The following is a 72,089-nucleotide window of genomic DNA, read 5'->3' as shown; positions in this document are numbered from 1 at the left end:
TTTTACTACATATGAACCCTCTTCACATTCTCCCGTGCAACGCGGCTGTTAGTCCTCCTTTCATGCCAATTCTTAAGGTTGCACTTTATGTCCAAGGCACCAAAGCCGGCTAAAAATCAATGATCGATAACCAAAACTTGAATTGTACTGCTTCTTACTGGCTATTGCTTCAACTTAGAAGCTTCTTCTGTGTTCTACTATGGTGCTTTTAGTGTCTCCGCATACCGCAGCACGCGACATAGCTTTGCAGACGATAAATGTAACCGTCTCAGAGAGAAAAGCGGCCAATTTGACGATCTGGCTTTCAGTCGATTCGATAACAAACGACGAAAACGGACGGATTTCTCATTTTTTTACTACATAAGAACCCTTTTCACATTCTCCCATGCAACGCGGCTGCTAGTCCTCCTTCCATGCAAAATCTTAAGGTTCCACCTCATGTCCAAGGCACCAAAGCCGGCTAAAAATCAATAATCGATAACCAAAACTTGAGTTGTACTGCTTCTTCTGGCTATTGCTTCATCTTAGAAGCTTCTTCTGTGTTCTACTATGGTGCTTTTAGAGTCTCGGCATACCGCAGCACGCGACATAGCTTTGCAGACGATAAATGTAACCGTCTCAGAGAGAAAAGCGGCCAATGTGACGATCTGGCTATAAGTCGATTCGATAACAACTGACGAAAACGGACGGATTTCTCAGTTTTTTACTACATATGAACAATTTTCACATTCTCCCGTGCAACGCGGCTGCTATTCCTCCTTTCATGCAAAATCTTAAGGTCCTAGGTCATGTCCAAGCCACCAAAGCGGGCTAAAACGTGATTTATCGACAATTAGAACTTGAATTTACTACTTCTTACTGGCTATTGCTTCAATTTAGAAGCTTCTTCTGTCTTCAACTATGGTGCTTTTAGTGTCTCCGCATACTGCATCACGCGACATAGCTTTGCAGACGATAAATGTAACCGTCTCATAGTGAAGAACGGCCAATGTGACGATCTGGCTTTAAGTCGATTCGATAACAAATGACGAAAACGGACGGATTTCACAGGTTTTTATTACATATGAACAATTTTCACATTCTCCCGTGCAACGCGGATGCTAGTCCTCCTTTCATGCAAAATCTTAAGGTCCTAGGTCATGTCCAAGCCACCAAAGCCGGCTAAAAAGTGAATAATCCACAATTAAAACTTGAATTGTACTACTTCTTACTGGCTATTGCTTTAACTTAGAAGCTTCTTCTGTGTTCTACTATGGTGCTTTTAGTGTCTCCGCATACCGCAGCACGCGACATAGCTTTGCAGACGATAAATGTAACCGTCTCAGAGAGAAAAGCGGCCAATGTGACGATCTGGCTTTAAGTCGATTCGATAACAAAAGACGAAAACGGACGGATTTCTCAGGTTTTTACTACATATGAACCCTTTTTACATTCTCCCGTGCAACGCGGCTGCTAGTCCTCCTTTCATGCAAAATCTTAAGGTTCCACCTCATGTCCAAGGCACCAAGGCCAGCTAAAAATCAACAATCGATAACCAAATCTTGAATTGTACTGCTACTTACTGAGTATTGCTTCAACTTAGAAGCTTCTTCTGTGTTCTACTATGGTGCTTTTAGTGTCTCCACATACCGCAGCACGCGACATAGCTTTGCAGACGATAAATGTAACCGTCTCAGAGAGAAGAGCGGCCAATGTGACGATCTGGCTTTAAGTCCATTGGATAACAAATGACGAAAACGGACGGATTTCTCAGGTTTTTATTACATATGAACACTTTTCTCATTCTCCCGTGCAACGCGGATGCTAGTCCTCCTTTCATGCAAAATCTTAAGGTCCTAGGTCATGTCCAAGCCACCAAAGCCGGCTAAAAAGTGAATAATCCACAACTCAAACTTCAATTGTACTACTTCTTACTGGCTATTGCTTCAACTTAGAAGCTTCTTCTGTGTTCTACTATGGTGCTTTTAGTGTCTCCGCATACCGCAGCACGCGACATAGCTTTGCAGACGATAAATTTAACCGTTTCAGAGAGAGGAGCGGCCAATGTGACGATCTGGCTTTAAGTCGATTCGATAACAAATGACGAAAGGGGACGGATTTCTCAGTTTTTTATTTTTTATGAACACTTTTCACATTCTCCCGTGCAACGCGGCTGCTAGTCCTCCTTTCATGCAAAATCTTAAGGTCCTAGGTCATGTCCAAGCCACCAAAGCCGGCTAAAAAGTGAATAATCGAAAACTAAAACTTGAATTGTACTACATCTTACTGGCTATTGCTTCAACTTAGAAGCTTCTTCTCTTCTTCTGTGTTCTACTATGGTGCTTTTAGTGTTTCCGCATACCGCAGCACGCGACATAGCTTTGCAGACGATAAATGTAGCCGTCTCAGAGAGAAAAACGGCCAATGTGACGACCAGGCTTTAAGTCGATTCGATAACAAAAGACGAAAACGGACGGATTTCTCTGGTTTTAACTACATATGAACCCTTTTTACATTCTCCCGTGCAACGCGGCTGCTAGTCCTCCTTTCATGCAAAATCTTAAGGTTCCACCTCATGTCCAAGGCACCAAGGCCAGCTAAAAATCAACAATCGATAACCAAATCTTGAATTGTACTGCTACTTACTGAGTATTGCTTCAACTTAGAAGATTCTTCTGTGTTCTACTATGGTGCTTTTAGTGTCTCCGCATACCGAAGCACGCGACATAGCTTTGGAGACGATAAATGTAACCGTCACAGAGAGAAAAGCGGCCAATGTGACGATCTGGCTTTAAATCGATTCGATAACAAATGACGAAAACGGACGGATTTCTCAGGTTTTTACTACATATGAACACTTTTCACATTCTCCCGTGCAACGCGGCTGCTAGTCCTCCTTTCATGCAAAATCTTAAGGTCCTAGGTCATGTCCAAGCCACCAAAGCCGGCTAAAAAGTGATTAATCGAGAATTATAACTTGAATTTACTACTTCTTACTGGCTATTGCTTCACATTAGAAGCTTCTTCCGTCTTCCACTATGGTGCTTTTAGTGTCTCCGCATACCGCAGCACGCGACATAGCTTTGCAGACGATAAATGTAACCGTCTCATAGTGAAGAGCGGCCAATGTGACGATCTGGCTTTAAGACGATACGATAACAAATGAAGAAGGACGGATTTCTCAGGTTTTTATTACATATGAACAATTTTCACATTCCCCCGTGCAACGCGGATGCTAGTCCTCCTTTCATGCAAAATCATAAGGTCCTAGGTCATGTCCAAGCCACCAAAGCCAGCTAAAAAGTGAATAATCGACGCCTAAAAATTGAATTGTACTACTTCTTACTGGCTATTACTTCAACTTAGAAGCTTCTTCTGTGTTCTACTATGGTGCTTTTAGTGTTTCCGCATACCGCAGCACGCGACATAGCTTTGCAGACGATAAAAGTAACCGTTTCATAGAGAAGAGCGGCCAATCTGACGAACTGACTTTAAGACGATTCGATAACAAATGACCAAAACGGACGGATTTCTCAGGTTTTTAGTACATATGAACACTTTTCACATTTTCCCGTGCAACGAGGCTGCAAGTCCTCCTTTCATGCAAAATCTTAAGGTCCTAGGACATGTCCAAGCCACCAAAGCCGGCTAAAAAGTGAATAATCGACAACTAAAACTTGAATTGTACTACTTCTTACTGGCTATTACTTCAACTTAGAAGCTTCTTCTGTGTTCTCCTATGGTGCTTTTAGTGTCTCCGCATACCGCAGCACGCGACATAGCTTTGCAGACGATAAATCTAACCGTCTCATAGTGAAGAGCGGCCAATGTGACGATCTGGCTTTGTCGATTCGATAACAAATGAAGAAAACGGACGGATTTCTCAGGTTTTTATTACATATGAACAATTTTCACATTCTCCCGTGCAACGCGGATGCTAGTCCTCCTTTCATGCAAAATCTTAAGGTCCTAGGTCATGTCCAAGCCACCAAAGCGGGCTAAAAAGTGAATAATCCACAACTAAAACTTGAATTGTACTACTTCTTACTGGCTATTGCTTCAACTTAGAAGCTTCTTCTGTGTTCTACTATGGTGCTTTTAGTGTCTCCGCATACCGCAGCACGCGACATAGCTTTGCAGACGATAAATGTAACCGATTCAGAAAGAAGAGTGGCCAATGTGACGATCTGGCTTTAAGTCGATTCGATAACAAATGACGAAAACGGACGGATTTCTCAGGATATTACTACATATGAACACTTTTCTCATTCTCCCGTGCAACGCGGCTGCTAGTCCTCATTTCATGCAAAATGTTAAGGTTCCTCCTCATGTCCAAGCCACCAAAGCCGGCTAAAAAGTGATTAATCGACAATTAAAACTTGAATTTACTACTTCTTACTGGCCATTGCTTCAACTTAGAAGCTTCTTCTGTGTTCTACTATGGTGCTTTTAGTGTCTACGCATAAGGCAGCACGCGACATAGCTTTGAAGACGATAAATGTAACTGTCTCAGAGAGAAAAGCGGCCAATGTGACGATCTGGCTTTAAGTCGATTCGATAACAAATGACGAAAACGGATTGATTTCTCAGGTTTTTACTACATATGAACACTTTTCACATTCTCCCATGCAACGGGGCTGCTAGTCCTCCATTCATGCAAAATCTTAAGGTCCTAGGTCATGTCCAAGCCACCAAAGCCGGCTAAAAAGTGAATAATCGACAACTAAAACTTGAATTGTACTACTTCTTACTGGCTATTGCTTCAACTTAGAAGCTTCTTCTCTTCTTCTGTGTTCTACTATGGTGCTTTTAGTGTCTCCGCATACCGCAGCACGCGACATAGCTTTGCAGACGATAAATGTAACCGTCTCAGAGAGAAAAGCGGCCAATGTGACGACCAGGCTTTAATTCGATTCAATAACTAATGACGAAAACGGACGGATTTCTCAGGTTTTTACTACATATGAAACCTTTTTACATTCTCCCGTGCAACGCGGCTGCTAGTCCTCCTTTCATGCAAAACCTTAAGGTTCCACCTCATGTCCAAGGCACCAAGGCTAGCTAAAAATCAACAATCGATAACCAAATCTTGAATTGTACTGCTTCTTACTGAGTATTGCTTCAACTTAGAAGATTCTTCTGTGTTCTACTATGGTGCTTTTAGTATCTCCGCGTACCGCAGTACGCGACATAGCTTTGCAGACGATAAATGTCACCGTCTCAGAGAGAAAAGCGGCCAATGTGACGATCAGGCTTTAAGTCGATTCGATAACAAATGACGAAAACGGACGGATTTCTCAGGTTTTTACTACATATGAACCCTTTTTACATTCTCCCCTGCAACGCGGCTGCTAGTCCTCCTTTCATGCAAAATCTTAAGGTTCCACCTCATGTCCAAGGCACCAAGGCCGGCTAAAAATCAACAATCGATAACCAAATCTTGAATTGTAATGCTTCTTACTGAGTATTGATTCAACTTAGAAGATTCTTCTGTGTTCTACTATGGTGCTTTTAGTGTCTCCGAATACCGCAGCACGCGAAATAGCTTTGCAGACGATAAATGTAACCGTCTCAGAGAGAAAAGCGGCCAATATGACGATCTGGCTTTAAGTCGATTCGATAACAAATGACGAAAACGGATGGATTTCTCAGTTTTTTACTACATATGAACACTTTTCACGTTCTCCCATGCAACGGGGCTGCTAGTCCTCCTTTCATGCAAAATCCTAAAGTCCTAGGTCATGTCCAAGCCACCAAAGCCGGCTAAAAAGTGAATAATCGACAACTAAAACTTGAATAGTACTACTTCTTACTGGCTATTGCTTCAACTTAGAAGCTTCTTCTGTGTTCTACTATGGTGCTTTTAGTGTCTCCACATACCGCAGCACGCGACATTGCTTTGCAGACGATAAATGTAACCGTCTCAGAGAGAAGAGCGGCCAATGTGACGATCTGGCTGTAAGTCGATTCGACAACAAATGACGAAAACGGACGGATTTCTCAGGTTTTTATTACATATGAACAATTTGCACATTCTCCCGTGCAACGTGGCTGCTAGACCTCCTTTCATGCAAAATCTTAAGGTCCTAGGTCATGTCCAAGCCACCAAAGCCGGCTAAAAAGTGATTAATCGACAATTAAAACTTGAATTTACTACTTCTTACTGGCTATTGCTTCAACTTAGAAGCTTCATCTGTGTTCTACTATGGTGCTTTTAGTGTCTCCGCATACTGCAGCACGCGACATAGCTTTGCAGACGATAAATCTAACCGTCTCATAGTGAAGAGCGGCCAATGTGACGATCTGGCTTTGTCGATTCGATAACAAATGACGAAAACGGACGGATTTCTCAGGTTTTTTTACATATGAACAAATTTCACATTCTCCCGTGCAACGTGGATGCTAGTCCTCCTTTCATGCATAATCTTAAGGTCCTAGGTCATGTCCAAGCCACCAAAGCGGGCTAAAAAGTGAATAATCCACAACTAAAACTTGAATTGTACTACTTCTTACTGGCTATTGCTTCAACTTAGAAGCTTCTTCTGTGTTCTACTATGGTGCTTTTAGTGTCTCCGCATACCGCAGCACGCGACATAGCTTTGCAGACGATAAATGTAACCGATTCAGAAAGAAGAGTGGCCAATGTGACGATCTGGCTTTAAGTCGATTCGATAACAAATGACGAAAACGGTCGGATTTCTCAGATTTTCACTACATATGAAACCTTTTCACATTCTCCCGTGCAACGCGGCTGCTAGTCCTCCTTTCATGCAAAATCTTAAGGTTCCACCTCATGTCCAAGGCACCAAAGCCGGCTAAAAATCAATTATCGATAACCAAAACTTGAATTGTATTGCTTCTTACGGGCTATTGCTTCAACTTAGAAGATTCTTCTGTGTTCTATTATGGTGCTTTTAGTGTCTCCGCATACCGCAGCACGCGACATAGCTTTGCAGACGATAAATGTAACCGTCTCAGAGAGAAAAGCGGCCAATGTGACGATCTGGCTTTAAGTCGATTCGATAACAAATGACGAAAACGGACTGATTTCTCAGGTTTTTACTTTTCACATTCTCCTGTGCAACGGGGCTGCTAGTCCTCCTTTCAAGCAAAATCTTCAGGTTCCACCTCATGTCCAAAGAACCAAGGCCGGCTAAAAATCAATAATCGATAACCAAACTTTAATTGTACTGCTTCTTACTGGCTATTGGTTCAACTTAGAAGCTTCTTCTGTGTTCTACTATGGTGCTTTTAGTGTCTCTGCATACCGCAGCACGCGACATAGCTTTGCAGACGATAAATGTAACCGGCGCAGAGAGAAAAGCGGCCAATGTAACGATCTGGCTTGAAGTCGATTCGATAACAAATGACGAAAACGGACGGATTTCTCAGGTTTCTATTACATTTGAACAATTTTCACATTCTCCCGTGCAACGCGGCTGCTATTCCTCCTTTCATGCAAAATCTTAAGGTCCTAGGTCATGTCCAAGCCACCAAAGCCTGCTAAAAAGTGAATAATCGACAACTAAAACTTGAATTGTACTACTTCTTACTGGCTATTGCTTCAACTTAGAAGCTTCTTCTGTGTTCTACTATGGTGCTTTTAGTGTCTCCGCATACCGCAGCACGCGACATAGCTTTGCAGACGATAAATGTAACCGATTCAGAAAAAAGAGTGGCCAATGTGACGATCTGTCTTTAAGTCGATTCGATAACAAATGACGAAAGCGGACGGATTTCTCAGGTTTTTACTACATATGAACCCTTTTCACATTCTCCCGTGCAACGCGGCTGCTATTCCTCCTTTCATGCAAAATCTTAAGGTCCTAGGTCATGTCCAAGCCACCAAAGCCGGCTAAAAAGTGAATAATCGACAACTAAAACTTGAATTGTACTACTTCTTACTGGCTATTGCTTCAACTTAGAAGTTTCTTCTGTTTTCTACTATGGTGCTTTTAGTGTCTCCACATACCGCAGCATGCTACATAGCTTTGCAGACGATAAATGTAACCGTCTCAGAGAGAAGAGCGGCCAATGTGACTATCTGGCTTTAAGTCGATTCGATAACAAATGACGAAAACGGACGGATTTCTCAGGTTTTTATTACATATGAACTATTTTCACATTCTCCCGTGCAACGCGGATGATAGTCCTCCTTTCATGCAAAATCTTAAGGTCCTAGCTCATGTCCAAGCCACCAAAGCCGGCAAAAAAGGCAATAATCCACAACTAAAACTTGAATTGTACTACTTCTTACTGGCTATTACTTCAACTTATAAGCTTCTTCTGTATTCTACTATGGTGCTTTTAGTGTCTCCGCATACGCAGCACGCGACATAGCTTTGCAGACGATAAATGTAACCGTCTCAGAGAGAAAAGCGGCCAATGTGACGATCTGGCTTTAAGTCGATTCGATAACAAATGACGAAAACGGACGGATTTCTCAGGTTTTTACTACATATGAACACTTTTCTCATTCTCCCGTGCAACGCGGCTGCTAGTCCTGCTTTCATGCAAAATGTTAAGGTTCCTCCTCATGTCCAAGGCACCAAAGCCGGCTAAAAATCAATAATCGATAACCAAAACTTGAATTGTACTACTTCTTACTGGCTATTGCTTCAATTTAGATGATTCTTCTGTGTTCTACTAAGGTGCTTTTAGTATCTCCGCATACCGCAGTACGCGACATAGCTTTGCAGACGATAAATGTCACCGTCTCAGAGAGAAAAGCGGCCAATGTGACGATCAGGCTTTAAGTCGATTCGATAACAAATGACGAAAACGGACGGATTTCTCAGGTATTTACTACATATGAACACTTCTCACATTCTCCCATGCAACGCGGCTGCAAGTACTCCTTTCATGCAAAATCTTAAGGTCCTAGGTCATGTCCAAGCCACCAAAGCCAGCTAAAAAGTGAATAATCGACAACTAAAAATTGAATAGTACTACTTCTTACTGGCTATTACTTCAACTTATAAGCTTCTTCTGTATTCTACTATGGTGCTTTTAGTGTCTCCGCATACGCAGCACGCGACATAGCTTTGCAGACGATAAATGTAACCGTCTCAGAGAGAAAAGCGGCCAATGTGACGATCTGTCTTTAAGTCGATTCGATAACAAATGACGAAAACGGACGGATTTCTCAGGTTTTTACTACATATGAACACTTTTCTCATTCTCCCGTGCAACGCGGCTGCTAGTCCTGCTTTCATGCAAAATGTTAAGGTTCCTCCTCATGTCCAAGGCACCAAAGCCGGCTAAAAATCAATAATCGATAACCAGAACTTGAATTGTACTACTTCTTACTGGCTATTGCTTCAACTTAGATGATTCTTCTGTGTTCTACTAAGGTGCTTTTAGTATCTCCGCATACCGCAGTACGCGACATAGCTTTGCAGACGATAAATGTCACCGTCTCAGAGAGAAAAGCGGCCAATGTGACGATCAGGCTTTAAGTCGATTCGATAACAAATGACGAAAACGGGCGGATTTCTCAGGTTTTTACTACATATGAACACTTTTCACATTCTTCCGTGCAACGGGCCTGCTAGTCCTCCTTTCATGCAAAATCTTAAGGTCCTAGGTTATGTCCAAGCCACCAAAGCCAGCTAAAAAGTGAATAATCGACAACTAAAACTTGAATTGTACTACTTCTTACTGGCTATTGCTTCAACTTAGAAGCTTCTTCTGTGTTCTACTATGGTGCTTTTAGTGTCTCCACATACCGCAGCACGCGACATAGCTTTGCAGACGATAAATGTAACCGTCTCAGAGAGAAGAGCGGCCAATGTGACGATCTGGCTTTAAGTCGATTCGATAACAAATGACGAAAACGGACGGATTTCTCAGGTTTTTATTACATATGAACAATTTTCACATTCTCCCGTGCAACGCGGCTGCTAGTCCTCCTTTCATGCAAAATCTTAAGGTCCTAGGTCATGTCCAAGCCACCAAAGCCGGCTAAAAAGTGATTAATCGACAATTAAAACTTGAATTTACTACTTCTTACTGGCTATTGCTTCAACTTAGAAGCTTCATCTGTGTTCTACTATGGTGCTTTTAGTGTCTCCGCATACTGCAGCACGCGACATAGCTTTGCAGACGATAAATGTAACCGTCTCATAGTGAAGAGCGGCCAATGTGACGATCTGGCTTTGTCGATTCGATAACAAATGACGAAAACGGACGGATTTCTCAGGTTTTTATTACATATGAACAATTTTCACATTCTCCCGTGCAACGCGGATGATAGTCCTCCTTTCATGCAAAATCTTAAGGTCCTAGGTCATGTCCAAGCCACCAAAGCCGGCTAAAAATTGAATAATCCACAACTAAAACTTGAATTTACTACTTCTTACTGGCTATTGCTTCAACTTAGAAGCTTCATCTGTGTTCTACTATGGTGCTTTTAGTGTCTCCGCATACTGCAGCACGCGACATAGCTTTGCAGACGATAAATGTAACCGTCTCATAGTGAAGAGCGGCCAATGTGACGATCTGGCTTCGTCGATTCGATAACAAATGACGAAAACGGACGGATTTCTCAGGTTTTTATTACATATGAACAATTTTCACATTCTCCCGTGCAACGCGGATGATAGTCCTCCTTTCATGCAAAATCTTAAGGTTCCACCTCATGTCCAAGGCACCAAGGCCAGCTAAAAATCAACAATCGATAACCAAATCTTGAATTGTACTGCTTCTTACTGAGTATTGCTTCAACTTTGAAGATTCTTCTGTGTTCTACTATGGTGCTTTTAGTGTCTCCGCATACCGCAGCACGCGACATAGCTTTTAAGACGATAAATGTAACCGTCTCAGAGAGAAAAGCGGCCAATGTGACGATCTGGCTTTAAGTCGATTCGATAACAAATGACGAAAACGGATGGATTTCTCAGGTTTTTACTACATATGAACACTTTTCACATTCTCCCATGCAACGGGGCTGCTAGTCCTCCTTTCATGCAAAATCTTAAGGTCCTAGGTCATGTCCAAGCCACCAAAGCCGGCTAAAAAGTGAATAATCGACAACTAAAACTTGAATTGTACTACCTCTTACTGGCTATTGCTTCAACTTAGAAGCTTCTTCTCTTCTTCTGTGTTCTACTATGGTGCTTTTAGTGTCTCCGCATACCGCAGCACGCGACATAGCTTTGTAGACGATAAATGTATCCGTTTCAGATAAAAGAGCGGCCAATGTGACGATTTGGCTTTAAGTCGATTCGATAACAAATGACGAAAACGGACGGATTTCTCAGGTTTTTACTACATATGAACACTTTTCACATTCTCCCGTGCAACGTGGCTGCTAGTCCTCCTTTCATGCAAAATCTTAAGGTCCTAGGTCATGTCCAAGCCACCAAAGCCGGCTAAAATGTGAACAATCGACAACTAAAACTTGAATTGTATTACTTCTTACTGGCTATTACTTCAACTTAGAAGCGTCTTCTGTGTTCTACTATGGTGCTTTTAGTGTTTCCGCATACCGCAGCACGCGACATAGCTTTGCAGACGATAAATGTAACCGTCTCAGAGAGATAAGCGGCCAATGTGACGACCAGGCTTTAAGTTGATTCGATAACAAATGACGAAAACGGACGGATTTCTCAGGTTTTTACTACATATGAACCCTTTTTACGAGGGTCAGTCAAAAAGTAATGCCTCCTATTTTTATTTCTACGTTTAATTGTCAGGAAATTTAAATGCAATTACATAGGTTGAAAACCACAACATTGAGGATCAATTTGTCATTTTTCAATGTAATCTCCGCCCATCTCTACAGTTTTGGTCCATCTTTGAACAAGGGCATGTATCCCAGCACGGTAAAAATCACAGCTCTGCTTCCTAAGCCATTGACGCACGGATGTTTTGACGGCCTCCTCATCTTCAAAATGAATCCCACGATGAGCTTCTTTTAGTGGCTCGAACAGATGGAAGTCTTATGGTGCCAGGTCAGGGCTGTATGGGTGATGAGGCAAAACTTCCCATCCAATTTTGACAATCTCGTCAGAGGTGTGACGACTGGTGTGTGGTCTTGCATTGTCATGCAAAAGAACAACATCTGCCATTGATTTTGTTGGGCGAACTCGCTGAAGCGTGCTTTAAGTTTTTTGAGGGTTGTGACGTATTGAACAGAATTTATTGTGCATCCCTGCTCCAAAAAATCAACCAGAATCACACCCTCTGTATCCCAGAAAACTGTTGCCATAACTTTCCCTGCCGATCGCACGGTTTTGAATTTTTTCTTTCTCGACGAGCTTGTGTGACGCCACTCCATTGACTGCCTCTTTGATTCGGGTTCAAAAAAATGCACCCACGTTTCGTCCCCGGTCACAATTTTTTTCAGAAACTCATCTCCCTCCATAACGGAAGCGCTGCAAGTGTTGGGAGGCTATTGTTTTCCTTGCCTCTTTATTCTGATCGGTTAACATTCTTGGAACCCACCGTGCACAAACTTTTGAGTACCCCAATTGTTTAATAATCGTGATCACACTGCCTTTACTAAGAGAAATAATGCGACACACTTCATCTGCAGTCACCCGACGGTCACCACGAATGATGTCATCAACTTGCTGAATGTTGTGTGGAGTCACTGCACTCACCGGCCTGCCGCTCCGCTTTTAGTCAGTCAACGGTGTTTGCCCTTCAGCTTCCTTACAACGACGAACACATCGTCTAACAGTGCTGACATCCACTGTCACAACACCATACACCTTCTTCAGTCTTTCATGAATGCGTATGGGCGTTTCACCTTCTGCATTCAAGAATTCAATCACACAACGCTGTCTCAAACGAACATCGATGTCGGCCATCTTACAAACTTCTGCTGTGCTGCCACCTGTTGACACAGAAAGTTACTACTGCAGTGGATTGCAGACGAAGGTTTGAGGAATGGCGCCAAATTCAAATTTTTCACTTAACTTAATTTTTTTAAGTAGAAAAAAAATAGGAGGCATTACTTTTTGACCGACCCTCGTACATTCTCTCGTGCAACTCGGCTGCTAGTCCTCCTTTCATGCAAAATCTTAAGGTTCCACCTCATGTCCAAGGCACCAAGGCCAGCTAAAAATCAACAATCGATAACCAAATCTTGAATTGTACTGCTTCTTACTGAGTATTGCTTCAACTTAGAAGATTCTTCTGTGTTCTACTATGGTGCTTTTAGTGTCTCCGCATACCGCAGCACGCGACATAGCTTTGCAGACGATAAATGTAACCGTCTCAGAGAGAAAAGCGGCCAATGTGACGATCTGGCTTTAAGACGATTCGATAACAAATGACGAAAACGGACGGATTTCTCAGGTTTTTACTACATATGAACACTTTTCTCATTCTCCCGTGCAACGCGGCTGCTAGTCCTGCTTTCATGCAAAATGTTAAGGTTCCTCCTCATGTCCAAGGCACCAAAGCCGGCTAAAAATCAATAATCGATAACCAAAACTTGAATTGTACTACTTCTTACTGGCTATTGCTTCAATTTAGATGATTCTTCTGTGTTCTACTAAGGTGCTTTTAGTATCTCCGCATACCGCAGTACGCGACATAGCTTTGCAGACGATAAATGTCACCGTCTCAGAGAGAAAAGCGGCCAATGTGACGATCAGGCTTTAAGTCGATTCGATAACAAATGACGAAAACGGACGGATTTCTCAGGTATTTACTACATATGAACACTTCTCACATTCTCCCATGCAACGCGGCTGCAAGTACTCCTTTCTTGCAAAATCTTAAGGTCCTAGGTCATGTCCAAGCCACCAAAGCCAGCTAAAAAGTGAATAATCGACAACTAAAAATTGAATAGTACTACTTCTTACTGGCTATTACTTCAACTTATAAGCTTCTTCTGTATTCTACTATGGTGCTTTTAGTGTCTCCGCATACGCAGCACGCGACATAGCTTTGCAGACGATAAATGTAACCGTCTCAGAGAGAAAAGCGGCCAATGTGACGATCTGGCTTTAAGTCGATTCGATAACAAATGACGAAAACGGACGGATTTCTCAGGTTTTTACTACATATGAACACTTTTCTCATTCTCCCGTGCAACGCGGCTGCTAGTCCTGCTTTCATGCAAAATGTTAAGGTTCCTCCTCATGTCCAAGGCACCAAAGCCGGCTAAAAATCAAAAATCGATAACCAAAACTTGAATTGTACTACTTCTTACTGGCTATTGCTTCAACTTAGATGATTCTTCTGTGTTCTACTAAGGTGCTTTTAGTATCTCCGCATACCGCAGTACGCGACATAGCTTTGCTGACGATAAATGTCACCGTCTCAGAGAGAAAAGCGGCCAATGTGACGATCAGGCTTTAAGTCGATTCGATAACAAATGACGAAAACGGGCGGATTTCTCAGGTTTTTACTACATATGAACACTTTTCACAATCTTCCGTGCAACGGGCCTGCTAGTCCTCCTTTCATGCAAAATCTTAAGGTCCTAGGTTATGTCCAAGCCACCAAAGCCGGCTAAAAAGTGAATAATCGACAACTAAAACTTGAATTGTACTACTTCTTACTGGCTATTGCTTCAACTTAGAAGCTTCTTCTGTGTTCTACTATGGTGCTTTTAGTGTCTCCACATACCGCAGCACGCGACATAGCTTTGCAGACGATAAATGTAACCGTCTCAGAGAAAAGAGCGGCCAATGTGACGATCTGGCTTTAAGTCGATTCGATAACAAATGACGAAAACGGACGGATTTCTCAGGTTTTTATTACATATGAACAATTTTCACATTCTCCCGTGCAACGCGGCTGCTAGTCCTCCTTTCATGCAAAATCTTAAGGTCCTAGGTCATGTCCAAGCCACCAAAGCCGGCTAAAAAGTGATTAATCGACAATTAAAACTTGAATTTACTACTTCTTACTGGCTATTGCTTCAACTTAGAAGCTTCATCTGTGTTCTACTATGGTGCTTTTAGTGTCTCCGCATACTGCAGCACGCGACATAGCTTTGCAGACGATAAATGTAACCGTCTCATAGTGAAGAGCGGCCAATGTGACGATCTGGCTTTGTCGATTCGATAACAAATGACGAAAACGGACGGATTTCTCAGGTTTTTATTACATATGAACAATTTTCACATTCTCCCGTGCAACGCGGATGATAGTCCTCCTTTCATGCAAAATCTTAAGGTTCCACCTCATGTCCAAGGCACCAAGGCCAGGTAAAAATCAACAATCGATAACCAAATCTTGAATTGTACTGCTTCTTACTGTGTATTGCTTCAACTTTGAAGATTCTTCTGTGTTCTACTATGGTGCTTTTAGTGTCTCCGCATACCGCAGCACGCGACATAGCTTTTAAGACGATAAATGTAACCGTCTCAGAGAGAAAAGCGGCCAATGTGACGATCTGGCTTTAAGTCGATTCGATAACAAATGACGAAAACGGATGGATTTCTCAGGTTTTTACTACATATGAACACTTTTCACATTCTCCCATGCAACGGGGCTGCTAGTCCTCCTTTCATGCAAAATCTTAAGGTCCTAGGTCATGTCCAAGCCACCAAAGCCGGCTAAAAAGTGAATAATCGACAACTAAAACTTGAATTGTACTACCTCTTACTGGCTATTGCTTCAACTTAGAAGCTTCTTCTCTTCTTCTGTGTTCTACTATGGTGCTTTTAGTGTCTCCGCATACCGCAGCACGCGACATAGCTTTGTAGACGATAAATGTATCCGTTTCAGATAAAAGAGCGGCCAATGTGACGATTTGGCTTTAAGTCGATTCGATAACAAATGACGAAAACGGACGGATTTCTCAGGTTTTTACTACATATGAACACTTTTCACATTCTCCCGTGCAACGTGGCTGCTAGTCCTCCTTTCATGCAAAATCTTAAGGTCCTAGGTCATGTCCAAGCCACCAAAGCCGGCTAAAATGTGAACAATCGACAACTAAAACTTGAATTGTATTACTTCTTACTGGCTATTACTTCAACTTAGAAGCGTCTTCTGTGTTCTACTATGGTGCTTTTAGTGTTTCCGCATACCGCAGCACGCGACATAGCTTTGCAGACGATAAATGTAACCGTCTCAGAGAGATAAGCGGCCAATGTGACGACCAGGCTTTAAGTTGATTCGATAACAAATGACGAAAACGGACGGATTTCTCAGGTTTTTACTACATATGAACCCTTTTTACGAGGGTCAGTCAAAAAGTAATGCCTCCTATTTTTATTTCTACGTTTAATTGTCAGGAAATTTAAATGCAATTACATAGGTTGAAAACCACAACATTGAGGATCAATTTGTCATTTTTCAATGTAATCTCCGCCCATCTCTACAGTTTTGGTCCATCTTTGAACAAGGGCATGTATCCCAGCACGGTAAAAATCACAGCTCTGCTTCCTAAGCCATTGACGCACGGATGTTTTGACGGCCTCCTCATCTTCAAAATGAATCCCACGATGAGCTTCTTTTAGTGGCTCGAACAGATGGAAGTCTTATGGTGCCAGGTCAGGGCTGTATGGGTGATGAGGCAAAACTTCCCATCCAATTTTGACAATCTCGTCAGAGGTGTGACGACTGGTGTGTGGTCTTGCATTGTCATGCAAAAGAAGAACATCTGCCATTGATTTTGTTGGGCGAACTCGCTGAAGCGTGCTTTAAGTTTTTTGAAGGTTGTGACGTATTGAACAGAATTTATTGTGCATCCCTGCTCCAAAAAATCAACCAGAATCACACCCTCTGTATCCCAGAAAACTGTTGCCATAACTTTCCCTGCCGATCGCACGGTTTTGAATTTTTTCTTTCTCGACGAGCTTGTGTGACGCCACTCCATTGACTGCCTCTTTGATTCGGGTTCAAAAAAATGCACCCACGTTTCGTCCCCGGTCACAATTTTTTTCAGAAACTCATCTCCCTCCATAACGGAAGCGCTGCAAGTGTTGGGAGGCTATTGTTTTCCTTGCCTCTTTATTCTGATCGGTTAACATTCTTGGAACCCACCGTGCACAAACTTTTGAGTACCCCAATTGTTTAATAATCGTGATCACACTGCCTTTACTAAGAGAAATAATGCGACACACTTCATCTGCAGTCACCCGACGGTCACCACGAATGATGTCATCAACTTGCTGAATGTTGTGTGGAGTCACTGCACTCACCGGCCTGCCGCTCCGCTTTTAGTCAGTCAACGGTGTTTGCCCTTCAGCTTCCTTACAACGACGAACACATCGTCTAACAGTGCTGACATCCACTGTCACAACACCATACACCTTCTTCAGTCTTTCATGAATGCGTATGGGCGTTTCACCTTCTGCATTCAAGAATTCAATCACACAACGCTGTCTCAAACGAACATCGATGTCGGCCATCTTACAAACTTCTGCTGTGCTGCCACCTGTTGACACAGAAAGTTACTACTGCAGTGGATTGCAGACGAAGGTTTGAGGAATGGCGCCAAATTCAAATTTTTCACTTAACTTAATTTTTTTAAGTAGAAAAAAAATAGGAGGCATTACTTTTTGACCGACCCTCGTACATTCTCCCGTGCAACGCGGCTGCTAGTCCTCCTTTCATGCAAAATCTTAAGGTTCCACCTCATGTCCAAGGCACCAAGGCCAGCTAAAAATCAACAATCGATAACCAAATCTTGAATTGTACTGCTTCTTACTGAGTATTGCTTCAACTTAGAAGATTCTTCTGTGTTCTACTATGGTGCTTTTAGTGTCTCCGCATACCGCAGCACGCGACATAGCTTTGCAGACGATAAATGTAACCGTCTCAGAGAGAAAAGCGGCCAATGTGACGATCTGGCTTTAAGACGATTCGATAACAAATGACGAAAACGGACGGATTTCTCAGGTTTTTACTACATATGAACACTTTTCTCATTCTCCCGTGCAACGCGGCTGCTAGTCCTGCTTTCATGCAAAATGTTAAGGTTCCTCCTCATGTCCAAGGCACCAAAGCCGGCTAAAAATCAATAATCGATAACCAAAACTTGAATTGTACTACTTCTTACTGGCTATTGCTTCAATTTAGATGATTCTTCTGTGTTCTACTAAGGTGCTTTTAGTATCTCCGCATACCGCAGTACGCGAAATAGCTTTGCAGACGATAAATGTCACCGTCTCAGAGAGAAAAGCGGCCAATGTGACGATCAGGCTTTAAGTCGATTCGATAACAAATGACGAAAACGGACGGATTTCTCAGGTATTTACTACATATGAACACTTCTCACATTCTCCCATGCAACGCGGCTGCAAGTACTCCTTTCTTGCAAAATCTTAAGGTCCTAGGTCATGTCCAAGCCACCAAAGCCAGCTAAAAAGTGAATAATCGACAACTAAAAATTGAATAGTACTACTTCTTACTGGCTATTACTTCAACTTATAAGCTTCTTCTGTATTCTACTATGGTGCTTTTAGTGTCTCCGCATACGCAGCACGCGACATAGCTTTGCAGACGATAAATGTAACCGTCTCAGAGAGAAAAGCGGCCAATGTGCCGATCTGGCTTTAAGACGATTCGATAACAAATGACGAAAACGGACGGATTTCTCAGGTTTTTACTACATATGAACACCTTTCTCATTCTCCCGTGCAACGCGGCTGCTAGTCCTACTTTCATGCAAAATGTTAAGATTCCTCCTCATGTCCAAGGCACCAAAGCCGGCTAAAAATCAATAATCGATAACCAAAACTTGAATTGTACTACTTCTTACTGGCTATTGCTTCAACTTAGATGATTCTTCTGTGTTCTACTAAGGTGCTTTTAGTATCTCCGCATACCGCAGTACGCGACATAGCTTTGCAGACGATAAATGTCACCGTCTCAGAGAGAAAAGCGGCCAATGTGACGATCAGGCTTTAAGTCGATTCGATAACAAATGACGAAAACGGGCGGATTTCTCAGGTTTTTACTACATATGAACACTTTTCACATTCTTCCGTGCAACGGGCCTGCTAGTCCTCCTTTCATGCAAAATCTTAAGGTCCTAGGTTATGTCCAAGCCACCAAAGCCGGCTAAAAAGTGAATAATCGACAACTAAAACTTGAATTGTACTACTTCTTACTGGCTATTGCTTCAACTTAGAAGCTTCTTCTGTGTTCTACTATGGTGCTTTTAGTGTCTCCACATACCGCAGCACGCGACATAGCTTTGCAGACGATAAATGTAACCGTCTCAGAGAGAAGAGCGGCCAATGTGACGATCTGGCTTTAAGTCGATTCGATAACAAATGACGAAAACGGACGGATTTCTCAGGTTTTTATTACATATGAACAATTTTCACATTCTCCCGTGCAACGCGGCTGCTAGTCCTCCTTTCATGCAAAATCTTAAGGTCCTAGGTCATGTCCAAGCCACCAAAGCCGGCTAAAAAGTGATTAATCGACAATTAAAACTTGAATTTACTACTTCTTACTGGCTATTGCTTCAACTTAGAAGCTTCATCTGTGTTCTACTATGGTGCTTTTAGTGTCTCCGCATACTGCAGCACGCGACATAGCTTTGCAGACGATAAATGTAACCGTCTCATAGTGAAGAGCGGCCAATGTGACGATCTGGCTTTGTCGATTCGATAACAAATGACGAAAACGGACGGATTTCTCAGGTTTTTATTACATATGAACAATTTTCACATTCTCCCGTGCAACGCGGATGATAGTCCTCCTTTCATGCAAAATCTTAAGGTCCTAGGTCATGTCCAAGCCACCAAAGCCGGCTAAAAATTGAATAATCCACAACTAAAACTTGAATTTACTACTTCTTACTGGCTATTGCTTCAACTTAGAAGCTTCATCTGTGTTCTACTATGGTGCTTTTAGTGTCTCCGCATACTGCAGCACGCGACATAGCTTTGCAGACGATAAATGTAACCGTCTCATAGTGAAGAGCGGCCAATGTGACGATCTGCCTTCGTCGATTCGATAACAAATGACGAAAACGGACGGATTTCTCAGGTTTTTATTACATATGAACAATTTTCACATTCTCCCGTGCAACGCGGATGATAGTCCTCCTTTCATGCAAAATCTTAAGGTTCCACCTCATGTCCAAGGCACCAAGGCCAGGTAAAAATCAACAATCGATAACCAAATCTTGAATTGTACTGCTTCTTACTGTGTATTGCTTCAACTTTGAAGATTCTTCTGTGTTCTACTATGGTGCTTTTAGTGTCTCCGCATACCGCAGCACGCGACATAGCTTTTAAGACGATAAATGTAACCGTCTCAGAGAGAAAAGCGGCCAATGTGACGATCTGGCTTTAAGTCGATTCGATAACAAATGACGAAAACGGATGGATTTCTCAGGTTTTTACTACATATGAACACTTTTCACATTCTCCCATGCAACGGGGCTGCTAGTCCTCCTTTCATGCAAAATCTTAAGGTCCTAGGTCATGTCCAAGCCACCAAAGCCGGCTAAAAAGTGAATAATCGACAACTAAAACTTGAATTGTACTACCTCTTACTGGCTATTGCTTCAACTTAGAAGCTTCTTCTCTTCTTCTGTGTTCTACTATGGTGCTTTTAGTGTCTCCGCATACCGCAGCACGCGACATAGCTTTGTAGACGATAAATGTATCCGTTTCAGATAAAAGAGCGGCCAATGTGACGATTTGGCTTTAAGTCGATTCGATAACAAATGACGAAAACGGACGGATTTCTCAGGTTTTTACTACATATGAACACTTTTCACATTCTCCCGTGCAACGTGGCTGCTAGTCCTCCTTTCATGCAAAATCTTAAGGTCCTAGGTCATGTCCAAGCCACCAAAGCCGGCTAAAATGTGAACAATCGACAACTAAAACTTGAATTGTATTACTTCTTACTGGCTATTACTTCAACTTAGAAGCGTCTTCTGTGTTCTACTATGGTGCTTTTAGTGTTTCCGCATACCGCAGCACGCGACATAGCTTTGCAGACGATAAATGTAACCGTCTCAGAGAGATAAGCGGCCAATGTGACGACCAGGCTTTAAGTTGATTCGATAACAAATGACGAAAACGGACGGATTTCTCAGGTTTTTACTACATATGAACCCTTTTTACGAGGGTCAGTCAAAAAGTAATGCCTCCTATTTTTATTTCTACGTTTAATTGTCAGGAAATTTAAATGCAATTACATAGGTTGAAAACCACAACATTGAGGATCAATTTGTCATTTTTCAATGTAATCTCCGCCCATCTCTACAGTTTTGGTCCATCTTTGAACAAGGGCATGTATCCCAGCACGGTAAAAATCACAGCTCTGCTTCCTAAGCCATTGACGCACGGATGTTTTGACGGCCTCCTCATCTTCAAAATGAATCCCACGATGAGCTTCTTTTAGTGGCTCGAACAGATGGAAGTCTTATGGTGCCAGGTCAGGGCTGTATGGGTGATGAGGCAAAACTTCCCATCCAATTTTGACAATCTCGTCAGAGGTGTGACGACTGGTGTGTGGTCTTGCATTGTCATGCAAAAGAAGAACATCTGCCATTGATTTTGTTGGGCGAACTCGCTGAAGCGTGCTTTAAGTTTTTTGAGGGTTGTGACGTATTGAACAGAATTTATTGTGCATCCCTGCTCCAAAAAATCAACCAGAATCACACCCTCTGTATCCCAGAAAACTGTTGCCATAACTTTCCCTGCCGATCGCACGGTTTTGAATTTTTTCTTTCTCGACGAGCTTGTGTGACGCCACTCCATTGACTGCCTCTTTGATTCGGGTTCAAAAAAATGCACCCACGTTTCGTCCCCGGTCACAATTTTTTTCAGAAACTCATCTCCCTCCATAACGGAAGCGCTGCAAGTGTTGGGAGGCTATTGTTTTCCTTGCCTCTTTATTCTGATCGGTTAACATTCTTGGAACCCACCGTGCACAAACTTTTGAGTACCCCAATTGTTTAATAATCGTGATCACACTGCCTTTACTAAGAGAAATAATGCGACACACTTCATCTGCAGTCACCCGACGGTCACCACGAATGATGTCATCAACTTGCTGAATGTTGTGTGGAGTCACTGCACTCACCGGCCTGCCGCTCCGCTTTTAGTCAGTCAACGGTGTTTGCCCTTCAGCTTCCTTACAACGACGAACACATCGTCTAACAGTGCTGACATCCACTGTCACAACACCATACACCTTCTTCAGTCTTTCATGAATGCGTATGGGCGTTTCACCTTCTGCATTCAAGAATTCAATCACACAACGCTGTCTCAAACGAACATCGATGTCGGCCATCTTACAAACTTCTGCTGTGCTGCCACCTGTTGACACAGAAAGTTACTACTGCAGTGGATTGCAGACGAAGGTTTGAGGAATGGCGCCAAATTCAAATTTTTCACTTAACTTAATTTTTTTAAGTAGAAAAAAAATAGGAGGCATTACTTTTTGACCGACCCTCGTACATTCTCCCGTGCAACGCGGCTGCTAGTCCTCCTTTCATGCAAAATCTTAAGGTTCCACCTCATGTCCAAGGCACCAAGGCCAGCTAAAAATCAACAATCGATAACCAAATCTTGAATTGTACTGCTTCTTACTGAGTATTGCTTCAACTTAGAAGATTCTTCTGTGTTCTACTATGGTGCTTTTAGTGTCTCCGCATACCGCAGCACGCGACATAGCTTTGCAGACGATAAATGTAACCGTCTCAGAGAGAAAAGCGGCCAATGTGACGATCTGGCTTTAAGACGATTCGATAACAAATGACGAAAACGGACGGATTTCTCAGGTTTTTACTACATATGAACACTTTTCTCATTCTCCCGTGCAACGCGGATGCTAGTCCTCCTTTCATGCAAAATGTTAAGGTTCCTCCTTATGTCCAAGGCACCAAAGCCGGCTAAAAATCAATAATCGATAACCAAAACTTGAATTGTACTGCTTCTTACTGGCTATTGCTTCAACTTAGAAGATTCTTCTGTGTTCTACTATGGTGCTTTTAGTGTCTCCGCATACCGCAGCACGCGACATAGCTTTGCAGACGATAAATGTAACCGTCTCAGAGAGAAAAGCGGCCAATGTGACGATCTGGCTTTAAGTCGATTCTATAACAAATGACGAAACCGGACGGATTTCTCAGGTTTTTATTACATATGAACCCTTTTCACATTCTCCCGTGCAACGCGGCTGCAAGTCCTCCTTTCATGCAAAATCTTAAGGTACCACCTCATGTCCAAGGCACCAAAGCCGGCTAAAATTGAATAATCGACAACTAAAACTTGAATTGTATTACAACTTACTGGCTATTGCTTCAACTTAGAAGCTTCTTCTGTGTTCTACTATGGTGCTTTTAGTGTCTCCGCATACCGCAGCACGCGACATAGCTTTGCAGACGATGAATGTAACCGTTTCAGAGAGAAGAGCGGCCAATGTGACGATCTGGCTTTACGTCGATTCAATAACAAATGACGAAAACGGACGGATTTCTCAGGTTTTTACTACATATGAACCCTTTTTACATTCTCCCGTGCAACGCGGCTGCTAGTCCTCCTTTCATGCAAAATCTTAAGGTTCCACATCATGTCCAAGGCACCAAGGCCAGCTAAAAATCAACAATCGATAACCAAATCTTGAATTGTACTGCTTCTTACTGAGTATTGCTTCAACTTAGAAGATTCTTCTGTGTTCTACTATGGTGCTTTTAGTGTCTCCGCATACCGCAGCACGCGACATAGCTTTGCAGACGATAAATGTAACCGTCTCAGAGAGAAGAGCGGCCAATGTGACGATCTGGCTTTAAGTCGATTCGATAACAAATGACGAAAACGGAAGGATTTCTCAGGTTTTTATTACATATGAACAATTTTCACACTCTCCCGTGCAACGCGGCTGCTAGTCCTCCTTTCATGCAAAATCTTAAGGTCCTAGGTCATGTCCAAGCCACCAAAGCCGGCTAAAAAGTGAATCATCGACAACTAAAACTTGAATTGTACTACTTCTTACTGGCTATTGCTTCAACTTAGAAGCTTCTTCTCTTCCTCTGTGTTCTACTATGGTGCTTTTAGTGTCTCAGCATACCGCAGCACGCGACATAGCTTTGCACACGATAAATGTAACCGTTTCAGAGAGAAGAGCGGCCAATGTGACGATCTGGCTTTAAGTCGATTCGATAACAAATGACGAAAACGGACGGATTTCTCAGGTCTTTATTACATATGACAATTTTCACATTCTCCCGTGCAACGCGGCTGCTAGTCCTCCTTTCATGCAAAATGTTAAGGTTCCACCTCATGTCCAAGGCACCAAAGCCGGCTAAAAATCAATAATCGATAACCAAAACTTGAATTGTACTGCTTCTTACTGGCTATTGCTTCAACTTAGAAGACTCTTCTGTGTTCTACTATGGTGCTTTTAGTATCTCCGCATACCGCAGTACGCGACATAGCTTTGCAGACGATAAATGAAACCGTCTCAAAGAGAAAAGCGGCCAATGTGACGATCTGGCTTTAAGTCGATTCGATAACAAATGACGAAAACGGACGGATTTCTCAGGTTTTTACTACATATGAACACTTTTCACATTCTCCCGTGCAACGGGGCTGCTAGTCCTCCTTTCATGCAAAATCTTAAGGTCCTAGGTCATGTCCAAGCTACCAAAGCCGGCTAAAAAGTGAATAATCGACAACTAAAACTTGAATTGTACTCCTTCTTACTGGCTATTGCTTCAACTTACAAGCTTCTTCTGTGTTCTACTATGGTGCTTTTAGTGTCTCCACATACCGCAGCACGCGACATAGCTTTGCAGTCGATGAATGTAACCGTCTCAGAGAGAAGAGCGGCCAATGTGACGATCTGGCTTTAAGTCGATTCGATAACAAATGGCGAAAACGGACGGATTTCCCAGGTTTTTATTACATATGACAATTTTCACATTCTCCCGTGCAACGCAGCTGCTAGGCCTCCTTTCATGCAAAATCTTAAGGTCATAGGTCATGTCCAAGCCACCAAGCTGGCTAAAAATCAATTATCGATAACCAAAACTTGAATTGTACTGCTTCTTACTGGCTATTGCTTCAACTTAGAAGATTCTTCTGTGTTCTACTATGGTGCTTTTAGTGTCTCTGCATACCGCAGCACGCAACACAGCTCTGCAGACTATAAATATAACCGTCTCAGAGAGAAAAGCGACCAATGTGAACATCTGGCATTAAGTCAATTCGATAACAAATGACGAAAACGGACGGATTTCTCAGGTTTTTACTACATATGAACATTTTTCACATTCTCCCCGTGCAACACGGCAGCAAGTCCTCCTTTCATGCAAAATCTTAATATCCTAGGTCATGTCCAAGCCACCAAAGCCGGCTAAAAAGTGAATAATCGACAACTACAACTTGAATTGTACTACCTCTTACTGGCTATTACTTCAACTTAGAAGCTTCTTCTGTGTTCTAGTATGGTGCTTTTAGTGTCTCTGCATACCGCAGCACGCAACATAGCTTTGCAGGCGATGAATGTAACCGTCTCAGAGAGAAAAGCGGCCAATGTGACGATCTGGCTTGAAGTCGATTCGATAACAAATGACGATAACGGACGGATTTCTCAGGTTTTTACTACATATGAACACTTTTCACATTCTCCCGTGCAACGCGGCTGCTAGTCCTCCTTTCATGCAAAATCTTAAGGTCCTAGGTCATGTCCAAGCCACCAAAGCCGGCTAAAAAGTGAATAATCGACAACTAAAACTTGAATTGTACTACTTCTTACTGGCTATTGCTTCAACTTAGAAGCTTCTTCTGTGTTCTACTATGGTGCTTTTAGTGTTTCCGCCTATCGTATCACGCGACATAGCTTCGCAGACTATAAATGTAACCGTCTCAGAGAGAAAAGCGGCCAATGTGAACATCTGGCATTAAGTCGATTCGAAAACAAATGACCAAAACGGACGGATTTCTCAGGTTTTTACTACATATGAACACTTTTTACATTCTCCCTTGCAACACGGCCGCAAGTCCTCCTTTCATGCAAAATCTTAAGGTCCTAGGTCATGTCCAAGCCTCCAAAGCCGGCTAAAAAGTGAATAATCGACAACTAAAACTTGAATTGTACTACTTTTTACTGGCTATTACTTCAACTTAGAAGCTTCTTCTGTGTTCTACTATGGTGCTTTTAGTGTCTCTGCATACCGCAGCACGCAACATAGCTTTGCAGACGATAAATGTAACCGTCTCAGGGAGAAAAGCGGCCAATGTGACGATCAGGCTTGAAGTCGATTCAATAACAAATGACGATAACGGACGGATTTCTCAGGTTTTTACTACATATGAACACTTTTCACATTCTCGCGCGCAACGCATCTGCTAGTCCTCCTTTCATGCAAAATCTTAAGGTCCTAGGTCATGTCCAAGCCACCAAAGCCGGCTAAAAAGTGAATAATCGACAACTAAAACTTGAATTGTACTACTTCTTACTGCGTATTGCTTCAACTTAGAAGCTTCTTCTGTGTTCTACTATGTTGCTTTTAGAGTCTCCGCATACCGCAGCACGCGACATAGCTTTGCAGACGATAAATGTAACCGTCTCAGAGAGAAAAGCGGCCAAAGTGACGATCTGGCTTTAAGTCGATTCGATAACAAATGACGAAAACGGACTGATTTCTCAGGTTTTTACTTTTCACATTCTCCTGTACAACGGGGCTGCTAGTCCTCCTTTCAAGCAAAATCTTCAGTTTCCACCTCATGTCCAAAGAAATAAGGCCGGCTGAAAATCAATAATCGATGACCAAAACTTTAATTGTACTGCTTCTTACTGGCTATTGCTTCAACTTAGAAGCTTCTTCTGTGTTCTACTATGGTGCTTTTAGAGTCTCCGTATACCGCAACACGCGACATTGCTTTGCAGACGTTAAATGTAACCGTCTCAGAGAGAAGAGAGGCCAATGTGACGATCTGGCTTTAAGTCGATTCGATATCAAATGACGAAAACAGACGGATTTCTCAGGTTTTTACTACATATGACCCCTTTTCACATTCTCCCGTGCAACGCGGCTGCTAGTCCTCCTTTCATGCAAAATCTTAAGGTTCCACCTCATGTCCAAGGCACCAAAGCCAGCTAAAAATCAATAATCGATAACCAAACTTGAATTGTACTGCTTCTTACTGGCTATTGCTTCAACTTAGGAGCTTCTTCTGTGTTCTACTATGGTGCTTTTAGTGTCTCCGCATACCGCAGCACGCGACATAACTTTGCAGACGATAAATGTAACCGATTCAGAGAGAAGAGCGGCCAATGTGACGATCTGGCTTTAAGTCGATCCGATAACAAAGACGAAAACGGACGGATTTCTCAGGTTTTTACTACCTGTGAACCCTTTTCACATTCCCCCGTGCAACGCGACTGCTAGTCCTCCTTTCATGCAAAATCTTAAGGTCCTAGGTCATGTCCAAGCCACCAAAGCCGGCTAAAAAGTGAATAATCGACAACCAAAACATGAATTGTACTACTTCTTACTCGCTATTGCTTCAACTTAGAAGCTTCTACTGTGTTCTACTATGGTGCTTTTAGTGTCTCCGCATACCGCAGCACGCGACATAACTTTGCAGACGATAAATGTAACCGATTCAGAGAGAAGAGCGGCCAATGTGACGATCTGGCTTTAAGTCGATCCGATAACAAAGACGAAAACGGACGGATTTCTCAGGTTTTTACTACATGTGAACCCTTTTCACATTCTCCCATGCAACGGTGCTGCTAATCCTCATTTCATGCAAAATCTTAAGATTCCACCTTATGTCCAAGGCACCAAAGCCGGCCAAAAATAAATACTTGACAACCAAACCTTGAATTGTACTGCTTCTTACTGGCTATTGCTTCAACTTAGAAGCTTCTTCTGTGTTCTACTATGGTGCTTTTAGTGTCTCCGCATAACGCAGCACGCGACATAGCTTTGCAGACGATAAATGTAACCGATTCAGAGAGAAAAGCGGCCAATGTGACGATCTGGCTTGAAGTCGATTCGATAACAAATGACGATAACGGACGGATTTCTCAGGTTTTTACTACATATGAACCCTTTTCACATTCTCCCGTGCAACGCGACTGCTAGTCCTCCTTTCATGCAAAATCTTAAGGTCCTAGGTCATGTCCAAGCCACCAAAGCCGGCTAAAAAGTGAATAATCGACAACCAAAACTTGAATTGTACTACTCCTTACTGGCTATTGCTTCAACTTAGAAGCTTCTTCTGTGTTCTACTATTGTGCTTTTAGTGTCTCTGCATACCGCAGCACGCGACATAGCTTTGCAGACGATAAATGTAACCGATTCAGAGAGAAGAGCGGCCAATGTGACGATCTGGCTTTAAGTCGATTCGATAACAAAGACGAAAACGGACGGATTTCTCAGGTTTTTACTACATATGAACACTTTTCACATTCTCCCGTGCAACGCGGCTGCTAGTCCTCCTTTCATGCAAAATCTTAAGATTCCACCTTATGTCCAAGGCAACAAAGCCGGACAAAAATCAATAATTGATAACCAAAACTTGAATTGTACTGCTTCTTACTGGCTATTGCTTCAACTTAGAAGCTTCTTCTGTGTTCTAATATGGTGCTTTTAGTGTCTCCGCATACCGCAAGCACGCGACATAGCTTTGCAGACGATAAATGTAACCGACTCAGAGAGAAAAGTGGCCAATGTGACGATCTGGCTTTAAGTCGATTCGATAACAAATGACGAAAGCGGACGGATTTCTCAGGTTTTTACTACATATGAACCCTTTTCACATTCTCCCGTGCAACGCGACTGCTAGTCCTCCTCTCATGCAAAATCTTAAGGTCCTAGGTCATGTCCAAGCCACCAAAGCCGGCTAAAAAGTGAAATATCGACAACCAAAACTTGAATTGTACTACTTCTTACTGGCTATTGCTTCAACTTAGAAGCTTCTTCTGTGTTCTACTATGGTGCTTTTAGTGTCTCCGCATACCGCAGCACGCGACATAGCTTTGCAGACGATAAATGTAACCGATTCAGAGAGAAGAGCGGCCAATGTGACGATCTGGCTTTAAGTCGATTCGATAACAAAGACGAAAACGGACGGATTTCTCAGGTTTTTACTACATATGAACCCTTTTCACATTCTCCCGTGCAACGCGGCAGCTAGTCCTCCTTTCATGCAAAAATCTTAAGAATCCACCTTATGTCCAAGGCACCAAAGCCGGCCAAAAATCAATAATTGACAACCAAAAGTTGAATTGTACTGCTTCTTACTTGCTATTGCTTCAACTTAGAAGCTTCTTCTGTGTTCTACTATGGTGCTTTTAGTGTCTCCGCATACCGCAAGCACGCGACATTGCTTTGCAGACAATAAATGTAACCGTCTCAGAGAGAAGAGCGGCCAATGTGACGATCTGGCTTAAAGTCGATTCGATAACAAATGACGAAAACGGACGGATTTCTCAGGTTTTCACTACATATGAACCCTTTTCACATTCTCCCGTGCAACGCGGCTGCTAGTCCTACTTTCATGCAAAATCTTAAGGTTCATCCTCATATCAAAGGAACCAGAGCCGGCTAAAAATCAATTATCGATAACCAAAACTTGAATTGTACTGCTTCTTACGGACTATTGCTTCAACTTAGAAGCTTCTTCTGTGTTCTACTATGGTGCTTTTAGTGTTTCCGCATATCGTAGCACGCGACATAGCTTCGCAGACTATAAATGTAACCGTCTCAGAGAGAAAAGCGGCCAATGTGAACATCTGGCATTAAGTCGATTCGAAAACAAATGACCAAAACGGACGGATTTCTCAGGTTTTTACTACATATGAACACTTTTCACATTCTCCCTTGCAATACGGCCGCATGTCCTCCTTTCATGCAAAATCTTAAGGTCCTAGGTCATGTCCAAGCCACCAAAGCCGGCTAAAAAGTGAATAATCGACAACTAAAACTTGAATTGTACTACTTCTTACTGGCTATTACTTCAACTTAGAAGCTTCTTCTGTGTTCTACTATGGTGCTTTTAGTGTCTCTGCATACCGCAGCACGCAACATAGCTTTGCAGACGATAAATGTAACCGTCTCAGGGAGAAAAGCGGCCAATGTGACGATCTGGCTTGAAGTCGATTCAATAACAAATGACGATAACGGACGGATTTCTCAGGTTTTTACTACATATGAACACTTTTCAGATTCTCGCGCGCAACGCGGCTGCTAGTCCTCCTTTCATGCAAAATCTTAAGGTCCTAGGTCATGTCCAAGCCACCAAAGCCGGCTAAAAAGTGAATAATCGACAACTAAAACTTGAATTGTACTACTTCTTACTGCGTATTGCTTCAACTTAGAAGCTTCTTCTGTGTTCTACTATGTTGCTTTTAGAGTCTCCGCATACCGCAGCACGCGACATAGCTTTGCAGACAATAAATGTAACCGTCTCAGAGAGAAAAGCGGCCAAAGTGACGATCTGGCTTTAAGTCGATTCGATAACAAATGACGAAAACGGACTGATTTCTCAGGTTTTTACTTTTCACATTCTCCTGTGCAACGGGGCTGCTAGTCCTCCTTTCAAGCAAAATCTTCAGGTTCCACCTCATGTCCAAAGGACGAAGGCCGGCTATAAATCAATAATCGATAAATAAAACTTTAATTGTACTGCTTCTTACTGGCTATTGCTTCAACCTAGAAGCTTCTTCTGTGTTCTACTATGGTGCTTTTAGTGTCTCTGCATACCGCAGCACGCGACATAGCTTTGCAGACGATAAATGTAACCGTCTCAGAGAGAAAAGCGGCCAATGTGACGATCTGGCTTGAATTCGATTCGATAACAAATGAGGATAACGGACGGATTTCTCAGGTTTTTACTACATATGAACCCTTTTCACATTCTCCCGTGCAACGCGACTGCTAGTCCTCCTTTCATGCAAAATCTTAAGGTCCTAGGTCATGTCCAAGCCACCAAAGCCGGCTAAAAAGTGAATAATCGACAACCAAAACATGAATTGTACTACTTCTTACTGGCTATTGCTTCAACTTAGAAGCTTCTTCTGCGTTCTACTATGGTGCTTTTAGTGTCTCCGCATACCGCAGCACGCGACATAACTTTGCAGACGATAAATGTAACCGATTCAGAGAGAAGAGCGGACAATGTGACGATCTGGCTTTAAGTCGATCCGATAACAAAGACGAAAACGGACGGATTAATCAGGTTTTTACTACCTGTGAACCCTTTTCACATTCTCCCGTGCAACAGGGCTGCTAATCCTCTATTCATGCAAAATCTTAAGATTCCACCTTATGTCCAAGGCACCAAAGCCGGCCAAAAATCAATAATTGACAACCAAACCTTGAATTGTACTGCCTCTTACTGGCTATTGCTTCAACTTAGAAGCTTCTTCTGTGTTCTACTATGGTGCTTTTAGTGTCTCCGCATACCGCAGCACGCGACATAGCTTTGCAAACGATAAATGTAACCGATTCAGAGAGAAAAGCGGCCAATGTGACGATCTGGCTTGAAGTCGATTCGATAACAAATGACGATAACGGACGGATTTCTCAGGTTTTTACTACATATGAACCCTTTTCACATTCTCCCGTGCAACGCGACTGCTAGTCCTCCTTTCATGCAAAATCTTAAGATTCCACCTTGTGTCCAAGGCACCAAAGCCGGCCATAAAATCAATAATCGATAGCCAAAACTTGAATTGTACTGCTTCTTACTGGCTATTGCTTCAACTTAGAAGCTTCTTCTGTGTTCTACTTAGGTGCTTTTAGTGTCTCCGCATACCGCAGCACGCGATATAGCTTTGCAGACGATAAATGTAACCGTCTCAGAGAGAAAAGCGGCCAATGTGACGATCTGGCTTTAAGTCGATTCGATAACAAAGACGAAAACGGACGGATTTCTCAGGTTTTTACTACATATGAACCCTTTTCACATTCTCCCGTGCAACGCGGCAGCTAGTCCTCCTTTCATGCAAAAATCTTAAGAATCCACCTTATGTCCAAGGCACCAAAGCCGGCCAAAAATCAATAATTGACAACCAAAACATGAATTGTACTGCTTCTTACTTGCTATTGCTTCAACTTAGAAGCTTCTTCTGTGTTCTACTATGGTGCTTTTAGTGTCTCCGCATACCGCAAGCACGCGACATTGCTTTGCAGACGATAAATGTAACCGTCTCAGAGAGAAGAGCGGCCAATGTGACGATCTGGCTTAAAGTCGATTCGATAACAAATGACGAAAACGGACGGATTTCTCAGGTTTTTACTACATATGAACACTTTTCACATTCTCCCGTGCAACGCGGCTGCTAGTCCTCTTTCATGCAAAATCTTAAGGTTCCACCTCATGTCCAAGGCGCCAAAGCCATCTAAAAATCTATTATCGATAATCAAAACTTGAATTGTACTGCTTCTTACTGGCTATTGCTTCAACTTAGAAGCTTCTTCTGTGTTCTACTATGGTGCTTTTAGTGTCTCCGCATATCGCAGCACGCGACATAGCTTTGCAGACGATAAATGTAACCGTCTCAGAGAGAAAAGCGGCCAATGTGACGATCTGGCTTAAAGTCGATTCGATAACAAATGACGAAAACGGACTGATTTCTCAGGTTTTTACTTTTCACATACTCCTGTGCAACGGGGCTGCTAGTCCTCCTTTCAAGCAAAATCTTCAGGTTCCACCTCATGACCAAAGGACCAAGGCCGGCTATAAATCAATAATCGAAAAATAAAACTTTAATTGTACTGCTTCTTACTGGCTATTGCTTTAACTTAGAAGCTTCTTCTGTGTTCTACTATGGTGCTTTTAGTGTCTCTGCATACCGCAGCACGCGACATAGCTTTGCAGACGATAAATGTAACCGGCTCAGAGAGAAAAGCGGCCAATGCGACGATCTGGCTTGAATTCGATTCGATAACAAATGACGATAACGGACGGATTTCTCAGGTTTTAACTACATATGAACCCTTTTCACATTCTCCCGTGCAACGCGACTGCTAGTCCTCCTTTCATGCAAAATCTTAAGGTCCTAGGTCATGTCCAAGCCACCAAAGCCGGCTAAAAAGTGAATAATCGACAACCAAAACTTGAATTGTACTACTTCTTACTGGCTATTGCTTCAACTTAGCAGCTTCTTCTGTGTTCTACTATGGTGCTTTTAGTGTCTCCGCATACCGCAGCACGCGACATAGCTTTGCAGACGATAAATGTAACCGATTCAGAGAGAAAAGCGGCCAATGTGACGATCTGGCTTTAAGTCGATTCGATAACAAAGACGAAAACGGACAGATTTCTCAGGTTTTTACTACATATGAACCCTTTTCACATTCTCCCGTGCAACGCGGCAGCTAGTCCTCCTTTCATGCAAAATCTTAAGATTCCACCTTATGTCCAAGGCACCAAAGCCGGCCAAAAATCAATAATTGACAACCAAAACTTGAATTGTACTGCTTCTTACTGGCTATTGCTTCAACTTAGAAGCTTCTTCTGTGTTCTACTATGGTGCTTTTAGTGTCTCCGCATACCGCAGCACGCGACATAGCTTTGCAGACGATAAATGTAACCGTCTCAGAGAGAAAAGCGGCCAATGTGACGATCTGGCGTTAAGTCGATTCGATAACATATGTCGAAAACGGACGGATTTCTCAGGTTTTTACTACATATGAACCCTTTTCACATTCTCCCGTGCAACGGGGCTGCTAATCCTCATTTCATGCAAAATCTTAAGGTCCTAGGTCATGCCCAAGCCACAAAAGCCGGCTAAAAATTGAATAATCGACAACTAAAACTTCAATTGTACTACTTCTTACTGGCTATTACTTCAACTTAGAAGCTTCTTCTGTGTTCTACTATGGTGCTTTTAGTGTCTCTGCATACCGCAGCACGCGACATAGCTTTGCAGACGATAAATGTAACCGGCTCAGAGAGAAAAGCGGCCAATGTGACGATCTGGCTTGAAGTCGATTCGATAACAAATGACGATTACGGACGGATTTCTCAGGTTTTTACTACATATGAACCCTTTTCACATTCCCCCGTGCAACGCGGCTGCTAGTCCTGCTTTCATGCAAAATCTTAAGGTTCCACCTCATGTCCAAAGAAATAAGGCCGGCTAAAAATCAATAATCGATGACCAAAACTTTAATTGTACTGCTTCTTACTGGCTATTGCTTCAACTTAGAAGCTTTTTCTGTGTTCTACTATGGTGCTTTTAGAGTCTCCGTATACCGCAACACGCGACATTGCTTTGCAGACGTTAAATGTAACCGTCTCAGAGAGAAGAGAGGCCAATGTGACGATCTGGCTTTAAGACGATTCGATAACAAATGACGAAAACAGACGGATTTCTCAGGTTTTTACTACATATGACCCCTTTTCACATTCTCCCGTGCAACGCGGCTGCTAGTCCTCCTTTCATGCAAAATCTTAAGGTTCCACCTCATGTCCAAGGCACCAAAGCCGGCTAAAAATCAATAATCGATAACCAAAACTTGAATTGTACTGCTTCTTACTGGCTATTGCTTCAACTTAGGAGCTTCTTCTGTGTTCTACTATGGTGCTTTTAGAGTCTCCGCATAACCCAGCACGCGACATAGCTTTGCAGACGATAAATGTAACCGTCTCAGAGAGAAAAGCGGCCAATGTGACGATCTGGCTTTAAGTCGATTCGATAACAAATGACGAAAACGGACTGATTTCTCAGGTTTTTACTTTTCACATTCTCCTGTGCAACGGGGCTGCTAGTCCTCCTTTCAAGCAAAATCTTCAGGTTCCACCTCATGTCCAAAGGACGAAGGCCGGCTATAAATCAATAATCGATAAATAAAACTTTAATTGTACTGCTTCTTACTGGCTATTGCTTCAACCTAGAAGCTTCTTCTGTGTTCTACTATGGTGCTTTTAGTGTCTCTGCATACCGCAGCACGCGACATAGCTTTGCAGACGATAAATGTAACCGTCTCAGAGAGAAAAGCGGCCAATGTGACGATCTGGCTTGAATTCGATTCGATAACAAATGAGGATAACGGACGGATTTCTCAGGTTTTTACTACATATGAACCCTTTTCACATTCTCCCGTGCAACGCGACTGCTAGTCCTCCTTTCATGCAAAATCTTAAGGTCCTAGGTCATGTCCAAGCCACCAAAGCCGGCTAAAAAGTGAATAATCGACAACCAAAACATGAATTGTACTACTTCTTACTGGCTATTGCTTCAACTTAGAAGCTTCTTCTGCGTTCTACTATGGTGCTTTTAGTGTCTCCGCATACCGCAGCTCGCGACATAGCTTTGCAGACGATAAATGTAACCGATTCAGAGAGAAAAGCGGCCAATGTGACGATCTGGCTTTAAGTCGATTCGATAACAAAGACGAAAACGGACAGATTTCTCAGGTTTTTACTACATATGAACCCTTTTCACATTCTCCCGTGCAACGCGACTGCTAGTCCTCCTTTCATGCAAAATCTTAAGGTCCTAGGTCATGTCCAAGCCACCAAAGCCGGCTAAAAAGTGAATAATCGACAACCAAAACATGAATTGTACTACTTCTTACTGGCTATTGCTTCAACTTAGAAGCTTCTTCTGCGTTCTACTATGGTGCTTTTAGTGTCTCCGCATACCGCAGCACGCGACATAACTTTGCAGACGATAAATGTAACCGATTCAGAGAGAAGAGCGGCCAATGTGACGATCTGGCTTTAAGTCGATCCGATAACAAAGACGAAAACGGACGGATTAATCAGGTTTTTACTACCTGTGAACCCTTTTCACATTCTCCCGTGCAACGGGGCTGCTAATCCTCTATTCATGCAAAATCTTAAGATTCCACCTTATGTCCAAGGCACCAAAGCCGGCCAAAAATCAATAATTGACAACCAAACCTTGAATTGTACTGCCTCTTACTGGCTATTGCTTCAACTTAGAAGCTTCTTCTGTGTTCTACTATGGTGCTTTTAGTGTCTCCGCATACCGCAGCACGCGACATAGCTTTGCAGACGATAAATGTAACCGATTCAGAGAGAAAAGCGGCCAATGTGACGATCTGGCTTGAAGTCGATTCGATAACAAATGACGATAACGGACGGATTTCTCAGGTTTTTACTACATATGAACCCTTTTCACATTCTCCCGTGCAACGCGACTGCTAGTCCTCCTTTCATGCAAAATCTTAAGATTCCACCTTGTGTCCAAGGCACCAAAGCCGGCCATAAAATCAATAATCGATAGCCAAAACTTGAATTGTACTGCTTCTTACTGGCTATTGCTTCAACTTAGAAGCTTCTTCTGTGTTCTACTTTGGTGCTTTTAGTGTCTCCGCATACCGCAGCACGCGATATAGCTTTGCAGACGATAAATGTAACCGTCTCAGAGAGAAAAGCGGCCAATGTGACGATCTGGCTTTAAGTCGATTCGATAACAAAGACGAAAACGGACGGATTTCTCAGGTTTTTACTACATATGAACCCTTTTCACATTCTCCCGTGCAACGCGGCAGCTAGTCCTCCTTTCATGCAAAAATCTTAAGAATCCACCTTATGTCCAAGGCACCAAAGCCGGCCAAAAATCAATAATTGACAACCAAAAGTTGAATTGTACTGCTTCTTACTTGCTATTGCTTCAACTTAGAAGCTTCTTCTGTGTTCTACTATGGTGCTTTTAGTGTCTCCGCATACCGCAAGCACGCGACATTGCTTTGCAGACGATAAATGTAACCGTCTCAGAGAGAAGAGCGGCCAATGTGACGATCTGGCTTAAAGTCGATTCGATAACAAATGACGAAAACGGACGGATTTCTCAGGTTTTTACTACATATGAACACTTTTCACATTCTCCCGTGCAACGCGGCTGCTAGTCCTCTTTCATGCAAAATCTTAAGGTTCCACCTCATGTCCAAGGCGCCAAAGCCATCTAAAAATCAATTATCGATAATCAAAACTTGAATTGTACTGCTTCTTACTGGCTATTGCTTCAACTTAGAAGCTTCTTCTGTGTTCTACTATGGTGCTTTTAGTGTCTCCGCATATCGCAGCACGCGACATAGCTTTGCAGACGATAAATGTAACCGTCTCAGAGAGAAAAGCGGCCAATGTGACGATCTGGCTTAAAGTCGATTCGATAACAAATGACGAAAACGGACTGATTTCTCAGGTTTTTACTTTTCACATACTCCTGTGCAACGGGGCTGCTAGTCCTCCTTTCAAGCAAAATCTTCAGGTTCCACCTCATGACCAAAGGACCAAGGCCGGCTATAAATCAATAATCGAAAAATAAAACTTTAATTGTACTGCTTCTTACTGGCTATTGCTTTAACTTAGAAGCTTCTTCTGTGTTCTACTATGGTGCTTTTAGTGTCTCTGCATACCGCAGCACGCGACATAGCTTTGCAGACGATAAATGTAACCGGCTCAGAGAGAAAAGCGGCCAATGCGACGATCTGGCTTGAATTCGATTCGATAACAAATGACGGTAACGGACGGATTTCTCAGGTTTTTACTACATATGAACCCTTTTCACATTCTCCCGTGCAACGCGACTGCTAGTCCTCCTTTCATGCAAAATCTTAAGGTCCTAGGTCATGTCCAAGCCACCAAAGCCGGCTAAAAAGTGAATAATCGACAACCAAAACTTGAATTGTACTACTTCTTACTGGCTATTGCTTCAACTTAGCAGCTTCTTCTGTGTTCTACTATGGTGCTTTTAGTGTCTCCGCATACCGCAGCACGCGACATAGCTTTGCAGACGATAAATGTAACCGATTCAGAGAGAAGAGCGGCCAATGTGACGATCTGGCTTTAAGTCGATTCGATAACAAAGACGAAAACGGACGGATTTCTCAGGTTTTTACTACATATGAACACTTTTCACATTCTCCCGTGCAACGCGGCTGCTAGTCCTCCTTTCATGCAAAATATTAAGATTCCACCTTATGTCCAAGGCAACAAAGCCGGACAAAAATCAATAATTGATAACCAAAACTTGAATTGTACTGCTTCTTACTGGCTATTGCTTCAACTTAGAAGCTTCTTCTGTGTTCTAATATGGTGCTTTTAGTGTCTCCGCATACCGCAGCACGCGACATAGCTTTGCAGACGATAAATGTAACCGTCTCAGAGAGAAAAGCGGCCAATGTGACGATCTGGCGTTAAGTCGATTCGATAACATATGTCGAAAACGGACGGATTTCTCAGGTTTTTACTACATATGAACCCTTTTCACATTCTCCCGTGCAACGGGGCTGCTAATCCTCATTTCATGCAAAATCTTAAGGTCCTAGGTCATGCCCAAGCCACAAAAGCCGGCTAAAAATTGAATAATCGACAACTAAAACTTCAATTGTACTACTTCTTACTGGCTATTACTTCAACTTAGAAGCTTCTTCTGTGTTCTACTATGGTGCTTTTAGTGTCTCTGCATACCGCAGCACGCGACATAGCTTTGCAGACGATAAATGTAACCGGCTCAGAGAGAAAAGCGGCCAATGTGACGATCTGGCTTGAAGTCGATTCGATAACAAATGACGATTACGGACGGATTTCTCAGGTTTTTACTACATATGAACCCTTTTCACATTCCCCCGTGCAACGCGGCTGCTAGTCCTGCTTTCATGCAAAATCTTAAGGTTCCACCTCATGTCCAAAGAAATAAGGCCGGCTAAAAATCAATAATCGATGACCAAAACTTTAATTGTACTGCTTCTTACTGGCTATTGCTTCAACTTAGAAGCTTTTTCTGTGTTCTACTATGGTGCTTTTAGAGTCTCCGTATACCGCAAGCACGCGACATTGCTTTGCAGACGTTAAATGTAACCGTCTCAGAGAGAAGAGAGGCCAATGTGACGATCTGGCTTTAAGTCGATTCGATAACAAATGACGAAAACAGACGGATTTCTCAGGTTTTTACTACATATGACCCCTTTTCACATTCTCCCGTGCAACGCGGCTGCTAGTCCTCCTTTCATGCAAAATCTTAAGGTTCCACCTCATGTCCAAGGCACCAAAGCCGGCTAAAAATCAATAATCGATAACCAAAACTTGAATTGTACTGCTTCTTACTGGCTATTGCTTCAACTTAGGAGCTTCTTCTGTGTTCTACTATGGTGCTTTTAGAGTCTCCGCATACCGCAGCACGCGACATAGCTTTGCAGACGATAAATGTAACCGTCTCAGAGAGAAAAGCGGCCAATGTGACGATCTGGCTTTAAGTCGATTCGATAACAAATGACGAAAACGGACTGATTTCTCAGGTTTTTACTTTTCACATTCTCCTGTGCAACGGGGCTGCTAGTCCTCCTTTCAAGCAAAATCTTCAGGTTCCACCTCATGTCCAAAGGACGAAGGCCGGCTATAAATCAATAATCGATAAATAAAACTTTAATTGTACTGCTTCTTACTGGCTATTGCTTCAACCTAGAAGCTTCTTCTGTGTTCTACTATGGTGCTTTTAGTGTCTCTGCATACCGCAGCACGCGACATAGCTTTGCAGACGATAAATGTAACCGTCTCAGAGAGAAAAGCGGCCAATGTGACGATCTGGCTTGAATTCGATTCGATAACAAATGAGGATAACGGACGGATTTCTCAGGTTTTTACTACATATGAACCCTTTTCACATTCTCCCGTGCAACGCGACTGCTAGTCCTCCTTTCATGCAAAATCTTAAGGTCCTAGGTCATGTCCAAGCCACCAAAGCCGGCTAAAAAGTGAATAATCGACAACCAAAACATGAATTGTACTACTTCTTACTGGCTATTGCTTCAACTTAGAAGCTTCTTCTGCGTTCTACTATGGTGCTTTTAGTGTCTCCGCATACCGCAGCACGCGACATAACTTTGCAGACGATAAATGTAACCGATTCAGAGAGAAGAGCGGCCAATGTGACGATCTGGCTTGAAGTCGATTCGATAACAAATGACGATAACGGACGGATTTCTCAGGTTTTTACTACATATGAACCCTTTTCACATTCTCCCGTGCAACGCGACTGCTAGTCCTCCTTTCATGCAAAATCTTAAGATTCCACCTTGTGTCCAAGGCACCAAAGCCGGCCATAAAATCAATAATCGATAGCCAAAACTTGAATTGTACTGCTTCTTACTGGCTATTGCTTCAACTTAGAAGCTTCTTCTGTGTTCTACTTTGGTGCTTTTAGTGTCTCCGCATACCGCAGCACTCGATATAGCTTTGCAGACGATAAATGTAACCGTCTCAGAGAGAAAAGCGGCCAATGTGACGATCTGGCTTTAAGTCGATTCGATAACAAAGACGAAAACGGACGGATTTCTCAGGTTTTTACTACATATGAACCCTTTTCACATTCTCCCGTGCAACGCGGCAGCTAGTCCTCCTTTCATGCAAAAATCTTAAGAATCCACCTTATGTCCAAGGCACCAAAGCCGGCCAAAAATCAATAATTGACAACCAAAAGTTGAATTGTACTGCTTCTTACTTGCTATTGCTTCAACTTAGAAGCTTCTTCTGTGTTCTACTATGGTGCTTTTAGTGTCTCCGCATACCGCAAGCACGCGACATTGCTTTGCAGACGATAAATGTAACCGTCTCAGAGAGAAGAGCGGCCAATGTGACGATCTGGCTTAAAGTCGATTCGATAACAAATGACGAAAACGGACGGATTTCTCAGGTTTTTACTACATATGAACACTTTTCACATTCTCCCGTGCAACGCGGCTGCTAGTCCTCTTTCATGCAAAATCTTAAGGTTCCACCTCATGTCCAAGGCGCCAAAGCCATCTAAAAATCAATTATCGATAATCAAAACTTGAATTGTACTGCTTCTTACTGGCTATTGCTTCAACTTAGAAGCTTCTTCTGTGTTCTACTATGGTGCTTTTAGTGTCTCCGCATATCGCAGCACGCGACATAGCTTTGCAGACGATAAATGTAACCGTCTCAGAGAGAAAAGCGGCCAATGTGACGATCTGGCTTAAAGTCGATTCGATAACAAATGACGAAAACGGACTGATTTCTCAGGTTTTTACTTTTCACATACTCCTGTGCAACGGGGCTGCTAGTCCTCCTTTCAAGCAAAATCTTCAGGTTCCACCTCATGACCAAAGGACCAAGGCCGGCTATAAATCAATAATCGAAAAATAAAACTTTAATTGTACTGCTTCTTACTGGCTATTGCTTTAACTTAGAAGCTTCTTCTGTGTTCTACTATGGTGCTTTTAGTGTCTCTGCATACCGCAGCACGCGACATAGCTTTGCAGACGATAAATGTCACCGGCTCAGAGAGAAAAGCGGCCAATGCGACGATCTGGCTTGAATTCGATTCGATAACAAATGACGATAACGGACGGATTTCTCAGGTTTTTACTACATATGAACCCTTTTCACATTCTCCCGTGCAACGCGACTGCTAGTCCTCCTTTCATGCAAAATCTTAAGGTCCTAGGTCATGTCCAAGCCACCAAAGCCGGCTAAAAAGTGAATAATCGACAACCAAAACTTGAATTGTACTACTTCTTACTGGCTATTGCTTCAACTTAGCAGCTTCTTCTGTGTTCTACTATGGTGCTTTTAGTGTCTCCGCATACCGCAGCACGCGACATAGCTTTGCAGACGATAAATGTAACCGATTCAGAGAGAAAAGCGGCCAATGTGACAATCTGGCTTTAAGTCGATTCGATAACAAAGACGAAAACGGACAGATTTCTCAGGTTTTTACTACATATGAACCCTTTTCACATTCTCCCGTGCAACGCGGCAGCTAGTCCTCCTTTCATGCAAAATCTTAAGATTCCACCTTATGTCCAAGGCACCAAAGCCGGCCAAAAATCAATAATTGACAACCAAAACTTGAATTGTACTGCTTCTTACTGGCTATTGCTTCAACTTAGAAGCTTCTTCTGTGTTCTACTATGGTGCTTTTAGTGTCTCCGCATACCGCAGCACGCGACATAGCTTTGCAGACGATAAATGTAACCGTCTCAGAGAGAAAAGCGGCCAATGTGACGATCTGGCGTTAAGTCGATTCGATAACATATGTCGAAAACGGACGGATTTCTCAGGTTTTTACTACATATGAACCCTTTTCACATTCTCCCGTGCAACGGGGCTGCTAATCCTCATTTCATGCAAAATCTTAAGGTCCTAGGTCATGCCCAAGCCACAAAAGCCGGCTAAAAATTGAATAATCGACAACTAAAACTTCAATTGTACTACTTCTTACTGGCTATTACTTCAACTTAGAAGCTTCTTCTGTGTTCTACTATGGTGCTTTTAGTGTCTCTGCATACCGCAGCACGCGACATAGCTTTGCAGACGATAAATGTAACCGGCTCAGAGAGAAAAGCGGCCAATGTGACGATCTGGCTTGAAGTCGATTCGATAACAAATGACGATTACGGACGGATTTCTCAGGATTTTACTACATATGAACCCTTTTCACATTCTCCCGTGCATGGCGGCTGCTAGTCCTCCTTTCATGCAAAATCTTAAGGTCCTAGGTCATGTCCAAGCCACCAAAGCCGGCTAAAAAGTGAATAATCGACAACCAAAACTTGAATTGTACTACTCCTTACTGGCTATTGCTTCAACTTAGAAGCTTCTTCTGTGTTCTACTATTGTGCTTTTAGTGTCTCCGCATACCGCAGCACGCGACATAGCTTTGCAGACTATAAATGTAACCGATTCAGAGAGAAGAGCGGCCAATGTGACGATCTGGCTTTAAGTCGATTCGATAACAAAGACGAAGACGGACGGATTTCTCAGGTTTTTACTACATATGAACCCTTTTCACATTCTCCCGTGCAACGCGGAAGCTAGTCCTCCTTTCATGCAAAATCTTAAGATTCCACCTTATGTCCAAGGCAACAAAGCCGGACAAAAATCAATAATTGATAACCAAAACTTGAATTGTACTGCTTCTTACTGGCTATTGCTTCAACTTAGAAGCTTCTTCTGTGTTCTAATATGGTGCTTTTAGTGTCTCCGCATACCGCAAGCACGCGACATAGCTTTGCAGACGATAAATGTAACCGACTCAGAGAGAAAAGCGACAATGTGACGATCTGGCTTTAAGTCGATTCGATAACAAATGACGATAACGGACGGATTTCTCAGGTTTTTACTACATATGAACCCTTTTCACATTCCCCCGTGCAACGCGGCTGCTAGTCCTGCTTTCATGCAAAATCTTAAGGTTCCACCTCATGTTCAAGGCACCAAAGCCATCTAAAAATCAATTATCGATAATAAAAACTTGAATTGTACCGCTTCTTACTGGCTATTGCTTCAACTTAGAAGCTTCTTCTGTGTTCTACTATGGTGCTTTTAGAGTCTCCGCATACCGCAGCACGCGACATAGCTTTGCAGACGATAAATGTAACCGTCTCAGAGAGAAAAGCGGCCAATGTGACGATCTGACTTCAAGTGGATTCGATAACAAATGACGAAAACGGACGGATTTCTCAGGTTTTTACTACATATGAACCCTTTTCACATTCTCCCGTGCAACGCGGCTGCTAGTCCTCCTTTCATGCAAAATCTTAAGATTCCACCTTTTGTCCAAGGCACCAAAACCGGCCAAAAATCTATAATCGATAGCCAAAACTTGAATTGTACTGCTTCTTACTGGCTATTGCTTCAACTTAGAAGCTTCTTCTGTGTTCTACTATGGTGCTTTTAGTGTCTCCGCATACCGCAGCACGCGACATAGCTTTGCAGACGATAAATGTAACCGTCTCAGAGAGAAAAGCGGCCAATGTGACGATCTGGCTTAAAGTCGATTCGATAACAAATGACGAAAACGGACGGATTTCTCAGGTTTTTACTACACATGAACCCTTTTCACATTCTCCCGTGCAACGCGACTGCTAGTCCTCCTTTCATGCAAAATCTTAAGGTCCTAGGTCATGTCCAAGCTACCAAAGCCAGCTAAAAAGTGAATAATCGACAACCAAAACTTGAATTGTACTACTTCTTACTAGCTATTGCTTCAACTTAGAAGCTTCTTCTGTGTTCTACTATGGTGCTTTTAGTGTCTCTGCATACCGCAGCACGCGACATAACTTTGCAGACGATAAATGTAACCGATTCAGAGAGAAGAGCGGCCAATGTGACGATCTGGCTTTAAGTCGATTCGATAACAAAGACGAAAACGGACGGATTTCTCAGGTTTTTACTACATATGAACCCTTTTCACATTCTCCCGTGCAACGCGGCAGCTAGTCCTCCTTTCATGCAAAAATCTTAAGATTCCACCTTATGTCCAAGGCACCAAAGCCGGCCAAAAATCAATAATTGACAACCAAAACTTGAATTGTACTGCTTCTTACTTGCTATTGCTTCAACTTAGAAGCTTCTTCTGTGTTCTACTATGGTGCTTTTAGTGTCTCTGCATACCGCAGCACGCGACATAGCTTTGCAGACGATAAATGTAACCGTCTCAGAGAGAAAAGCGGCCAATGTGACGATCTGGCTTAAAGTCGATTCGATAACAAATGACGAAAACGGACGGATTTCTCAGGTTTTTACTACACATGAACCCTTTTCACATTCTCCCGCGCAACGCGACTGCTAGTCCTCCTTTCATGCAAAATCTTAAGGTCCTAGGTCATGTCCAAGCTACCAAAGCCAGCTAAAAAGTGAATAATCGACAACCAAAACTTGAATTGTACTACTTCTTACTGGCTATTACTTCAACATAGAAGCTTTTTCTGTGTTCTACTATGGTGATTTTAGTGTCTCCGCATACCGCAACACGCGACATAGCTTTGCAGACGATAAATGTAACCGTCTCAGAGAGAAATGCGGCCAATGTGACGATCTGGCTTTAAGTCGATTCGATAACAAATGACGAAATCGGACTGATTTCTCAGGTTTTTACTTTACACATTCTCCTGTGCAACGGGGCTGCTAGTCCTCCTTTCAAGCAAAATCTTCAGGTTCCACCTCATGTCCAAAGAACCAAGGCCGGCTAAAAATCAATAATCGATAACCAAAACTTTAATTGTACTGCTTCTTACTGGCTATTGCTTCAACTTAGAAGCTTCATCTGTGTTCTACTATGGTGCTTTTAGTGTTTCGGCATACCGCAGCACGCGACATAGCTTTGCAGACGATAAATGTAACCGTCTCAAAGAGAAAAGCGGCCAATGTGACGATCTGGCTTTAAGTCGATTCGATAACAAATGACGAAAACGGACGGATTTCTCAGGTTTTTACTACATATGAACACTTTTCACATTCTCCCGTGCAACGGGGCTGCTAGTCCTCCTTTCATGCAAAATCATAAGGTCCTAGGTCATGTCCAAGCTACCAAAGCCGGCTAAAAAGTGAATAATCGACAACTAAAACTTGAATTGTACTACTTCTTACTGGCTATTGCTTCAACTTAGAAGCTTCTTCTGTGTTCTACTATGGTGCTTTTAGTGTCTCCACATACCGCAGCACGCAACACAGCTTTGCAGACGATAAATGTAACCGTCTCAGAGAGAAAAGCGGCCAATGTGAACATCTGGCATTAAGTCGATTCGATAACAAATGACGAAAACGGACGGATTTCTCAGGTTTTTACTACATATGAACACTTTTCACCTTCTCCCGTGCAACACGGCAGCAAGTCCTCCTTTCATGCAAAATCTTAATATCCTAGGTCATGTCCAAGCCACCAAAGCCGGCTAAAAAGTGAATAATCGACAACTAAAACTTGAATTGTACTACTTCTTACTGGCTATTACTTCAACTTAGAAGCTTCTTCTGTGTTCTACTATGGTGCTTTTAGTGTCTCTGCATACCGCAACACGCAACATATCTTTGCAGACGATGAATGTAACCGTGTCAGAGAGAAAAGCGGCCAATGTGACGATCTGGCTTGAAGTCGATTCGATAACAAAAGACGATAACGGACGGATTTCTCAGGTTTTTACTACATATGAACACTTTTCACATTCTCCCGTGCAACGCGGCTGCTAGTCCTCCTTTCATGCAAAATCTTAAGGTCCTAGGTCATGTCCAAGCCACTAAAGCCGGCTAAAAAGTGAATAATCGACAACTAAAACTTGAATTGTACTACTACTTACTGGCTATTGCTTCAACTTAGAAGCTTCTTCTCTTCTTCTGTGTACTACTATGGTGCTTTTAGTGTCTCCGCATACCGCAGCACGCGACATAGCTTTGCACACGATAAATGTAACCGTTTCAGAGAAAAGAGCGGCCAGTGTGACGATCTGGCTTTAAGTCGATTCGATAACAAATGACGAAAACGGACGGATTTCTCAGGTTTTCACTACATGTGAACCCTTTTCACATTCTCCCGTGCAACGCGGCTGCTAGTCCTCCTTTCATGCAAAATCTTAAGGTTCCACCTCATATCAAAGGCACCAAAGCCGGCTAAAAATCAATTATCGATAACCAAAACTTGAATTGTACTGCTTCTTACGGACTATTGCTTCAACTTAGAAGCTTCTTCTGTGTTCTACTACGGTGCTTTTAGTGTTTCCGCATACCGCAGCACGCGACATAGCTTTGCAGACGATAAACGTAACCGTCTCAGAGAGAAAAGCGGCCAATGTGACGATCTGGCTTTAAGTCGATTCGATAACAAATGACGAAACCGGACGGATTTCTCAGGTTTTTATTACATATGAACAGTTTTCACATTCTCCCGTGCAACGCGGCTGCTAGTCCTCCTTTCATGCAAAATCTTAAGCTCCTAGGTCATGTCCAAGCCACCAAAGCCGGCTAAAAAGTGAATAATCGACAACTAAAACTTGAATAGTACTACATCTTACTGGCTATTACTTCAACTTAGAAGCTTCTTCTGTGTTCTACTATGGAGCTTTTGGTGTTTCCGCTTACCGCAGCACGCGACATATCTTAGCAGACGATAAATGTAACCGTCTCAGAGAGAAAAGCGGCCAATGTGACGATCTGGCTTTAAGTCGATTCGATAGCAAATGAAGAAAACGGACGGATTTCTCAGGTTTTTACTACATATGAACCATTTTCACATTCTTCCGTGCAACGCGGCTGCTAGTCCTCCTTTCACGCAAAATCTCAAGGTCCTAGGTCATGTCCAAGCCACCAAAGCTGGCTAAAAGTCAATAATCGATAACCAAAACTTGAATTGTACTACTTCTTACTGACTATTGCTTCAACTTAGAAACTTCTTATGTGTTCTACTATGGTGCTTTTAGTGTTTCCGCATACCGTAGCACGCGACATAGCTTTGCAGACTATAAATGTAACAGTCTCAGAGAGAAAAGCGGCCAATGTGAACATCTGGCATTAAGTCGATTCGAAAACAAAAGACTAAAACGGACGGATTTCTCAGGTTTTTACTACATATGAACACTTTTCACATTCTCCCTTGCAACACGGCCGCAACTCCTCCTTTCATGCAAAATCTTAAGGTCCTAGGTCATGTCCAAGCCACCAAAGCCGGCTAAAAAGTGAATAATCGACAACTAAAACTTGAATTGTACTACTTCTTACTGGCTGTTACTTCAACTTAGAAGCTTCTTCTGTGTTCTACTATGGTGCTTTTAGTGTCTCTGCATACCGCAGCACGCAACATAGCTTTGCAGACCATAAATGTAACCGTCTCAGGGAGAAAAGCGGCCAATGTGACGATCTGGCTTTAAGTCGATTCGATAACAAATGACGATAAGGGACGGATTTCTCAGGTTTTTACTACATATGAACACTTTTCACATTCTCCCGCGCAACGCGGCTGCTAGTCCTCCTTTCATGCAAAATCTTAAGGTCCTAGGTCATGTCCAAGCCACCAAAGCCGGCTAAAAAGTGAATAATCGACAACTTAAACTTGAATTGTACTACTTCTTACTGCGTATTGCTTCAACTTAGAAGCTTCTTCTGTGTTCTACTATGTTGCTTTTAGAGTCTCCGCATACCGCAGCACGAGACATAGCTTTGCAGACGATAAATGTAACAGTCTCAGAGAGAAAAGCGGCCAATGTGACGATCTGGCTATAAGTCGATTCGATAACAAATGACGAAAACGGACGGATTTCTCACGTTTTTACTACATATGAACCCTTTTCACATTCTCCCGTGCAACGGGGCTGCTAGTCCTCATTTCATGCAAAATCTTAAGGTCCTAGGTCATGTCCAAGCCACCAAAGCCGGCTAAAAAGTGAATAATCGACAACTAAAACTTGAATTGTACTACTTCTTACTGGCTATTGCTTCAACTTAGAAGCTTCTTCTCCTCTTCTGTGTTCTACTATGGTGCTTTTAGTGTCTCCGCATACCGCAGCACGCGACATAGCTTTGCACACGATAAATGTAACCGTTTCAGAGAGAAGAGCGGCCAGTGTGACGATCTGGCTTTAAGTCGATTCGATAACAAATGACGAAAACGGACGGATGTCTCAGGTTTTCACTACATATGAACCCTTTTCACATTCTCCCGTGCACCGCGGCTGCTAGTCCTCCTTTCATGCAAAATCTTAAGGTTCCACCTCATATCAAAGGCACCAAAGCCGGCTAAAAATCAATTATCGATAACCAAAACTTGAATTGTACTGCTTCTTACGGACTATTGCTTCAACTTAGAAGCTTCTTCTGTGTTCTACTATGGTGCTTTTAGTGTTTCGGCATACCGCAGCACGCGACATAGCTTTGCAGACGATAAATGTAACCGTCTCAGAGAGAAAAGCGGCCAATGTGACGATCTGGCTTTAAGTCGATTCGATAACAAATGACGAAACCAGACGGATTTCTCAGGTTTTTATTAAATATGAACAGTTTTCACATTCTCCCGTGCAACGCGACTGCTAGTCCTCCTTTCATGCAAAATCTTAAGCTCCTAGGTCATGTCCAAGCCACCAAAGCCGGCTAAAAAGTGAATAATCGACAACTAAAACTTGAATTGTACTACTTCTTTCTGGCTATTACTTCAACTTAGAAGCTTCTTCTGTGTTCTACTATGGTGCTTTTAGTGTCTCTGCATACCGCAGCACGCAACATAGCTTTGCAGACCATAAATGTAACTGTCTCAGGGAGAAAAGTGGCCAATGTGACGATCTGGCTTTAAGTCGATTCGATAACAAATGACGATAACGGACGGATTTCTCAGGTTTTTACTACATATGAACACTTTTCACATTCTCCCGCGCAACGCGGCTGCTAGTCCTCCTTTCATGCATAATCTTAAGGTCCTAGGTCATGTCCAAGCCACCAAAGCCGGCTAAAAAGTGAATAATCGACAACTAAAACTTGAATTGTACTACTTCTTACTGCGTAATGCTTCAACTTAGAAGCTTCTTCTGTGTTCTACTATGTTGCTTTTAGAGTCTCCGCATACCGCAGCACGCGACATAGCATTGCAGACGATAAATGTAACCGTCTCAGAGAGAAAAGCGGCCAATGTGACGATCTGGCTTGAAGTCGATTCGATAACAAATAACGAAAACGGACTGATTTCTCAGGTTTTTACTTTTCACATTCTCCTGTGCAACGGGGCTGCTAGTCCTCCTTTCAAGCAAAATCTTCAGGTTCCACCTCATGTCCAAAGAACCAAGGCCGGCTAAAAATCAATAATCGATAACCAAAACTTTAATTGTACTGCTGCTTACTGGCTATTGCTTCAACTTAGAAGATTTTTCTGTGTTCTACTATGGTTCTTTAGAGTCTCCGTATTCCGCAACACGCGACATTGCTTTGCAGACGATAAATGTAACCGTCTCAGAGAGAAGAGAGGCCAATGTGACGATCTGGCTTTAAGTCGATTCGATAACAAATGACGAAAACAGACGGATTTCTCAGGTTTTTACTACATATGAACCCTTTTCACATTCTCCCGTGCAACGCGGCTGCTAGTCCTCCTTTCATGCAAAATCCTATGGTTCCACCTCATGTCCAAGGCACCAAAGCCGGCTAAAAATCAATTATCGACAACCAAAACTTGAATTGTACTGCTTCTTACTGGCTATTGCTTCAACTTAGAAGCTTCTTCTGTGTTCTACTAAGGTGCTTTTAGTGTCTCCGCATACCGCAGCCCGCGACATAGCTTTGCAGACGATAAATGTAACCGCCTCAGAGAGAAAAGCGGCCAATGTGACGATCTGGCTTTAAGTCGATAACAAATGACGAAAACGGACTGATTTCTCAGGTTTTTACTTTTCACATTCTCCTGTGCAACGAGGCTGCTAGTCCTCCTTTCAAGCATAATCTTCAGGTTCCACCTCACGTCCAAAGAACCAAGGCCGGCTATAAATCAATAATCGATAACCAAAACTTTAATTGTACTGCTTCTTACTGGCTATTGCTTCACCTTAGAAGCTTCTTCTGTGTTCTACTATGGTGCTTTTAGTGTCTCTGCATACCGCAGCACGCGACATAGCTTTGCAGACGATAAATGTAACCGGCTCAGAGAGAAAAGCGGCCAATGTGACGATCTGGCTTGAAGTCGATTCGATAACAAATGACGATAACGGACGGATTTCTCAGGTTTTTACTACATATGAACCCTTTTCACATTCTCCCGTGCAACGCGACTGCTAGTCCTCCTTTCATGCAAAATCTTAAGGTCCTAGGTCATGTCCAAGCCACCAAAGCCGGCTAAAAAGTGAATAATTGACAACCAAAACTTGAATTGTACTACTTCTTACTGGCTATTGCTTCAACTTAGAAGCTTCTTCAGTGTTCTACTATGGTGCTTTTAGTGTCTCCGCATACCGCAGCCCGCGACATAGCTTAGCAGACGATAAATGTAACCGTCTCAGAGAGAAAAGCGGCCAAAGTGACGATCTGACTTTAAGTCGATTCGATAACAAATGACGAAAACGGACGGATTTCTCAGGTTTTTACTACACATGAACCCTTTTCACATTCTCCCGTACAACAAGGCTGCTAGTCCTCCTTTCATGCAAAATGTTAAGGTTCCTCCTCATGTCCAAGGCACCGAAGCCGGCTAAAAATCAATAATCGATAACAAAAACTTGAATTGTACTGCTTCTTACTGGCTATTGCTTCAACTTAGAAGATTCTTCTGTGTTCTCATATGGTGCTTTTAGTATCTCCGCATACCGCAGCACGCGACATAGCTTTGCAGACGATAAATGTAACCGTCTCAGAGAGAAAAGCGGCCAAAGTGACGATCTGACTTTAAGTCGATTCGATAACAAATGACGAAAACGGACGGATTTCTCAGGTTTTTACAACATATGAACCCTTTTCACATTCCCCCGTACAACGCGGCTGCTAGTCCTCCTTTCATGCAAAATGTTAAGGTTCCCCCTCATGTCTAAGGCACCAAGGCCGGCTAAAAATCAATAATCGATAACCAAAACTTTAATTGTACTGCTTCTTACTGGCTATTGCTTCAACTTAGAAGCTTCTTCTGTGTTCTACTATGGTGCGTTTAGTGTCTCTGCATACCGCAGCACGCGACATAGCTTTGCAGACGATAAATGTAACCGGCTCAGAGAGAAAAGCGGCCAATGTGACGATCTGGCTTGAAGTCGATTCGATAACAAATGACGATAACGGACGGATTTCTCAGGTTTTTACTACATATGAACCCTTTTCACATTCTCCCGTGCAACGTGGCTGCTAGTCCTCCTTTCATGCAAAATCTTAAGGTTCCACCTCATGTCCAAAGAACCAAGGCCGGCTAAAAATCAATAATCGATAACCAAAACTTGAATTATACTGCTTCTTACTGGCTATTGCTTCAACTTAGAAGCTTCTTCTGTGTTCTACTATGGTGCTTTTAGTGTCTCCGCATTCCGCAGCACGCGACATAGCTTTGCAGATGATAAATGTAACCGTCTCAGAGAGAAAAGCGGCCAATGTGACGATCTGGCTTTAAGTCGATTCGATAACAAATGACGAAAACGGACTGATTTCTCAGGTTTTTACTTTTCACATTCTCCTGTGCAACTGGGCTGCTAGCCCTCCTTTCAAGCAAAATCCTCAGGTTCCACCTCATGTCCAAAGAACCAAGGCCGGCTAAAAATCAAAAATCGATAACCAAAACTTTAATTGTACTGCTTCTTACTGGGTATTGCTTCAACTTAGAAGCTTCTTCTGTGTTCTACTATGGTGCTTTTAGTGTCTCTGCATACCGCAGCACGCGACATAGCTTTGCAGACGATAAATGTAACCGGCTCAGAGAGAAAAGCGGCCAATGTGACGATCTGGCTTGAAGTCGATTCGATAACAAATGATGATAACGGACGGATTTCTCAGGTTTTTACTACATATGAACCCTTTTCACATTCTCCCGTGCAACGCGACTGCTAGTCCTCCTTTCATGCAAAATCTTAAGGTCCTAGGTCATGTCCAAGCCACCAAAGCCGGCTAAAAAGTGAATAATCGACAACCAAAACTTGAATTGTACTACTTCTTACTGGCTATTGCTTCAACTTAGAAGCGTCTTAAGTGTTCTACTATGGTGCTTTTAGTGTCTCCGCATACCGCAGCACGCGACATAGCTTAGCAGACGATAAATGTAACCGTCACAGAGAGAAAAGCGGCCAATGTGACGATCTGGCTTTAAGTCGATTTGATAACAAATGACGAAAACGGACGGATTTCTCAGGTTTTTACTACATATGAACCCTTTTCACATTCTCCCGTGCAACGCGGCTGCTAGTCCTCCTTTCATGCAAAATCTTAAGATTCCACCTTATGTCCAAGGCACCAAAGCCGGCCAAAAATCAATAATTGATAACCAAAACTTGAATTGTACTGCTACTTACTGGCTATTGCTTCGACTTAGAAGCTTCTTCTGTGTTCTACTATGGTGCTTTTAGTGTCTCCGCATACCGCAGCACGCGCCATAGCTTTGCAGACGATAAATGTAACCGTCTCAGAGAGAAAAGCGGCCAATGTGACGATCTGACTTTAAGTCGATTCGATAACAAATGACGAAAACGGACGGATTTCTGAGGTTTTTACTACATATGAACCCTTTTCACACTCTCCCGTGCAACGCGGCTCTAAGTCCTCCTTTCATGCAAAATCTTAAGGTCCTAGGTCATGCCCAAGCCACCAAAGCCGGCTAAAAAGTGAATAATCGACAACTAAAACTTGAATTGTACTACTTCTTACTGGCTATTGCTTCAACTTAGAAGCTTTTTCTGTGTTCTACTATGGTGATTTTAGTGTCTCCGCATACCGCAGCACGCGACATAGCTTTGCAGACGATAAATGTAACCGTCTCAGAGAGAAAAGCGGCCAATGTGACGATCTGGCTTTAAGTCGATTCGATAACAAATGACGAAAACAGACGGATTTCTCACGTTTTTACTACATAAGAATCCTTTTCACATTCTCCCGTGCAACGCGGCTGCTCGTCCTCCTTTCATGCAAAATCATAAGGTTCCACCTCATGTCCAAGGCTCCAAAGCCGGCTAATAATCAATAATCGATAACCAAAACTTGAATTGTACTGCTTCTTACTGGCTATTGCTTCAACTTAGAAGCTTCTTCTGTGTTCTACTATGGTGCTTTTAGAGTCTCCGCATACCGCAGCACGTGACATAGCTTTGCAGACGATAAATGTAACCGTCTCAGAGAGAAAAGCGGCGAATGTGACGATCTGGCTTTAAGTCGATTCGATAACAAATGACGAAAACGGACTGATTTCTCAGGTTTTTACTTTTCACATTCTCCTGTGCAACGGAGCTGCTAGCCCTCCTTTCAAGCAAAATCCTCAGGTTCCACCTCATGTCCAAAGAACCAAGGCCGGCTAAAAAACAAAAATCGATAACCAAAACTTTAATTGTACTGCTTCTTACTGGGTATTGCTTCAACTTAGACGCTTCTTCTGTGTTCTACTATGGTGCTTTTAGTGTCTCTGCATACCGCAGCACGCGACATAGCTTTGCAGACGATAAATGTAACCGGCTCAGAGAGAAAAGCGGCCAATGTGACGATCTGGCTTAAAGTCGATTCGATAACAAATGACGATAACGGACGGATTTCTCAGGTTTTTACTACATATGAACCCTTTTCACATTCTCCCGTGCAACGCGACTGCTAGTCCTCCTTTCATGCAAAATCTTAAGGTCCTAGGTCATGTCCAAGCCACCAAAGCCGGCTAAAAAGTGAATAATTGACAACCAAAACTTGAATTGTACTACCTCTTACTGGCTATTGCTTCAACTTAGAAGCTTCTTCAGTGTTCTACTATGGTGCTTTTAGTGTCTCCACATACCACAGCACGCGACATAGCTTAGCAGACGATAAATGTAACCGTCTCAGAGAGAAAAGCGGCCAAAGTGACGATCTGACTTTAAGTCGATTCGATAACAAATGACGAAAACGGACGGATTTCTCAGGTTTTTACTACATATGAACCCTTTTGACATTCTCCCGTACAACGCGGCTGCTAGTCCTCCTTTCATGCAAAATGTTAAGGTTCCTCCTCATGTCCAAGGCACCAAAGCCGGCTAAAAATCAATAATCGATAACCAAAACTTGAATTGTACTGCTTCTTACTGGCTATTGCTTCAACTTAGAAGATTCTTCTGTGTTCTCATATGGTGCTTTTAGTATCTCCGCATACCGCAGCACGCGACATAGCTTTGCAGAGGATAAATGTACCCGTCTCAGAGAGAAAAGCGGCCATAGTGACGATCTGACTTTAAGTCGATTCGATAACAAATGACGAAAACGGACGGATTTCTCAGGTTTTTTCTACATATGAACCCTTTTCACATTCTCCCGTACAACGCGGCTGCTAGTCCTCCTTTCATGCAAAATGTTAAGGTTCCCCCTCATGTCTAAGGCACCAAGGCCGGCTAAAAATCAATAATCGATAACCAAAACTTTAATTGTACTGCTTCTTACTGGCTATTGCTTCAACTTAGAAGCTTCTTCTGTGTTCTACTATGGTGCTTTTAGTGTCTCTGCATACCGCAGCACGCGACATAGCTTTGCAGACGATAAATGTAACCGGCTCAGAGAGAAAAGCGGCCAATGTGACGATCTGGCTTGAAGTCGATTCGATAACAAATGACGATAACGGACGGATTTCTCAGGTTTTTACTACATATGAACCCTTTTCACATTCTCCCGTGCAACGCGGCTGCTAGTCCTCCTTTCATGCAAAATCTTAAGGTTCCACCTCATGTCCAAAGAACCAAGGCCGGCTAAAAATCAATAATCGATAACCAAAACTTGAATTGTACTGCTTCTTACTGGCTATTGCTTCAACTTAGAAGCTTCTTCTGTGTTCTACTATGGTGCCTTTAGTGTCTCCGCATTCCGCAGCACGCGACATAGCTTTGCAGATGATAAATGTAACCGTCTCAGAGAGAAAAGCGGCCAATGTGACGATCTGGCTTTCAGTCGATTCGATAACAAATGACGAAAACAGACGGATTTCTCACGTTTTTACTACATAAGAACCCTTTTCACATTCTCCCGTGCAACGCGGCTGCTAGTCCTCCTTTCATGCAAAATCTTAAGGTTCCACCTCATGTCCAAAGAACCAAGGCCGGCTAAAAATCAATAATCGATAACCTAAACTTGAATTGTACTGCTTCTTACTGGCTATTGCTTCAACTTAGAAGCTTCTTCTGTGTTCTACTATGGTGCTTTTAGTGTCTCCGCATACCGCAGCACGCGACAAAGCTTTGCAGACGATAAATGTAACCGTCTCAGAGAGAAAAGCGGCCAATGTGACGATCTGGCTTTGAGTCGATTCGATAACAAATGACGAAAACGGACTGATTTCTCAGGTTTTTACTTTTCACATTCTCCTGTGCAACTGGGCTGCTAGCCCTCCTTTCAAGCAAAATCCTCAGGTTCCACCTCATGTCCAAAGAACCAAGGCCGGCTAAAAATCAAAAATCGATAACCAAAACTTTAATTGTACTGCTTCTTACTGGGTATTGCTTCAACTTAGAAGCTTCTTCTGTGTTCTACTATGGTGCTTTTAGTGTCTCTGCATACCGCAGCACGCGACATAGCTTTGCAGACGATAAATGTAACCGGCTCAGAGAGAAAAGCGGCCAATGTGACGATCTGGCTTGAAGTCGATTCGATAACAAATGATGATAACGGACGGATTTCTCAGGTTTTTACTACATATGAACCCTTTTCACATTCTCCCGTGCAACGCGACTGCTAGTCCTCCTTTCATGCAAAATCTTAAGGTCCTAGGTCATGTCCAAGCCACCAAAGCCGGCTAAAAAGTGAATAATCGACAACCAAAACTTGAATTGTACTACTTCTTACTGGCTATTGCTTCAACTTAGAAGCTTCTTCAGTGTTCTACTATGGTGCTTTTAGTGTCTCCGCATACCGCAGCACGCGACATAGCTTAGCAGACGATAAATGTAACCGTCTCAGAGAGAAAAGCGGCCAATGTGACGATCTGGCTTTAAGTCGATTTGATAACAAATGACGAAAACGGACGGATTTCTCAGGTTTTTACTACATATGAACCCTTTTCACATTCTCCCGTGCAACGCGGCTGCTAGTCCTCCTTTCATGCAAAATCTTAAGATTCCACCTTATGTCCAAGGCACCAAAGCCGGCCAAAAATCAATAATTGATAACCAAAACTTGAATTGTACTGCTACTTACTGGCTATTGCTTCGACTTAGAAGCTTCTTCTGTGTTCTACTATGGTGCTTTTAGTGTCTCCGCATACCGCAGCACGCGCCATAGCTTTGCAGACGATAAATGTAACCGTCTCAGAGAGAAAAGCGGCCAATGTGACGATCTGACTTTAAGTCGATTCGATAAAAAATGACGAAAACGGACGGATTTCTGAGGTTTTTACTACATATGAACCCTTTTCACACTCTCCCGTGCAACGCGGCTCTAAGTCCTCCTTTCATGCAAAATCTTAAGGTCCTAGGTCATGCCCAAGCCACCAAAGCCGGCTAAAAAGTGAATAATCGACAACTAAAACTTGAATTGTACTACTTCTTACTGGCTATTGCTTCAACTTAGAAGCTTTTTCTGTGTTCTACTATGGTGATTTTAGTGTCTCCGCATACCGCAGCACGCGACATAGCTTTGCAGACGATAAATGTAACCGTCTCAGAGAGAAAAGCGGCCAATGTGACGATCTGGCTTTAAGTCGATTCGATAACAAATGACGAAAACAGACGGATTTCTCACGTTTTTACTACATAAGAATCCTTTTCACATTCTCCCGTGCAACGCGGCTGCTCGTCCTCCTTTCATGCAAAATCATAAGGTTCCACCTCATGTCCAAGGCTCCAAAGCCGGCTAATAATCAATAATCGATAACCAAAACTTGAATTGTACTGCTTCTTACTGGCTATTGCTTCAACTTAGAAGCTTCTTCTGTGTTCTACTATGGTGCTTTTAGAGTCTCCGCATACCGCAGCACGTGACATAGCTTTGCAGACGATAAATGTAACCGTCTCAGAGAGAAAAGCGGCGAATGTGACGATCTGGCTTTAAGTCGATTCGATAACAAATGACGAAAACGGACTGATTTCTCAGGTTTTTACTTTTCACATTCTCCTGTGCAACGGGGCTGCTAGCCCTCCTTTCAAGCAAAATCCTCAGGTTCCACCTCATGTCCAAAGAACCAAGGCCGGCTAAAAAACAAAAATCGATAACCAAAACTTTAATTGTACTGCTTCTTACTGGGTATTGCTTCAACTTAGACGCTTCTTCTGTGTTCTACTATGGTGCTTTTAGTGTCTCTGCATACCGCAGCACGCGACATAGCTTTGCAGACGATAAATGTAACCGGCTCAGAGAGAAAAGCGGACAATGTGACGATCTGGCTTGAAGTCGATTCGATAACAAATGACGATAACGGACGGATTTCTCAGGTTTTTACTACATATGAACCCTTTTCACATTCTCCCGTGCAACGCGACTGCTAGTCCTCCTTTCATGCAAAATCTTAAGGTCCTAGGTCATGTCCAAGCCACCAAAGCCGGCTAAAAAGTGAATAATTGACAACCAAAACTTGAATTGTACTACTTCTTACTGGCTATTGCTTCAACTTAGAAGTTTCTTCAGTGTTCTACTATGGTGCTTTTAGTGTCTCCGCATACCGCAGCATGCGACATAGCTTAGCAGACGATAAATGTAACCGTCTCAGAGAGAAAAGCGGCCAAAGTGACGATCTGGCTTAAAGTCGATTCGATAACAAATGACGAAAACGGACGGATTTCTCAGGTTTTTACTACATATGAACCCTTTTGACATTCTCCCGTACAACGCGGCTGCTAGTCCTCCTTTCATGCAAAATGTTAAGGTTCCTCCTCATGTCCAAGGCACCAAAGCCGGCTAAAAATCAGTAATCGATAACCAAAACTTGAATTGTACTGCTTCTTACTGGCTATTGCTTCAACTTAGAAGATTCTTCTGTGTTCTCATATGGTGCTTTTAGTATCTCCGCATACCGCAGCAAGCGACATAGCTTTGCAGACGATAAATGTAACCGTCTCAGAGAGAAAAGCGGCCAAAGTGACGATCTGACTTTAGGTCGATTCGATAACAAATGACGAAAACGGACGGATTTCTCAGGTTTTTACTACATATGAACCCTTTTCACATTCTCCCGTACAACGCGGCTGCTAGTCCTCCTTTCATGCAAAATGTTAAGGTTCCCCCTCATGTCTAAGGCACCAAGGCCGGCTAAAAATCAATAATCGATAACCAAAACTTTAATTGTACTGCTTCTTACTGGCTATTGCTTCAACTTAGAAGCTTCTTCTGTGTTCTACTATGGTGCTTTTAGTGTCTCTGCATACCGCAGCACGCGACATAGCTTTGCAGACGATAAATGTAACCGGCTCAGAGAGAAAAGCGGCCAATGTGACGATCTGGCTTGAAGTCGATTCGATAACAAATGACGATAACGGACGGATTTCACAGGTTTTTACTACATATGAACCCTTTTCACATTCTCCCGTGCAACGCGGCTGCTAGTCCTCCTTTCATGCAAAATCTTAAGGTTCCACCTCATGTCCAAAGAACCGAGGCCGGCTAAAAATCAATAATCGATAACCAAAACTTGAATTGTACTACTTCTTACTGGCTATTGCTTCAACTTAGAAGCTTCTTCTGTGTTCTACTATGGTGCCTTTAGTGTCTCCGCATTCTGCAGCACGCGACATAGCTTTGCAGATGATAAATGTAACCGTCTCAGAGAGAAAAGCGGCCAATGTGACGATCTGGCTTTCAGTCGATTCGATAACAAATGACGAAAACAGACGGATTTCTCACGTTTTTACTACATAAGAACCCTTTTCACATTCTCCCGTGCAACGCGGCTGCTAGTCCTCCTTTCATGCAAAATCTTAAGGTTCCACCTCATGTCCAAAGAACCAAGGCCGGCTAAAAATCAATAATCGATAACCAAAACTTGAATTGTACTGCTTCTTACTGGCTATTGCTTCAACTTAGAAGCTTCTTCTGTGTTCTACTATGGTGCTTTTAGTGTCTCCGCATACCGCAGCACGCGACAAAGCTTTGCAGACGATAAATGTAACCGTCTCAGAGACAAAGGCGGCCAATGTGACGATCTGGCTTTAAGTCGATTCGATAACAAATGACGAAAACGGACTGATTTCTCAGGTTTTTACTTTTCACATTCTCCTGTGCAACTGGGCTGCTAGCCCTCCTTTCAAGCAAAATCCTCAGGTTCCACCTCATGTCCAAAGAACCAAGGCCGGCTAAAAATCTAAAATCGATAACCAAAACTTGAATTGTACTGCTTCTTACTGGGTATTGCTTCAACTTAGAAGCTTCTTCTGTGTTCTACTATGGTGCTTTTAGTGTCTCTGCATACCGAAGCACGCGACATAGCTTTGCAGACGATAAATGTAACAGGCTCAGAGAGAAAAGCGGCCAATGTGACGATCTGGCTTGAAGTCGATTCGATAACAAATGATGATAACGGACGGATTTCTCAGGTTTTTACTACATATGAACCCTTTTCACATTCTCCCGTGCAACGCGACTGCTAGTCCTCCTTTCATGCAAAATCTTAAGGTCCTAGGTCATGTCCAAGCCACCAAAGCCGGCTAAAAAGTGAATAATCGACAACCAAAACTTGAATTGTACTACTTCTTACTGGCTATTGCTTCAACTTAAAAGCTTCTTCAGTGTTCTACTATGGTGCTTTTAGTGTCTCCGCATACCGCAGCACGCGACATAGCTTAGCAGACGATAAATGTAACCGTCTCAGAGAGAAAAGCGGCCAATGTGACGATCTGGCTTTAAGTCGATTTGATAACAAATGTCGAAAACGGACGGATTTCTCAGGTTTTTACTACATAAGAACCGTTTTCACATTCTCCCGTGCAACGCGGCTGCTAGTCCTCCTTTCATGCAAAATCTTAAGGTTCCACCTCATGTCCAAAGAACCAAGGCCGGCTAAAAATCAATAATCGATAACCAAACCTTGAATTGTACTGCTTCTTACTGGCTATTGCTTCAACTTAGAAGATTCTTCTGTGTTCTACTATGGTGCTTTTAGTGTCTCCGCATACCGCAGCACGCGACAAAGCTTTGCAGACGATAAATGTAACCGTCTCAGAGAGAAAAGCGGCCAATGTGACGATCTGGCTTTAAGTCGATTCGATAACAAATGACGAAAACGGACTGATTTCTCAGGTTTTTACTTTTCACATTCTCCTGTGCAACTGGGCTGCTAGCCCTCCTTTCAAGCAAAATCCTGAGGTTCCACCTCATGTCCAAAGAACCAAGGCCGGCTAAAAATCAAAAATCGATAACCAAAACTTTAATTGTACTGCTTCTTACTGGCTATTGCTTCAACTTAGAAGCTTCTTCTGTGTTCTACTATGGTGCTTTTAGTGTCTCTGCATACCGCAGCACGCGACATAGCTTTGCAGACGATAAATGTAACCGGCTCAGAGAGAAAAGCGGTCAATGTAACGATCTGGCTTGAAGTCGATTCGATAACAAATGACGATAACGGACGGATTTCTCAGGTTTTTACTACATATGAACCCTTTTCACATTCTCCCGTGCAACGCGGCTGCTAGTCCTCCTTTCATGCAAAATCTTAAGGTTCCACCTCATGTCCAAAGAACCAAGGCCGGCTAAAAATCAATAATCGATAACCAAAACTTGAATTGTACTGCTTCTTACTGGCTATTGCTTCAACTTAGAAGCTTCTTCTGTGTTCTACTATGGTGCTTTTAGTGTCTCCGCATTCCGCAGAACGCGACATAGCTTTGCAGATGATAAATGTAACCGTCTCAGAGAGAAAAGCGGCCAATGTGACGATCTGGCTTTCAGTCGATTCGATAACAAATGACGAAAACAGACGGATTTCTCACGTTTTTACTACATAAGAACCCTTTTCACATTCTCCCGTGCAACGCGGCTGCTAGTCCTCCTTTCATGCAAAATCTTAAGGTTCCACCTCATGTCCAAGGCACCAAAGCCGGCTAATAATCAATAATCGATAACCAAAACTTGAATTGTACTGCTTCTTACTGGCTGTTGCTTCAACTTAGAAGCTTCTTCTGTGTTCTACTATGGTGCTTTTAGAGTCTCCGCATACCGCAGCACGCGACATAGCTTTGCAGACGATAAATGTAACCGTCTCAGAGAGAAAAGCGGCCAATGTGACGATCTGGCTTTAAGTCGATTCGATAACAAATGACGAAAACGGACTGATTTCTCAGGTTTTTACTTTTCACATTCTCCTGTGCAACGGGGCTGCTAGCCCTCCTTTCAAGCAAAATCCTCAGGTTCCACCTCATGTCCAAAGAACCAAGGCCGGCTAAAAATCAAAAATCGATAACCAAAACTTTAATTGTACTGCTTCTTACTGGCTATTGCTTCAACTTAGAAGCTTCTTCTGTGTTCTACTATGGTGCTTTTAGTGTCTCTGCATACCGCAGCACGCGACATAGCTTTGCAGACGATAAATGTAACCGGCTCAGAGAGAAAAGCGGCCAATGTAACGATCTGGCTTGAAGTCGATTCGATAACAAATGAAGATAACGGACGGATTTCTCAGGTTTTTACTACATATGAACCCTTTTCACATTCTCCCGTGCAACGCGACTGCTAGTCCTCCTTTCATGCAAAATCTTAAGGTCCTAGGTCATGTCCAAGCCACCAAAGCCGGCTAAAAAGTGAATAATCGACAACCAAAACTTGAATTGTACTACTTCTTACTGGCTATTGCTTCAACTTAGAAGCTTCTTCAGTGTTCTACTATGGTGCTTTTAGTGTCTCCGCATACCGCAGCACGCGACATAGCTTTGCAGACGATAAATGTAAACGTCTCAGAGAGAAAAGCGGCCAAAGTGACGATCTGACTTTAAGTCGATTCGATAACAAATGACGAAAACGGACGGATTTCTCAGGTTTTTACTACATATGAACCCTTTTCACATTCTCCCGTACAACACGGCTGCTAGTCCTCCTTTCATGCAAAATGTTAAGGTTCCTCCTCATGTCCAAGGCACCAAAGCCGGCTAAAAATCAATAATCGATAACCAAAACTTGAATTGTACTGCTTCTTACTGGCTATTGCTTCAACTTAGAAGCTTCTTCTGTGTTCTACTATGGTGCTTTTAGAGTCTCCGCATACCGCAGCACGCGACATAGCTTTGCAGACGATAAATGTAACCGGCTCAGAGAGAAAAGCGGCCAGTGTGACGATCTGACTTTAAGTCGATTCGATAACAAATGACGAAAACGGACGGATTTCTCAGGTTTTTACTACATATGAACCCTTTTCACACTCTCGCGTGCAACGCGGCTGCTAGTCCTCCTTTCATGCAAAAGCTTAAGGTCCTAGGTCATGCCCAAGCCACCAAAGCCGGCTAAAAAGTGAATAATCGACAACTAAAACTTTAATTGTACTACTTCTTACTGGCTATTGCTTCAACTTAGAAGCTTTTTCTGTGTTCTACTATGGTGATTTTAGTGTCTCCGCATACCGCAGCACGCGACATAGCTTTGCAGACGATAAATGTAACCGTCTCAGAGAGAAAAGCGGCCAATGTGACGATCTGGCTTTCAGTCGATTCGATATTAAATGACGAAAACAGACGGATTTCTCACGTTTTTACTACATAAGAACCCTTTTCACATTCTCCCGTGCAACGCGGCTGCTAGTCCGCCTTTCATGCAATATCTTAAGGTTCCACCTCATGTCCAAGGCACCAAAGCCGGCTAATAATCAATAATCGATAACCAAAACTTGAATTGTACTGCTTCTTACTGGCTGTTGCTTCAACTTAGAAGCTTCTTCTGTGTTCTACTATGGTGCTTTTAGAGTCTCCGCATACCGCAGCACGCGACATAGCTTTGCAGACGATAAATGTAACCGTCTCAGAGAGAAAAGCGGCCAATGTGACGATCTGGCTTTAAGTCGATTCGATAACAAATGACGAAAACGGACTGATTTCTCAGGTTTTTACTTTTCACATTCTCCTGTGCAACGGGGCTGCTAGCCCTCCTTTCAAGCAAAATCCTCAGGTTCCACCTTATGTCCAAAGAACCAAGGCCGGCTAAAAATCAAAAATCGATAACCAAAACTTTAATTGTACTGCTTCTTACTGGCTATTGCTTCAACTTAGAAGCTTCTTCTGTGTTCTACTATGGTGCTTTTAGTGTCTCTGCATACCGCAGCACGCGACATAGCTTTGCAGACGATAAATGTAACCGGCTCAGAGAGAAAAGCGGCCAATGTAACGATCTGGCTTGAAGTCGATTCGATAACAAATGACGATAACGGACGGATTTCTCAGGTTTTTACTACATATGAACCCTTTTCACATTCTCCCGTGCAACGCGGCTGCTAGTCCTCCTTTCATGCAAAATCTTAAGGTCCTAGGTCATGCCCAAGCCACCAAAGCCGGGTAAAAAGTGAATAATCGACAACTAAAACTTGAATTGTACTACTTCTTCCTGGCTATTACTTCAACTTAGAAGCTTTTTCTGTGTTCTACTATGGCGATTTTAGTATCTCCGCATACCGCAGCACGCGACATAGCTTTGCAGACGATAAATGTAACCGTCTCAGAGAGAAAAGCGGCCAATGTGTCGATCAGGCTTTCAGTCGATTCGATAACAAATGACGAAAACAGACGGATTTTTCACGTTTTTACTACATAAGAACCCTTTTCACATTCTCCCGTGCAACGCGGCTGCTAGTCCTCCTTTCGTGCAAAATCTTAAGGTTCCACCTCATGTCCAAGGCACCAAAGCCGGCTAATAATCAATAATCGATAACCAAAACTGGAATTGTACTGTTTCTTACTGGCAATTGCTTCAACTTAGAAGCTTCTTCTGTGTTCTACTATGGTGCTTTTAGTGTCTCCGCATACCGCAGCATGCGACATACCTTTGCAGACGATAAATGTAACCGTCTCAGAGAGGAAAGCGGCCAATGTGACGATCTGGCGTTAAGTCGATTCGATAACAAATGTCGAAAACGGACGGATTTCTCAGGTTTTTACTACATATGTACCCTTTTCACATTCTCCCCTACAACGGGGCGGCTAGTCCTCATTTCATGCAAAATCTTAAGGTCCTACGTCATGTCCAAGCCACCAAAGCCGGCTAAAAAGTGAATAATCGACAACTAAAACTTCAATTGTACTAATTCTTACTGGCTATTACTTCAACTTAGAAGCTTCTTCTGTGTTCTACTATGGTGCTTTTAGTGTCTCTGCATACCGCAGCACGCGACATAGCTTTGCAGACGATAAATGTAACCGGCTCAGAGAGAAAAGCGGCCAATGTGACGATCTGGCTTGAAGTCGATTCTAAAACAAATGACGATAACGGACGGATTTCTCAGGTTTTTACTACATATGAACCCTTTTCACATTCTCCCGTGCAACGCGACTGCTAGTCCTCCTTTCATGCAAAATCTTAAGATTCCACTTTATGTCCAAGGCACCAAAGCCGGCCAAAAATCAATAATTGATAACCAAAACTTGAATTGTACTGCTTCTTACTGGCTATTGCTTCAACTTAGAAGCTTCTTCTGTGATCTACTATGGTGCTTGTAGTGTCTCCGCAAACTTCAGCACGCGACATAGCTTTGCAGACGATAAATGTAACCGTCTCAGAGAGAAAAGCGGCCAATGTGGCGATCTGGCTTTAAGTCGATTCGATAACAAATGACGAAAACGGACGGATTTCTCAGGTTTTTACTACATATGAACCCTTTTCAAATTCCCCCGTGCAACGCGGCTGCTAGTCCTCCTTTCATGGAAAATCTTAAGGTTCCACCTCATGTCCAAGGCACCAAAGCCATCTAAAAATCAATTATCGATAATCAAAACTTGAATTGTACCGCTTCTTACTGGCTATTGCTTCAACTTAGAAGCTTCTTCTGTGTTCTACTATGGTGCTTTTAGAGTCTCCGCATACCGCAGCACGCGACATAGCTTTGCAGACGAAAAATGTAACCGTCTCAGAGAGAAAAGCGGCCAATGTGACGATCTGACTTTAAGTCGATTCGATAACAAATGACGAAAACGGACGGATTTCTCAGGTTTTTACTACATATGAACCCTTTTCACATTCTCCCGTGCAACGCGGCTGCTAGTCCTCCTTTCATGCAAAATCTTAAGATTCCACCTTGTGTCCAAGGCACCAAAGCCGGCCAAAAATCAATAATCGATAGCCAAAACTTGAATTGTACTGCTTCTTACTGGCTATTGCTTCAACTTAGAAGCTTCTTCTGTGTTCTACTATGGTGCTTTTAGTGTCTCCGCATACCGCAGCACGCGACAAAGCTTTGCAGACGATAAATGTAACCGGCTCAGAGAGAAAAGCGGCCAATGTGACGATCTGGCTTGAAGTCGATTCGATAACAAATGACGATAACGGACGGATTTCTCAGGTTTTTACTACATATGAACCCTTTTCACATTCTCCCGTGCAACGCGACTGCTAGTCCTCCTTTCATGCAAAATCTTAAAGTCCTAGGTCATGTCCAAGCCACCAAAGCCGGCTAAAAAGTGAATAATCGACAACCAAAACTTGAATTGTACTACTTCTTACTGGTTATTGCTTCAACTTAAAAGCTTCTTCTGTGTTCTATTATGGTGCTTTTAGTGTCTCCACATACCGCAGCACGCGACATAGCTTTGCAGACGATAAATGTAACCGATTCAGAGAGAAGGGCGGCCAATGTGACGATCTGGCTTTAAGTCGATTCGATAACAAAGACGAAAACGGACGGATGTCTCAGGTTTTTACTACATATGAACACTTTTCACATTCTCCCGTGCAACGCGGCTGCTAGTCCTCCTTTCTTGCAAAATCTTAAGATTCCACCTTATGTCCAAGGCACCAAAGCCGGCCAAAAATCAATAATTGATAACCAAAACTTGTATTGTACTGCTTCTTACTGGCTATTGCTTCGACTTAGAAGCTTCTTCTGTGTTCTACTATGATGCTTTTAGTGTCTCTGCATACCGCAGCACGCCCCATAGCTTTGCATACGATAAATGTAACCGTCTCAGAGAGAAAAGCGGCCAATGTGACGATCTGACTTTAAGTCGATTCGATAACAAATGACGAAAACGGACGGATTTCTCAGGTTTTTACTACATATGAACCCTTTTCACACTCTCCCGTGCAACGCGGCTGCTAGTCCTCCTTTCATGCATAATCTTAAGGTCCTAGGTCATGCCTAAGCCACCAAAGCCCGCTAAAAAGTGAATAATCGACAACTAAAACTTGAATTGTACTACTTCTTACTGGCTATTGCTTCAACATAGACGCTTTTTCTGTGTTCTACTATGGTGATTTTAGTGTCTCCGCATACCGCAGCACGAGACATAGCTTTGCAGACGATAAATGTAACCGTCTCAGAGAGAAAAGCGGCCAATGTGACGATCTGGCTTTCAGTCGATTCGATAACAAATGACGAAAACAGACGGATTTCACACGTTTTTAATACATAAGAACCCTTTTCACATTCTCCGGTGCAACGCGGCTGCTAGTCCTCCTTTCATGCAAAATCTTAAGGTTCCACCTCATGTCCAAGGCACCAAAGCCGGCTAATAGTCAATAATCGATAACCAAAACTTGAATTGTACTGCTTCTTACTGGCTATTGCTTCAACTTAGAAGCATCTTCTGTGTTCTACTATGGTGCTTTTAGAGTCTCCGCATACCGCAGCACGCGACATAGCTTTGCAGACGATAAATGTAACCGTCTCAGAGAGAAAAGCGGCCAATGTGACGATCTGGCTTTAAGTCGATTCGATAACAAATGACGAAAACGGACTGATTTCTCAGGTTTTTACTTTTCACATTCTCCTGTGCAACGTGGCTGCTAGCCCTCCTTTCAAGCAAAATCCTTAGGTTCCACCTCATGTCCAAAGAACCAAGGCCGGCTAAAAATCAAAATTCGATAATCAAAACTTTAATTGTACTGCTTCTTACTGGCTATTGCTTCAACTTAGAAGCTTCTTCTGTGTTCTACTATGGTGCTTTTAGTGTCTCTGCATACCGCAGCACGAGACATAGCTTTGCAGACGATAAATGTAACCGTCTCAGAGAGAAAAGCGGCCAATGTGACGATCTGGCTTGAAGTCGATTCGATAACAAATGACGATAACGGACGGATTTCTCAGGTTTTTACTACATATGAACACTTTTCACATTCTCCCGTGCAACGCGACTGCTAGTCCTCCTTTCATGCAAAATCTTAAGGTCCTAGGTCATGTCCAAGCCACCAAAGCCGGCTAAAAAGTGAATAATCGACAACCAAAACTTGAATTGTACTACTTCTTACTGGCTATTGCTTCAACTTAGAAGCTTCTTCAGTGTTCTACTATGGTGCTTTTAGTGTCTCCGCATACCGCAGCACGCGACATAGCTTAGCAGACGATAAATGTAACCGTCTCAGAGAGAAAAGCGGCCAATGTGACGATCTGGCTTTAAGTCGATTCGATAACAAATGACGAAAACGGACGGATTTCTCAGGTTTTTACTACATATGAACCCTTTTCACATTCTCCCGTGCAACGCGGCTGCTAGTCCTCCTTTCATGCAAAATCTTAAGGTTCCACCTCATGTCCAAGGCGCCAAAGCCATCTAAAAATCAATTATCGATCATCAAAACTTGAATTGTACAGCTTCTTATTGGCTATTGCTTCAAATTAGAAGCTTCTTCTGTGTTCTACTATGGTGCTTTTATAGTCTCCGCATACCGCAGCACGCGACATAGCTTTGCAAACGATAAATGTAACCGTCTCAGAGAGAAAAGCGGCCAAAGTGACGATCTGACTATAAGTCGATTCGATAACAAATGACGAAAACGGTCGGATTTCTCAGGTTTTTACTACATATGAACCCTTTTCACATTCTCCCGTACAACGCGGCTGCTAGTCCTCCTTTCATGCAAAATCTTATGATTCCACCTTGTGTCCAAGGCACCAAAGCCGGCCAAAAATCAATAATCGATAGCCAAAACTTGAATTGTACTGCTTCTTACTGGCTATTGCTTCAAATTAGAAGCTTCTTCTCTTCTTCTGTGTTCTACTATGGTGCTTTTAGTGTCTCCGCATATCGCAGCACTCGACATAGCTTTGCACACGATAAATGTAACCGTCTCAGAGAGAAAAGCGGCCAATGTGACGATCTGGCTTTAAGTCGATTCGATTACAAATGACGAAAACAGACGGATTTCTCAGGTTTTTACTACATATGAACCCTTTTCACATTCTCCCGTGCAACGCGGCTGCTAGTCCTCCTATCATGCAAAATCTTAAGATTCCACCTTATGTCCAAGGCACCAAAGCCGGCCAAAAATCAATAATCGATAACCAAAACTTGAATTGTACTGCTTCTTACTGGCTATTGCTTCAAATTAGAAGCTTCTTCTGTGTTCTACTATGGTGCTTTTAGTGTCTCCGCATACCGCAGCACGCGGCATAGCTTTGCAGACGATAAATGTAACCGTCTCAGAGAGGAAAGCGGCCAATGTGACGATCTGGCTTTAAGTCGATTCGATAACAAATGTCGAAAACGGACGGATTTCTCAGGTTTTTACTACATATGAACCCTTTTCACTTTCTCCCGTGCAACGCGGCTGCTAGTCCTCCTTTCATGCAAATTCTTAAGGTTCCACCTCATGTCCAAAGAACCAAGGCCGGCTAAAAATCGATAATCGATAACCAAAACTTGAATTGTACTGCTTCTTACTGGCTATTGCTTCAACTTAGAAGCTTGTTCTGTATTCTACTATGGTGCTTTTAGTGTCTATGCATACCGCAGCACGCGAAATAGCTTTGCAGGCGATAAATGTAACCGATTCAGAGAGAAGAGCTGCCAACGTGACGATCTGGCTTTAAGTCGATTCGATAACAAATGACGAAAACGGACGAATTTCTCAGGTTTTTACTACATATGTACCCTTTTCACATTCTCCCGTGCAACGCGGCTGCTAGTCCTCCTTTCATGCAAAATCTTAAGATTCCATCTGATGTCCAAGTCACCAAAGCCGGACAAAAGTCAATAATCGATAACCAAAACTTGAATTGTACTGCTTCTTACTGGCTATTGCTTCAACTTAGAAGCTTCTTCTGTGTTCTACTATGGTGCTTTTAGAGTCTCCGCATACCGCAGCACGCGACATAGCTTTGCAGACGAAAAATGTAACCGTCTCAGAGAGAAAAGCGGCCAATTTGACGATCTGGCTTTTAGTCGATTCAATAAATAATGACGAAAACGGACGGATTTCTCAGGTTTTTACTTTTCACATTCTCCCGTGCAACGGGGCTGCTAGTCCTCCTTTCATGCAAAAATCTTAAGGTTCCACCTCATGACCAAAGCACCAAGGACTGCTAAAAATCAATAATCGATAACCAAAACTTTAATTGTACTGCTTCTTACTGGCTATTGCTTCAACTTAGAAGCTTCTTCTGTGTTCTACTATGGTGCTTTTAGTGTCTCCGCATACCGCAGCACGCGACATAGCTTTGCAGACGATAAATGTAACCGTCTCAGAGAGAAAAGCGGCCAATGTGACGATCTGGCTTTAAGTCGGTTCGATAACAAATGACGAAAACGGACGGATTTCTCAGGTTTTTACTACATATGAACCCTTTTCACATTCTCCTGTGCAACGCGGCTGCTAGTCCTCCTTTCATCCAAAGTCTTACGATTCCACCTTATGTCCAAGGCACCAAAGCTGGCCAAAAATCAATAATCGATAACCGAAACTTGAATTGTACTGCTTCTTATTGGCTATTGCTTCAACTTAGAAGATTCTTCTGTGTTCTACTATGGTGCTTTTAGTGTCTCCGCATACCGCAGCACGCGGCATAGCTTTGTAGACGATAAATGTAACCGTCTCAGAGAGAAAAGCGGCCAATGTGACGATCTGGCTTTAAGTCGGTTCGATAACAAATGACGAAAACGGACGGATTTCTCAGGTTTTTACTACATATGAACACTTTTCACATTCTCCCGTGCAACGTGGCTTCTAGTCCTCCTTTCATGCAAAATCTTAAGGTCCTAGGTCATGTCCAAGCCACCAAAGCCGGCTAAAAAGTGAATAATCGACAACCAAAACTTCTATTGTACTACTTCTTACTGGCTATTACTTCAACTTAGAAGCTTCTTCTGTGTTCTACTATGGTGCTTTTAGTGTCTTCGCATACCGCAGCACGCGACGTAGCTTTGCAGACGATAAATGTAACCGTCTCAGAGAGAAAAGCGGCCAATGTGACGATCTGGCTTTAAGTCGGTTCGATAACAAATGACGAAAACGGACCGATGTCTCAGGTTTTTACTACATATGAACCCTTTTCACATTCTCCCGTGCAACGAGACTGCTAGTCCTCCTTTCATGCAAAATCTTAAGGTCCTAGGTCATGTCCAAGCCACCAAAGCCGGCTAAAAAGTGAATAATCGACAACCAAAACTTGAATTGGACAACTTCATACTGGCTATTGGTTCAACTTAGAAGCTTCTTCGGTGTTCTACTATGGTGCTTTTAGAGTCTCCGCATACGGCAACACGCGACATAGCTTTGCAGACGATAAATGTAACCGTCTCAGAGAGAAAAGCGGCCAATGTGACGATCTGGCTTTAAGTCGATTCGATAACAAATGACGAAAACAGACGGATTTCTCAGGTTTTTACTACATATGAACACTTTTCACATTCTCCCGTGCAACGTGGCTTCTAGTCCTCCTTTCATGCAAAATCTTAAGGTCCTAGGTCATGTCCAAACCACCAAAGCCGGCTAAAAAGTGAATAATCGACAACTAAAACTTCTATTGTACTACTTCTTACTGGCTATTACTTCAACTTAGAAGCTTCTTCTGTGTTCTACTATGGTGCTTTTAGTGTCTTCGCATACCGCAGCACGCGACGTAGCTTTGCAGACGATAAATGTAACCGTCTCAGAGAGAAAAGCGGCCAATGTGACGATCTGGCTTTAAGTCGGTTCGATAACAAATGACGAAAACGGACGGATTTCTCAGGTTTTTACTACATATGAACACTTTTCACATTCTCCCGTGCAACGTGGCTTCTAGTCCTCCTTTCATGCAAAATCTTAAGGTCCTAGGTCATGTCCAAGCCACCAAAGCCGGCTAAAAAGTGAATAATCGACAACCAAAACTTCTATTGTACTACTTCTTACTGGCTATTACTTCAACTTAGAAGCTTCTTCTGTGTTCTACTATGGTGCTTTTAGTGTCTTCGCATACCGCAGCACGCGACGTAGCTTTGCAGACGATAAATGTAACCGTCTCAGAGAGAAAAGCGGCCAATGTGACGATCTGGCTTTAAGTCGGTTCGATAACAAATGACGAAAACGGACCGATGTCTCAGGTTTTTACTACATATGAACCCTTTTCACATTCTCCCGTGCAACGAGACTGCTAGTCCTCCTTTCATGCAAAATCTTAAGGTCCTAGGTCATGTCCAAGCCACCAAAGCCGGCTAAAAAGTGAATAATCGACAACCAAAACTTGAATTGGACAACTTCATACTGGCTATTGGTTCAACTTAGAAGCTTCTTCGGTGTTCTACTATGGTGCTTTTAGAGTCTCCGCATACGGCAACACGCGACATAGCTTTGCAGACGATAAATGTAACCGTCTCAGAGAGAAAAGCGGCCAATGTGACGATCTGGCTTTAAGTCGCTTCGATAACAAATGACGAAAACAGACGGATTTCTCAGGTTTTTACTACATATGAACACTTTTCACATTCTCCCGTGCAACGTGGCTTCTAGTCCTCCTTTCATGCAAAATCTTAAGGTCCTAGGTCATGTCCAAACCACCAAAGCCGGCTAAAAAGTGAATAATCGACAACT

This window comes from Schistocerca gregaria, unplaced genomic scaffold (assembly GCF_023897955.1).
Source record: "Schistocerca gregaria isolate iqSchGreg1 unplaced genomic scaffold, iqSchGreg1.2 ptg000405l, whole genome shotgun sequence".
NCBI classification, from domain to species: Eukaryota; Metazoa; Arthropoda; class Insecta; order Orthoptera; family Acrididae; genus Schistocerca; species Schistocerca gregaria.
This window is presented reverse-complemented; position numbering follows the sequence as displayed.